The sequence below is a fragment of the Mytilus galloprovincialis genome, chromosome 7, assembly GCF_965363235.1.
Source record: "Mytilus galloprovincialis chromosome 7, xbMytGall1.hap1.1, whole genome shotgun sequence".
In the NCBI taxonomy this organism is placed as follows: domain Eukaryota; kingdom Metazoa; phylum Mollusca; class Bivalvia; order Mytilida; family Mytilidae; genus Mytilus; species Mytilus galloprovincialis.
Genome location: NC_134844.1, coordinates 87,152,391 through 87,224,479, shown reverse-complemented (window position 1 = coordinate 87,224,479; position 72,089 = coordinate 87,152,391). Strand labels below are relative to the sequence as shown.

The 72,089-nt window shown below is 31.1% G+C and overlaps 4 protein-coding genes across 4 annotated transcripts; 2 read left to right on the top strand and 2 right to left on the bottom strand.

Moving 5' to 3' along the window:
• Positions 1-11,682: 11,682 nt before the first annotated feature.
• LOC143083923 (GDH/6PGL endoplasmic bifunctional protein-like) lies at positions 11,683-24,622 on the bottom strand. The gene is made up of 4 exons (XM_076260325.1): positions 24,494-24,622; positions 18,501-19,182; positions 15,659-15,750; positions 11,683-13,334 (listed from the first exon to the last, which is right to left on the bottom strand). The coding sequence occupies exons 2-4, from the start codon at positions 19,142-19,144 to the stop codon at positions 11,710-11,712; spliced, it is 2,361 nt and encodes a 786-aa protein (XP_076116440.1). The 5' UTR covers positions 19,145-19,182; positions 24,494-24,622; the 3' UTR covers positions 11,683-11,709.
• A 164-nt stretch (positions 24,623-24,786) lies between these two features.
• Positions 24,787-31,224, top strand: LOC143083924 (isochorismatase domain-containing protein 2-like). Its single transcript, XM_076260326.1, has 4 exons — positions 24,787-25,007; positions 26,500-26,610; positions 27,585-27,717; positions 30,873-31,224. Exons 1-4 carry the CDS (start codon positions 24,827-24,829, stop codon positions 31,054-31,056), a joined length of 609 nt encoding a protein of 202 aa, XP_076116441.1. The 5' UTR covers positions 24,787-24,826; the 3' UTR covers positions 31,057-31,224.
• Positions 31,225-36,305: 5,081 nt separating this feature from the next.
• On the bottom strand, positions 36,306-50,367 carry LOC143082026 (uncharacterized). Its single transcript, XM_076257610.1, has 8 exons — positions 50,215-50,367; positions 45,322-45,434; positions 44,639-44,962; positions 43,508-43,858; positions 42,614-42,709; positions 41,706-41,810; positions 39,242-39,289; positions 36,306-38,377 (listed from the first exon to the last, which is right to left on the bottom strand). Exons 2-8 carry the CDS (start codon positions 45,374-45,376, stop codon positions 37,269-37,271), a joined length of 2,088 nt encoding a protein of 695 aa, XP_076113725.1. The 5' UTR covers positions 45,377-45,434; positions 50,215-50,367; the 3' UTR covers positions 36,306-37,268.
• Positions 50,368-55,046: 4,679 nt separating this feature from the next.
• LOC143082025 (uncharacterized) lies at positions 55,047-69,897 on the top strand. The gene is made up of 10 exons (XM_076257609.1): positions 55,047-55,201; positions 58,643-58,764; positions 59,613-59,957; positions 60,906-60,932; positions 61,817-61,927; positions 64,470-64,556; positions 65,570-65,659; positions 66,667-66,738; positions 67,723-67,986; positions 69,638-69,897. Exons 2-10 carry the CDS (start codon positions 58,644-58,646, stop codon positions 69,661-69,663), a joined length of 1,143 nt encoding a protein of 380 aa, XP_076113724.1. The 5' UTR covers positions 55,047-55,201; position 58,643; the 3' UTR covers positions 69,664-69,897.
• The last annotated feature ends 2,192 nt before the right edge of the window (positions 69,898-72,089 follow it).

Below are 72,089 nucleotides of genomic sequence, written 5' to 3'. Positions count from 1 at the left end.
TTCTGTTTGATGTGACCCTATGCTCCGTGTAACTGCCATACTATGACCAATAATGGTTTACTTTTAAAAATTGTGACTTAGATGGAGAGTTGTATCATTGGTACTCATACCGTATCTTCTTATGTCTAATAAACCTTACTATATACATATCTCCATAAGATCCCCAGCCGCTTAAATCCGCTTCTGATTTTTAAGCGACAATACCGCCAAATGCATGAAAAATTGCAGGAAATTGTTAAGTTACATTATCATAAATATTTTCAATTGTATTTGCCTATAAATATTCTAACAGGATATAAACGGCGTATATACAAGAAATGTATTCAATTGTTGTTAAAAGATGATAAATATCTTGTTTTCTTATCACGTAATTAAAGTTAAGTTGTATATAAGCAAGTTCATGTGTTTGACGTATGATAAATACATTGTTAAACCTTAAATATCTTCAAGGTTAATGCACCTGCTTGCTACCTGTTGCAGCTAAACAATTAAATATATGTATATATTCTAAGAAACAATATTAAGCAATAAAATGAAAATAACGGAAAAAAATTCAAGTGAAAGAAGTAAATTTAATTTTATGTGTTATGTATGAATGTTTTGAAAATAAACTCCTCATAGAAACCAGGATTGAAATTTTGTATTTACGGCAGACGAACGTTCCGTCTACAAAAGACTTATCAGTGACGTTCTAAGCTACAAAATGAAAAGGTACAATAAAGTACGAAGTTGAAGTGCATTGAGGACCAAAAGTTCCTAAAAGTTTGGCCAAATACAATATGTTGTAAAAAATAATTTTGTATGGGAAGCGATTTTCCTTCCCCCGCGGCCATTTTTTTAAAGATTTTTAGCCAGAACTTGGTTTTAATTTCATCAAAATATTTTTCCCCTTCATAACAAACGCCATTGTGTATTCGATTGTGCTATCGTCAAACCGTGGCACGAACGGTTTATAATTAAGATTTATTTCCCGGAAATTACACTGGCAAAAGGAAGCTAACTATATTTATAAAGCATATTTAGGGACCAGCTGAAAGACGCCTTGGGTTGCGGGAGTTTCTTGCTACATTGGAGACCAATTGGTGGCCTTCGGCTGTTGTCTGCTCTATGGTTGGGTTAATATCAATGCGATGTTTGTCTTATATCATAGCGATATTTTTTTAATATCAAAAATTTATGAATGCGATACTTTTCTAATATAACTGCTATAGTTTTCTAATATAAAATTAATACGACGACACGTCACAATGCATGTCAAAAGAACCGCAAACATAATTCACAAACTTAGTTCATGACCAGCTTAATGTTTAAGGATCAATATCACTAAAATTTTGTATCTGTAACAAAATGTACGCTTACATGAACTTATCATTTGGAAAATGTTGCTTGATCTGTAACTCATCATGGTTAACTCACATAACAAAAATCAGCCCAATATCTGAAGGCGCTTAAAAAAACTTCGTATAATGGTTTGTAACGGAATGACGAAATTCCGAAATTACGGAATTTCAGAATGACGGAATTTCGGTATTATGGAATTTCGGATTTTCGGAATTACGGAATTTCGAACAAGGGTATAGCTATATAGCACCTACAACTTCGTTGCGGGCCATACATATCATTACTAAAAAGAAAAAAAAACTCCGTATAATGGTTTGCAACGGAATGACGGAATTCCGAAATTACGGAATTTCAGAATGACGGAATTCCGAAATTACGGAATTTCAGAATGACGGAATTTCGGATTTTCGGAATTATGGAATTTCGAACAAGGGTAAAGCTATATGGCACATACAACTTCGTTGCGGGCCGTATATACATATCATTACTTAAAAGAAAAAGAAAAACATTCATTCAAAAAATCCAATCCAATACAGCTCCAAATAACAATGAATATTCAAATGGTAAAATAAATATTCCAAAAAAATTAAATGTACAAATACTGATGTCCCGAACTTTGAAGATACCAACTGAGTAGCCTCAGACTATAAATTGAACAACTTCAGATACAACGAAAGTCAAAAATTTTGTCAAACACGTTACAGAAAATGTATTTATTATTTACATAGAAAAAAATATTGAGAAGGAAAACAGTTCTTTTTTTTTATCAAAGACTTTCCCCGTTGGTAAATCGATATCACTATGAACATAATCAGCTCGCCGTCTGGACGCTCTTTTACATCGCGATGACCGTGAGGGCATTCCGATGTATTGTTACCACAGATATTTGACTTGCGTTTTTGACTAGTAATAGATCGTATAAATACGCGAAAATTTCTTAGTGCAAAATAACAATCCGTATCGCTTGTTATAAATTTATTTCTTCAATGAATACTAAAAAAAAAATTTAAGAAAATAAATGAATAAGATGTAAATGTCTGTTGACGTTAGAAATGTGTATATATTTTTTCTATATTTATACATTTAGATCGTTCAGTGCTGTTTATTTGGTATTTTTATTGACGCTATCGTTCTTGTACCATCATAACTGTCGTTACCTTTAAAGCTTTAGAAGTGTGCTAGTTCATATTGCACTTAACAAAAGATTCAGCACCCAAATGACGTTTTGAAGGACTGGAAAGCAGTTATTTATAAGGAGAAATTTTAAAGATCTATAGATATAAGAAGATGGTGCATGAGTTCGAATGAGAGAACTTTCCACCAAAATAATAATTTGTTTTAAGTAAACCATTATACACGGAGCCTTGACTCACATCGAACACCACGCTATATGGGAACCGAAAAAATTACTAGTGTTAAACCATTCAAATAGGAAAACCAACAGTCTAATTTGTATGAAAAAGGAGATTCAAAAATGCACAGGCCAAATTTTGTCGAATCAATCTAAACGAGGACAGTATGATTCATTATTGTAATCAATAAAGAAAGTCATCCATGCGTGCGTTGGGAGCATATCTGCTATATATTATTTCGGTGTGTTCATTATAAAATTTGCTAAATGTTATATATATGTGAACAATGATTTCGATTCTTAGCTATTTGATCGGTACTGGCATTTTCAAATTTTGAAAATGGGGGATTGAACCTGGTTTTATTGCGCTAAACATGTCACGTGTATTACAGTATCATCAAATTCTGTCATATTTACAACGATGCATGAACAAAACAGATAAAATAGGTAAAATTGTCAAAATATGGATACAGCATTCAAATATTAATACTAATATGTACTAATATTGATATAATAAAAACACCGCTATGATATTTTTAAAGTATCGCATTGATATTAGAAAAAATAGCATTTGTATATTTATGTATATTTATGAAAAAAACACAGCACTTCAAATTTTACACGGACACAAACGTTTGCTTCTTACTAACTTCTGAATGTATATTTAGACTCAATTGTTGTTTATATTTGAACAATAAGTTTTAAAATTAGTATTTTCTTAACTTTTCGTTGCCGAAAACAACATTTTCCGCAAGGAATGTCTGCATATTTACAATTGATATTAGACAATATCGCTATGTGATATAAGAAAAGTTTTTATCGATACGCTTCTTCCATAGACTGAATTGACCTCATTGAAAATGTATAAACGATAAACACAAAACCTCTCGCACAATTCAATTGACTTCACCTGTACATTAAACAAGAGTGCTCACGCTGAAACGTCTTGCCTTCATATTTGATCATTGAGTTAATGTTGATAGTCCTAAATATAAAGCTTTTCTACAACTATCACATCATCTTACCATGATCCATTCAAAAAAAAGTAAAAACACAAAAATACTGAACTCCGAGGAAAATTAAAAAAGGAAAATCAAAAATCAAAAGGCAAAATCAAAAGTCCAAACACATCAAACGAATGGATAACAACTGTCATATTCCTGACTTGGTACAGGCATTTTCTAATGTAGAAAATGGTGGATTGAACCTGGTTTTATAGCTAGCTAAACCTCTCACTTGTATGACAGTCGCATCAAATTCCATTACATTGTCAACGATGCATGAACAAAACAAACATACTCAAAGAGTAAAAATGTCAAAAATAGGGGTACAACAGTCAATATTGTGCTATCATCTTAATATCACTACATAAACAACAAATGTAACAAAGTATCACACTTAAAATGAATATCTAAAAAAGACATATAAAAGAATACTATAATACGTAATTAAGATGATAACAAACGTCAGTACGCAAAATCTATACTTCAAGACCATCTTGTATTATTTGTGAAGTTGATACGGAATATTTATCAACAAGTTCTGGGTATCTTCCGATGAACTTTTTTAGAAAAAGGACGAGACGTTCTTTGACATACCCCTGGTTCATCAATTTTCTGCTCAGACACTGGTGACGTTTTACAAAGTCTGAATAGGAGCTGCAAGCTCTTGAATACCTAATAAGTTGGGAAATGTATATTCCATATGCAGGTGAAGTTGGTATATTACTACTAAGGTGGGGGAAATTGATAATTTCAAAATTAAAATCGTCTCGTTTGTCATAGATTCTGGTACTGAGATGACTGTGTATGTCAAATTCGAGGTATAAGTCTAAAAATGAGGCAGAGGAAGCCGTGTCTGTGGTCTCTTTAATTTCTAGTTCTGGTGGGTATATTAATGGAATCCAATCAGAAAAGTTCGGATTGTTAATGGAAAAAACATCATCAATATATCTGAAAGTGAAATTAAATAACCTGGCTTCTTTGATCTTCTTGTTTTTGACAAGTGTCTGAAGGAACTCCGATTCATATGAAAATAAAAAGAGGTCGGCAAGGAGAGGCGCACAGTTCGTTCCCATAGGAATGCCGACAATTTGTTGAAAAAGTCTACCTCCAAATTCAACAAATATGTTGTCAATAAGAAACTCCAGCATACTGATCACTTGTTCCTCTGTGTAGTATGTTTTACCCTTTTGTTCCTTATTAACAAAATATGCCTTATGGTATCCCAAAGTGATAAATTTATAGCGTATGCTACCATTTTTATGATGAAAAGCATTGTGAATTATTTCTTTTAGACGGGTTTTCAATTTCACATGGGGAATGGTTGTATACAAGGTTGAAAAATCAAAAGTTTTAATCGAACTAATTTCAGAAAAAGACCGAGATTTAAAATTATCCAGAAGTTCTTTAGAGTTTTTCAGAATCCACATATGGTTAATACCACTACGTGAGTAAACAGTTTCACAGTATATCTGAAGACCCTTTTTAACTGCGGACAGAATTTTAGTCAATCTAATGGACAATTCTTTAGTAGAACAAGCAGATGAGCCGGCAATGTACCGTTGTTTGTACGGAATTTTGTGAAGTTTAGGTATCCAATACAAACAAGGTAAGTCCTCCGATTTGTTGTTCAATGCAATGTTCATAGAAGCCATGAAGGACTTAAGATTCGCCAAAATCTCATCCTTGTCAAATGATATGTTTTTGTATGTGGGATTACCTGAGTGTTCATTTACATTTTGTATTCCTAATTCTTTTATAAGACACTCGTAGTAATACGATTTACATACACAGACAATATTATTTGAAGCTTTGTCCGCAGGAACAACAACATACTTATCTTGAAGAGATGATAGACATTTCACAGCCTCTTTGTCACTGAAAATGGACTTAGGTCGATCATTCACACAGTTTTTCAACTTATGAATGCGACGTTTTATCAAAGACCTGATTGTTTTGACCCATTCTGACAAAGTGTCCAGTTGCACTTCTTCTCGCTTAGCCCATGCTCTGGCGTAGTTCTCAATGGAATCCATAATTATTTTGAAGTTATGGTTCCAATTGATGTGTTGGGGTTCTCTAAACTTAGGACCACGAGAAATCACCTTTCGGAGATTTTCATGTTGAATTATGTTTAGATCCCCAGTAATAACATGGCCAGAGGGGCTGTAATTGTAAGGCGAGTTGTTTACGCCTGACAAACGAGATCAAGGTCAGATAAAGCAATCTGGAAATACATGTAACCTTACAATCATTCCCTAACAAACTATGATTTAATTGGCTTTGATCATTGTTGGAGGCCGTACGGTGACCTATAGATGTTTTTGCCTGTGTCATTTTGGTCTCTTGTGGACAGTTATCTCATTGGCAATGATACCACGTCGTCTTTTTTTTTTTTATATTAAACTATGCTTGACCTATTGTTTATATAGTATATAAGAAACAAACTTAACCAGGAAAATTTAACATTGATCAATGAACCATGAAAATTAGTTAAAGTCCGATAAACCCTGCCAGATAGACATGTCAACCTTACAATCATTACATGCTTTACATATAGCTGACTTATTGTATTAAGTAACTTAGAAACCGACTTAACAAGGAAACCACAGATTGACCAATGAACCATGAAATGAAGTTATGATCAGATGATAATTAACAGACAGACATATTTGACATTTTTTCCTATTATGTCTGTTTGTTTGTTAAAGCATCGTTGTCAATTCAATGTAACTTGATGCGAATGTCATACAAGTGAGATGTTTGGCTAGTTTTAAAAGCATGTTCAATCCACCAATTCTAACTAGGAAAATGCCTAGTCCAAGTCAGGAATATGACACTTGTTATCCATTCGTTTGATGTGTTTGAGCTTTTGATTTTGCTATTTTGTTAGGGAATTTCCGTTCTGAATTTTCAGTATTTTTGTGTTTTTATTTTTTATACACATAACAATCATTTCATGAACCAAATTATGAATAAATATCTAGTTGCCCTATTGCTTATAGTATTAAAAAAACAGACCCCCAAAAAAAACCACATTGAGCAATAATCCGAAAAAAATGAGGTCAAGGTCAAATGAAAAATAGACATTTACACTGTAAAACATTTTCATACACCAAATACAATTGACTTAATGCATTTCATATCAGGAAAAAAAATTACCAAAACACAAACTTTTCCTGAACCACTGAACCATGAAAATGAGGTCAAGGTCATATGACACCTGTCACTTGCACATTTACGCCTGACAATAAATCCATACACCAAATACAGTAGACACATTGCTTGTAGTAACTGAGATATAGACTTGGCCTCAGAAGCTGAACGTTGTTTACCGATCCATGAATTGATGTTGAGGTCAAGTAAAAACTGTATGATTGGCATGTTGACCTTTCAAGTTATGCACATAATAAACTGTTATCACAGAGATATGTATCGCCTGTTTGCAATTTTGATTATGCAAATGTTGAAATCAAAATAGCAATACTTTTACATCTTACACAAGTTATGCAAATATTCAAAGTCAATGAACCATGACTGAGTTATATGGCTAAACAATCTCCATGTAAATGAGATGTGCCAATGCTAATACAACTGCATACCAGATACCATTGACTTATTATTAGTCGTTCCCAAACCTAAATACAAACATAAACTTATAAACTATGTAAAAGTATCAAAGCCAATGAACCATGATGAGGGGATGGGCTATATAATCTCCATAGAAACAATACTTGCAAATGCCAATAAATTTGCATACCAAATATCATTGACTTGACTTCAGCAGTTCATCTTAAACTGATCTAAACACAAACCAATACATATATACTAAGATAAGTTTCAAAGTCATTAGACTTTAACTGAGGGGCGAGGCCAAAAATTCTCCATGGAAATGAGATGTTCCAATGCTTATACAACTGAATACCAATTAACATTGGCCTACCACTAATGGTTCCCCTTGAACTGACTGTATCACAAACTAATACTTGATAACTTAGAAAAAATTTCAAAGTCAAAAGACATTGACTAAGAGTGAGGAGCCAATTTATCTCCATGGAAATGAGATATGCCAATGCTGATACAACTGCATACCAAATATCATCGACCTACCACAAATAGTTCCCCTTAAACTGACCTAATCACAAACTAAAACATAACTTAGAAAAAAATCAAAGTCAATTGACCATGACTAAGGGGGCGGAGCCAAATTATCTCCATGGAAATAAGATATGCCAATTCTTATACAACTGCATACTAAATATCATTGACCTACCACTTGTGGTACACCATAAACTAGACCTAATCACAAACTAATACATTTTTGACGCCGCCATCGCCAGAAACACCATACCTATGTATCATTTTTTGACTCCGTCAAGGCGAGACAATAAAAAAAAAATAAAACTTTATCCTATTACTCGTTATAAGAGAAAAAAAAATAATAATACTTAAAATCTTAACTTTTTTCAGGTACTCACTGAACCATGAAAATGAATAACATTGAACATCTGACAGACTGATTCTTCATAACATGCAGCATCCATAAACAAAGAATGAAGGATCCAAGGCTTCTACCTTCCAAAATATTAAGCTTTTAAGATGTTTGTTATCTTGGCCACTGCAGCCGAAACACTATCCCTATGTCGAGATTCCTGTGACAGATGTTGCAGGCTCGACAAATAACGTGCGCATTTCAACTTAAATATAAGACATTTGGTCCAGACTGAGCAAGTCTCTAGGTATAAACTTTGGTACATTGTTGTAATATAAATTAAACCAGTTGCTTCGCAGGGCGCAGCATTATACGACCTCAGATGTAGAACCCTGAACAGATGGGACAAGTATGGACACAACTTTTAAGTTTGATACAGCTATAGTGTGGATTGTGATTAAAATGTTGACACAACATAGGTTTATGTCACATTATGAATTTGGTTTAAGAAATGAAAATTAGAATTTTAAATTTTTCCAATATAAATTTACAATATACATAATTTAAAAGCGTTTAGGTGAGCTATTCAAATGAATTTAAATTACCTACCTTACACTGCTTTCAAATAATGTATAGTACTTAAGTAATTGCCAATTAACAATGAAACTTCCCCCCCCCCCCCTTTTTTGCACTTTATTTCTTAATGGAAGTATTCCGATATCTAAGGATTCAATTTTAGTTGATACAAAACATTTAGTATAATTTTGGTCCACGATTTGGACCAACTTGAAAAGTTAACCCACAATAAAAAATCTAAGTACATGAATGAGAAAAATTGACCCCCCCCACAATTTTTTTTTCACATCCCCCTTTCCCTTAATCCAAAACTGATCTCAATTCAAATTTCTAATGAAGTTTGCAACAATAACTCATTTAAATACATCATACAATATTAAAATGTAATAAAAAGTGCTTGTTTTCACTGAATGGTTAAGATTGTTTTAATTTATCAGTTGGTAGTAAAAATGAAAATACATTGTGTATTGTATAAAACATTGATTAAAGTTGATTCAACTACTATTCTATACAAAAAAAGATAACTCCAATTGAAAATTAATTGCTATTGCACAATATTGTGCAATTAGATATTTCTTGCTATTGTGCAATTGAAAATTTCTTGCTATTGCACAATACTAAATAAGATAATTTTGAATCCTGATTTGGACCAACTTGAAAACTGGGCCCATAATCAAAAATCAAAGTACATGTTTAGATAAAGCATATCAAAGAAGCCCAAGAATTTAATTTTTGTTAAAATCAAACTTAGTTTAATTTTGGACCCTTTGGACCTTAATGTAGACCAATTTGAAAACTGGACCAAAAATTAAGAATCTACATACACAGTTAGATTTGGCATATCAAAGAACCCCATTTATTTAATTTTTGATGAAATCAAACAAAGTTTAATTTTGGACCCCGATTTAGACCAACTTGAAAACTGGGCCAATAATTAAAAATCTAAGTACATTTTTAGATTCAGCATATCAAAGAACCCCAAGGATTCAATTTTTGTCAAAATCAAACAAAGTAAACCAATTTGAAAACGGGACCAAAAATTAAGAATCTACATACACAGTTAGATTTGGCATATCAAAGAACCCCAATTATTCAATTTTTGATGAAAGTTTAATTTTGGACCCTTTGGGCCCCAAATTCCTAAACTGTTGGGACCAAAACTCCTAAAATCAATACCAACCTTCCTTTTATGGTCATAAACCTTGTGTTTAAATTTCATAGATTTCTATTAACTTATACTAAAGTTATAATGTGAAAACCAAGAAAAATGCTTATTTGGGCCCCTTTTTGGCCCCAAATTCCTAAACTGTTGGGATCTCAACTCCCCAAATCAATACCAACCTTCCTTTTGTGGCCATAAACCTTGTGTTTAAATTTCATAGATTTCTATTAAATAGAAACTAAAGTTATTGTGCAAAAACCAAGAATAATGCTTATTTGGGCCCTTTTTTGGCCCCTAATTCGTAAACTGCTAGAACCAAAATCGACAAAATCAATCCCAACCTTCCTTTTGTGGTCATAAACCTTGTGTCAAAATTTCATAGATTTCTATTTACTTAAACTTAAGTTATTGTGCGAAAACCAAGAAAATGCTTATTTGGGCCCTTTTTGGCCCCTGATTCCTAAAATATTGGGATAAAAACTCCCAAAATCAATACCAACCTTCCTTTTGTGGTCATAAACCTTGTGTTAAAATTTCATAGATTTCTATTCACTTTTACTTAAGTTAGAGTGCGAAAACTAAAAGTATTCGGACGATGACGACGACGCAGACGACGACGCCAACGTGATAGCAATATACGACGAAAAATTTAAATTTTTGCAGTCGTATAAAAACCAAACATTTGATTACATTCTTTAATAAAATCTTATATTGTAAGTCATCTTAGTAGTTCACATCGACACACCAAATATTATTGACCTATTGCATATAGTATTAAATAAAATACCATAACTCCTAACTTAAACGGATGAATCAAGAAAATGAGTTCTAGATCAGATGAAACCTGCCCGACAGACATGTAGACATTGCAAGAAACCAATAAACCAAATGAAGTTATCATGTTACTCGTAATAAGTGAAAAAAGTTAACATTACAAAAAACTAAGGTTTTTTTTTTCAAGCAATCGCCGAACCTTGATAAGGAGGTCAAGGACATTGGACGTATGACAGACAGAAATTTCGTAACATAAGGTTTCTGCAAACAAGATATGAAGCATCTATGTCTCCTAAGTTCTATATATAAAGCTTTAAAACCGCAGGATTGTAATACTTATGTATGGCAGAATGAGGTTTTCTTTGCAGGCGAGACAAAAACTGTTTTTTTTTTTAAATTGACATTTAGGGCAACAACTTTAAAATGGGGAATCAGATATTCCTGAAAAAAATCAAACTAGTATTTGACCTGCTTATAATGTTTACCTCACTAATTTTGCTCTTACATGTCTTACTGTTTTTGTTTCAATATAAAAGCATAACAACTGCATTCTATCCAAATGTTATATTTTTATCAACAGAAGATATGCTTACTAATGAATAAAATCCCAGGATACAATTTTTGAACTAGACTCTAGGACTATTTAAGTAAAGTTATATTTGGCCAGGTAGTTTCAGAGAAGATTTAAAACAAAAGTTAATGACAGACTAGGTGACCAAAATGAAGTGATGGCAAAAGCGCATGTTGTCTTTTAGTGCAGGTGAACTAATAAATGAATTTTCCCAACAATTAAGTACCAGCAGTTTGGGTACCTGAGATTACCTTATGGTTTTAGAAGTATTCGTTTTACTCAGTCTTTAGTTTTCTTTGTTGTGTTTTGTGTACTGTTTGTCTTTTTGATTGTTTATTTTTTTTGCCATGGCGTTGTCACTTTGTTTTCAACTGATGAGTTTGAATGTTCCTTTAGTATCTTTGTCCCCTCTTGTGAAATATTTTTACAGCTGCCATTAAGCAATTTTACCAGAACAATAAAGAAACAGCAACAGAAAAATCAACATCTATATTAAAAACATTAACTATAAATATCAACAATTTTTGGTAACCAAGCATGAAAATCTATATAGAATGTCATGTTACCTTTGATGGGTTGGATTCCCAGTATGGGATATTTTAAATGATTTTTGCTCTCTAATAATTCCATGACTATGTTATTTTTATGAGATCCTGTTACTAATACTGATATGTGCTGTGCATTGTTAATCAAATTATATGTCATTGTCAATCGCTTTGATTTCAAATTTTGTGTTTTCGTAAATGTGACAAATTTATGTTTTTCTTTCAGCGAATCTGAATTAGGCATTAAAGATGCTGTATGGCCGTCATTTCCTAATCCTAGTAAAACATAATTTAATTTAAACTTTGAAAAATAATTTAGACTGTCTTCATAGGCTTGATCACTTTGATCAGCATCGTTACAAATTTGACCTAGATTGTCTACCGGCATAGGGTGTATATTAAGGTATGGTATGTCAACATGTTTAATGAGTTCAGAGTGCAACAGGTTAAAATTTGAATCTTCATCTGCTAACGAAACACATCTCTCATCTACCAGCCATAGATGAATATATTGCCATGGCAACTGCATTTGTGACAGAAGTTTGAATAATTTTCCTGGTGTTTTCCCTCCAGAAACAGCAAGATGAAAACTTTGTTTACTTTGAATCGTCTGCCAAACTAATGAATGAATATGATTGGCTAAGGCCTGAAGTAGGTTAGACTCTTCTATAACAATAAGAGGCTGACCTAAATAGGTCCCTGGAATGCTGTTGTATTTCATCTGCTTCAAGTCTGCATCAAGATCTTCTACTACAATAGCAGGTCTAATAAACTGAAGCTTGTCAGAAGCAATAAAAAAGTTTAATGACTGGTCTCCACCTTCTAAGTACTTTCTTGGTTCAACTAATGCTGTTTCTTCTATAGCCCGGGACCAGATATGCCAAAGTTTGGATAATCTTCCAGTACTCACAAAGCCTGTTTTAATACCGAGATATAAATCATCAATTACAGCTGTGTATGCATCTCGGTCTTCGATCGGAATATAGAAATGAAAATCATTAATACTCTGTCCGTACAAACCAGTATGACCGGTCGAAATAGCCAGTTCTTTTAACGCAGCAGGCAGGTACGGCTTAAACAAACTCTTTGAAATCAAAATGCCTGGAGATGGCAATTCGTTCGGATTAATTTGAAAGATAATTTGCCGAATATTGTCATAATTAGAACCATTCAACTTGTTGCAGCCAGAAACACAAAATCTATCATTTTTAAACAAAACTCGAATAAAACTTGATCTTTCATCCAAGTGTTTACCTGCCACCATAACAATGGGAACATTGTGCCATCTTGAGCTACAAATTTTTAAAAGAGCGCTAGCGTATGTTGGCGTTTTCATTGACTGAGATGTGTTGTCTTTTTCTTCAGCTGCTTGATGAATATACTGTGAATATTGTCCAAGAAGAATTTTTTTACTTTCTACTTTTTCCACACTTCCCAATAATTCTAATCTTTTTTGTTCCACAGCTTTTTGATCATTTATATCTATTGGAAGGTCCATGGTTATTAAGGCCAGTAACTCTGTAAGGTGATTTTGCATCACATCCCGTACAACACCATACTGGTCATAAAAATCTATTCGACCTGAAATTATAATAATTGGATGAACTTCAATACTGTGGATTCATTATTATTTGTTGAATACCAATTTACGTGGATTTCATGGAAACAGGTAAACCACAAATTTACAAACGGAATTTTCTATATAGTCCAGTCAAACTAAGATTAATCCAAACTAATTGCAACAGAAAATGTTTTAGTTCTAATCTATAGCCTTATAGCCTTTATATACACAGAAAAAAGTCCCATAAAATCTAAGTTGAGGAAAACTCAAAATCAGCATTTTTAATTTCCTTATGGAAATTAACATTGGATGGGGATATAACTCTGCAAAACTGAGTCATTTCTTGGTCAGTTTTCGGTTGATTTTCTTGAAATTTATGCAAAGTACTAAACTTTGATGGGGTAATAAGTTTGTATTTGACTAAATTATATAATCTTCTGCTCATGAAATGTACGAAACAGAAGTATTGTGGGTAGTTCTATTTTTTTTTGGTTCATTTTTCATTAAAGAAAAATTGCTTTGAAGCTTTGTGACCATTTTGAAAAAAATAATGTGAAAATTTGGTATTGTTTATATCTGTGTATTATATTTTTTCAGCATCTTACTTTTCTAAAGAAACTTTAAACAACAAATAAAATACATGCTTAATTATTCTTTTTTATCAAATTTGAGATTATTTACCTTGACATGGTGAAAATTCAATAAAGGGTCAACTAATGAATTCCGAAATCTAGATAATAGCGTGAAAAAAAGAAATGAAAACACTTTTTAAATCAAGAATTAAATAAATAGGTGTTATGGAACTTTTGTACCATAAAAAAGTATGAATGGTCAATGTGGAAACACAGACATCATTAAAATAATATCTAACATTATAAGTGAAGTAATTTGTCGATTGTTGCCAGCAACAAAACTTTTTGGTCATAAAAAATAGGAATGGTCAATATGATGATATGCTTAACACATGTACAGCAATCAATACAAAACTTAGTACCAATAGCTATCAAAGGTACCAAGACTATAATTCAATATGCCAGACGCACACCAAAGTCCACTCAATTCAGGGAATCAAACAAATCTATATTGTTTTTGTGTCATTTTTGTTTCTGTATTATTGACAAATACCCTAAAACTTTCATTTTTCATTTTGTTTAAAGCCTTTTCCTTGTTTGACTTATGATTTTTATTTACATGAATTAATGCCTATTCCTCAAAACTAATACTTGTGTTTTTAAAAGCTATCCTGACCGACCCTAATTCTACATGCTATTCAGAAACCCTAATTATACATTTGTTATACTAATAAGTACCTGAGAAAATTTTATTTTGAAAATCTTGTTTGACAAAGCCTATGAACCTTTATAAATTAAAATAACAAAAATAACAACCTCCAAGGAAAATTCAAAACAGAAAGCAAAATAGCTGCATTCTATAAAACCATTCAACTGTATCCCAAAATCTATAAATCAACTAAATTGAATGTAAGATTTGCTTGCATAAAAAAAAACCTGACCCAAACACATGCACATTTTTTTAAAGTGGAAATAAATCCATTTCGGTGATAGTTGCTATTTTATCAATTGAAATCATTTTCAAAACTGGAGAAAAAAAACCTGAACAATTAACATGATTAAGAGTTATGAAACATATCAAAATGTTAATAAAATATCAGCTGCATCTGATTATTTAACTTATAATTTGTGCATACAAAAATTGATGCACTGTAAAAATTCAGAACTCCAATATTGAGTATACAAAAATTGATGCATTGCAGTAATTCAAACCAATAACAGTTAACTCCCTTTGCACACAAAATTTTGTTATTTTAGAGTTACCATTATTATTTTACAACATCTATGTATTATCTTAGTCATCATTTCTATATTATTGCTTGATATCAAATCTATATCTTTCAAAGATTTTTGTAGTCATTTCATTTAATCATGTACCCCATGAACAACAGGTCAATTTTCGGTAATTTGTATTTCAGAAATGCATATGTTTAATCATGAATGTTAATTGAAATATTTGCCTACATGTTGCTAATTACATGAATTAAGAGTAGATTGAGGTGCTATTTTTTGTGTGAATATATATCTTGTCTCTTAAAGTTTGATTTTATACTTTAAACATTTGTGAATTAACATACAGTATGGGCTTTGCTCATTGTTGAAGGCAGTATGGTGACCTAAAAAAATTGTTAGTTCCTGTGTCATTTGGTTTCTTGTTGAGAGTTGTCTAATTGACCATGCTGACAATCATACCACATCTTCTTTTTTATATTACCTGTACATTACTGCTGTAATCTCTGGCAAATAATAAGAGACCAGTAATATTCCCTCACCTTTGACTCCAATTGTTTCTTTCATGGCTATTTCTATTCTTTCTACATGTTTATTGTTCAGGAGGTATTCCAACTTCTCAATATTTGCCAATCTGTTAAATAAGTAAAATGTTAAACACAGAAAATAAAACACATGTGATTTTCCTTCTGTATCTAATTTATATATATATAAATATGTACATGTAAATGTACAAATGTATAGAACAGCGTTAGAAAGAGAAGTGGAAATTATGACAGATTCCTTACAACACAAATAAATTCCAAAACAGACAAAACAAGTGAAACTGCGAGCTACTGCTCACTGATGATACCCCCGCCGCAAGTGGATAATATTAATAGTGTAAAAATATGCAAGTGTTCGGTAAACAGGAAGTTGTCGAGTGATGAATCTGAAAACGCATCACACGGTATAGCTGACTTATAAAAATCCTGAAACCAAATTTCAGAAATCCTTGTATTGTAGTTCTTGAGAAAAATGTGACGAAAATTTTTAACTTGGTTATCATGTGTAAAATCATACAAGTGTTCGGTAAACAGGAAGTAGTCGAGTGATGAATCTGAAAACGCATCACACGGTATAGCTGACTTATATAAATCCTGAAACCAAATTTCAGAAATCCTTGTATTGTAGTTCCTGAGAAAAATGTGACGAAAATTTTCAACTTGGCTATCATGTGTAAAATCATACAAGTGTTCGGTAAACAGGAAGTTGTCGATTGATGAATCTGAAAACGCATCACACGGTATAGCTGACTTATATAAATCCTGAAACCAAATTTCAGAAATCCTTGTATTGTAGTTCCTGAGAAAAATGTGACGAAAATTTTCAACTTGGCTATCATGTGTAAAATCAGACAAGTGTTCGGTAAACAGGAAGTTGTCAAGTGATGAATCTGAAAACGCATCACACGGTATGGCTGACATATATAAATGTTGATACCAAATTACAGAAAGGGTGGATGTGTAGTTCCTGAGAAAAATGTGACGAAAGTTTCATGGGACGGACTGACTGACTGACTGACGGACGGACGGACTGACAGACAGAGGTAAAACAGTATACCCCCCCTTTTTTAAAGCGGGGGTATAATAATTATTGTGATAATTCAAATTTTTAATCTCAGTTTTATCTAAGAATTTCATTGAACCAGTTTTTTTACAGCTAAACTACCATTATTTTTGGTAACCTATAATTGATAAAGAGAAATGATGTCATTCGCAATCATCCTGATTATACCACATCTCTTTATTTTTGTATCAACTATATGTATAAAAATTGAGAAAGGAAATGGGGAATGTGTCAAAGCGACAACAACCCGACCATAGAGCAGACAACAGCCAAAGGCATATAAACTAAACAATTACCATATCAAAATTATCACATATCCTGTTTATGATAATTATATACAATTAATAATCCATCTTGAGTCAATGAGAGTAGTATATATTTTTCTATAACAGAAATTATATTAATCAAAATAATAATACAATTCATAATCATGATAATTGGTTTACAGGTTCATGATATGTATTTAATGACCAAAATAACTCACAAAGTTAAATAATAAATATCAAGTGTACCTCAAGTTCAAACTTTCTTTACAATTTAAAAACACTAATAGCCTAGTTATTTATATATAATCATGGTGTCAAATTAAACAAATATTTCCTAAATTCAAAACATATCCCTTCGCAACACGCAAATTAAAAAAGTCTGTTCCCTGGATCATGCAGATAAAAACATGAAGAAGAATTTTCCCAAGCAGACACAAACTTTCTCAATCCATATATCATGTATATCATGTATATAAATGAATGAAAAGTTAGAAAAAATCTTCCCTCACCTAACTGCTGTCGAAAAGAATATAATATGAAGCAGGCAGGTATAATTTGCTTTTTTGTTTTAATATTTAATTTGAAAAAAATCACAAAATCAACAGATAATCAGATAATATCATCAATTTTGAATTCTGGAACAAATGTCAAATGAATGTGAAATTAAGGAAATTGTTTTAAAACATATATATCTTAATTCAAACTTGTTTATTTTTAGGAGCTCTCTTTCAATCAGTCACTACATGCATATGTACATGTAAGTTGTGTAAATAAAAACATCTTTATATTATATTCATTCTTCATTGTTTTTCATTTTTTTATGCAATTTTAATTCATGAAACAGAAAGAAAACTGCATGATTGATACTAATATAATTTGAGTTATTCCCCTTAGAATGTAGAATTTTCTTTGTACTTGCCTATTTAAATTGTATTCCCATTTTGGTGATTGCTTTTGGTAATTAATAAGATATACATTTACTCTAGGACTGCTTTATTTTATTTTCTTCTGTTATTTGTAAGATTTTAAAGCAGAAAAGACCAGTTGACCAGTACTTATCTAATATAGCTAGACAACCTGCATGCAGGCTGCTCAATAGTTTGATATAGGTAATATGAAATTGTAAAATATCAATAAACATAGCAAGTCATATTTCAGAGTACATATTTTCAGCAAAAGGACCCCCCCCCCCTTTTTAATACTTTTGTTTTTAATATATTCTTTAAGCATGTTTAGTATGTTTAGCAAGTATTCCTTAACATTTTGATCTTTTTTCACTGATCTTAATGAATTCATGTGCCTTTTCATATGGAATTCCAATAAAAGAAGGTAATGTATGATGTTTCCAGTTGACTTATTGTAAAATTCAGAGTGAATCCTTGGGAATCACTATCTTTCACCAAAATTTCACTGTGAAAATTCACCAATCATGCCAATACCAGTGATTTTTACCTGAATCACCCACAGTATACCTAACTTTGACTACAAATACTTAATACATATAATTTACCTAAATGGTAATATTTCTTTCACCACAGACTTCCCCAGGTAATGGTCGACTCTAAATATATCTTCTTCAACATAATACTTATAGATATCTGTGGCCATTTTCTGGGAGGATGCTTGGTCACTTCCAAAAGGCTTCTCCAAAACTAATCTTGTCCAGCTGTTTTGGTTAGCATGATAACAGCAATTATAAAGTTTATATGATGTGTCCACATATGCACTTGGTGGTATAGCTAAATATAGAATTCTCCCGGTGGACACACCATCTTTTTTCGATGAATCTAGTTCTTTCCCAAGATCTTCAAAATCCTGGTTTGTTTTAACAGGAAGATACTTGACAACGTTTATAAAAGTCTGTCTCTTAGCGACGCAATTTACATCATTTTTGTCACATTTTATTCTGTCTTGTAAAATTTCATTTGTGATCTTTTGACCCTCTTTGGATTGGATTCTGCCGCAACTAAAGAATCGAAATGTAGAGTTTGTTGATGAGTATTTCAAATAAAGCCTGAAGAAAGAATTCCATAGATATTTCCTGGAGAGGTCACCTTGAGCCCCAACGAGGACAACATCTGTATGATGTCGTATGATATTTACTGTTTCTGTTATACCAAACAATACTATCATACACATAAAATAGGTCTTCATGTTTCCTGTCAGCTTTCAAATGTACCGGTAGTTAGAGTCTGAAAGAAATATTGAAAATTAGTAGATCATGAAGATGTGAAAATGAGGCAACTTATGCATGTTATGAAAATAAAACATGTGATTCATACAAAGTTGATGAAAAAATGAAGAACGTTGACCATTGCACTATACATCTATATGGAAACCTATGCAAAAGACATAATCATATAATGGTCCAGATTTCTAGTTTCCTCCTTTCATGCCTTTGTATTATCATGATTTTTAGAAACTTAAATTGTTCAACCATTTGTCAACCTGGCATTGTAAAATTAAAAACAAAGATTTGGTTTGGTCATTAATTATTTAAAAATAGAGATAATTTTTTTCTGGTAGTACTGATTAATTGTTGTCGCTTAACCATGTTAACATCCAGCATGTTTTGTCCAGTGGCAAATATTTCATACATGTTCAGGACAAGAACAAGCATGACAAGATAACTGGATAACAATAAATACAAATTTAGGTCTTACAATGAAGGCTGAGAACAGGGATGATTCTACTATATAGTTTAGGGCTTAAAATCCTCCAGTGGCCCCAAATATGAATGTTAATATGGACCATAATTTGCTATTGGGCTTGTTTCCTATAACGATAGAAAAGTGATAAAAATGTGTATTACTGTAAGAAAAGTTGTAACTACATCTAAAGATGCCTTTATTTTTATCAACATATACAAGTGTATGCTACTCTTCCCTAGAAAAAAAATTGAAATTGACAAATTTCAAAGATTATACGACCATATTTTTGTGTCGTTTCTCTCGTTACTTTTCGCTTCCGAAGTGCATAACGCTGACTGATTTATAGATAATCGTCACCGGCAAATTCGTAACTTTTGCTTTCAAATAATAAAGAACATCGACCAATAAGAATAGTCAGAAGAAAATGCCGAGAACTATAAGTATTTCTGTAGCAGGTGTAAGAACACTAGCGTTACTTTGGTTTCCGATTTCGTAACGCAAATTTTAGATGATGTAATCTGCTTTGTTGTAATAGAATTCTTTATAACAATATGCAAGTATGAATACTCGCGAGATGTTCAAACAGGTAAATCAGAGATGATTTACATTCTAGTTCTGTTCTTCGTAATAATTAAGTTAGAAAATGACGTTATCGTTATGCGATACATTTCACACGAAACAGAAGTCCAGTTATTTCCTTTTTTTTATTAAAATTGTTTTTGTCGTTAAGTTCTAATCATTTCCGGTCCTACGCGAAACATGTGACTAACATGTGATCACGCCCTTACAGCTGGTTATATGAAATACTAGGTCTAAACATTGTTTTTGTTTCCAACGGGATGTTAGCAAACATAATCTGTAGACTTGTTTCGTCTTGTTTAAAAAAGGAAAATACAATTTTCAAAGAGATTGCGCCGGGGGTCTATTATTTTTCCTATGTGCATAATGTTACATACGATCTTGTGTGAAAATAAATGCCCAATGACTTGACAAAATCGATTTCAGATTTGACAAACGGTATAACACACTTCGTTTCCGGATAACAATGTAAAGGGTCCTTGGAAAATTCAATCGACATTACATCTCTTATCATTGAGCCGATGCTCGTTGGATTGATTTTGCTTCAGCAGTAAATATTACTGGATATTTTAGGTGAATAAAGATAATTTAATAAAAAATACATGTTAATATACCGTTACACTTAAGCTTGGAATGTACAAAGTTGGTATCTTTTTCACAATTTTTAATTATTTTTTTTTATTCATGTTCTGCAAACACTTTTCAGAAGCGCAATAAACTTGTCAAAGGAGAAGTAAACTTTTACCATGCATGACTTGAAAGGAAGTACTTTATTGATTTTAGCCCACTAAAGTAGGTTAAAATGTGGAAACCATGTAGATGGTGTACAGGTCACAAATATCACATGGTGCCTATTTTAAAGATTTCAATTCCAAGTTAAAAGTTGTTTTCTTTACTGGATTTAAAGAATTTTACATTGCCAATGATTTGGAATAAATTGTATATAACTGAAATTTCAAAACCAAATATAAATACATTTTTTTGGCTAAAACATGAAGATACAACGATTATTGTATCCTGTATCAATGAAGAAAATATGGAAATTTCTAATTAAATTCTACTAATTGTTTTCAAAACAAGCACATATTTAGGAGTTTTATAATACGGTTACATTTAAGATGGATTTTAAGAAAAAGTATACTGTTCAGATTATTTTAAGCAGATTTTGCAACAAAATAAAACTAGTAAAAAAATGCTTTTGCTTCCTTTTAGACCATTGATTTAAAAAGGAATCTAACTGTTATAGGTAGAATAACTGTGATTAAAACTCTAGTCTTGCCTATTGTAAACCATCTCATTATCTCTCTGCCAAATCCTTCAGATGATATTATTAAGAGAATAAATGAACTTATTTATTCATACATATGGAACTCACCTATACATAGAGTTAAGAAGGATATTCTAATCAAAGATTATTTGGAGGGAGGTTTGAAAATGCTTGATTTGAATATGTTCATTACAGCACTTAAATCAACATGGATTAGGAGGCTTTTGCAGAGAGATAGTAAATGGCAAAATATTTTCATGTCAAATATAGATAAAAGAAAGTTGTTTAGTTGTGGTGTTGATTATATTAGACAACTGTATATGACAGTTAACAACCATTTTTGTAAAGATGTACTAAGATCCTGGGAAATGATTATTCAAAAAGAAAGAAATTTTACTTATGATTCATTTTTATCAAATCCACTATGGCTGAATAATAATATTAAGATTGGTCATAAATCAGTAATTTATCAAGAATGGTTCAATAGTGGTATTAGATTTGTAAATGATATAGTTGACGAAAATGGATCGTATATTTCATTTGACCAATTTAAGCAAAAATATAACATTAACACAGATTTTCTTAAATTTTACAGTGTTATTTCGGCAGTGAAAGAGGCATCAAAATCTTTCCCTAAACGATCTTACAAATTAGTTTGTCCTTTTATACCATCATGTCTACAAATATTTTTAAAACATAGTAAAGGATCAAAAGATATGTATTCTGTACTGACAAGAAATAATGTTATTCCTACAGGACAGCTTAAGTGGGTTAAAATTTTAGGTGAACAGAATCTGAACTGGAAAAAGATTTTCAGACTGCCTTTTGCTGTTACTAAAAATAGTAAATTACAGTGGTTGCAATATAGGATTAACCATTGCATTATTGCCACAAATCAGTATTTAGTTAAAATAAAATTGACTGATGATCCTTTATGTACATTTTGTAAATCAGATAATGAGTCTATAGAACACCTATTTTGGAATTGCAATACTGTACAAGATTTTCTACAGGATGTTGATAACTGGTTCCTTTCCGGTGGAATAAGTCTCCCAATAAATAAATTAAACTTTCTTTTTGGAGACTTATCCAAGATGTTTCCCAACAACCCATATAACATGATTATTCTTTATATTAAACAATATGTGTATAATTCTAGATGCTTTAAAAAGAATCTCTCATTGCAAGCAATTATAATAAAACTGAAAGATATGTATAAATTAGAGAGTATGATAGCTGTAAAAAATAAAAAGATAACTGAATTTGACAATGTATGGAATGTTTTTGAAAAACTGTTATTGAATACCAGCTAATGTCTTTTTTGTTGTTGTTACAATAAATTATGACTACTGTAAATTCAGAAATTATTGCGTGCATTTATTATTGCGATTTTGTTATTTCAGACTAAAATGCGATTTTAATTATTACGATTTTGAGAAAAATCCTGTTTAATTCATATAAAACATTTCAAAGTGCGAGTTTAAATTATTGCGTTTACAACTCAGTCGCATATTTCGCAATAATAAAAACCTCGCAATAATTTCTGAATTTACAGTACTTAATTATAATCTTTTTTAAAGAAAATATTATTGTCATGTTATGTACTTGATCAGTGTTGATGGCTGTTACGAAAGAAATATGTCTCGTAAATTTTCAATTTTTGTTCAACATAATTATTTGATATTTAAAATATAGATAGGGATGTAACTGGATAATCCTTTTGTGTTTTGTTTTCCTTTGTTATTTATTTATTTATTTATTTTTAATTTTTTAATTTTTTATTTCTTTATCTTTTCAATAGAAAATGTAAAATATTTCCAATTAAGATTTATTTATAAAAATGACATTGTATTTATCTTATATGTATTATATTGTATGTATGTCATGTATATGTTGTAATTGTTGGAAATAAAAAAATCAAAAGTTAAAAAAAAAAAATGCTTTTGGTTTCTTATGGTTTCCTGTCGCGTTTAAAAAAACTTTAATTTAACATTGAAAATAGATTTTAAATATTAACATGAAGCAAGTAACACTAGTAATGGTGTTCATTTATGTCTTTTGAAATATGTTGTGCAAAATAAAGAAAATAAAGATTGGTTTCCTGTTGAGTTTCCTGTCACGTAAACGGTAAATCAAAATGTATTAATTTTTTCTTGAAAAACTCAATTGTTCCATTAAAATGCATTAATACTATTCTAACACCAACACAACCCACAGAATAAAAGTTAAAGTTTTAGAACTTATAAAAAAAGATACAAAAAGAAACCAAAGGCCAAATACCAAATTATGGTCCATATATAAATTCCCAATACAGGAAAATATAATCAACATTAATATTTTATTTTCTGAAAAAGTCTCTGGCTGTCACCAATTTACAATGATTTAGGCAAGTATTATCTTACATAGTTTGCCCTCAAAAGGTTTTAAAATACGGATATGAATGATGTCTACGATCACATTTCATAAACAAAGATTTAATTATGTCAACTGGTGGTAAACAATTTTAGCAGCCGGATTCAATTGCTTAAAGTGTTATGGGAGTATTTGAGCTCATCAAATGATCACAGCAGGTTGATAAACATGATAAAAAAAGATGCTTTTTGTCGAAATTGGTGTCAAAGCAGACCTTGGCAGATTATAAAATTTTAATAAAACATTGATAAATAATTTTCATGGATGCTGATCTCATAAAAGCAGATTGCCCAGCAGAGCTATAGTTATATAATACATTGTAATATGAGGAAAACTTATTTTTTAAATGAAATAATTTTATATTTTGCTCCATCATGTTTATTACGATATGCACACCTGAGCTTTTACATGGTGATTTAAAAGTATTGATTTCACAAAAAATAAAAACGTTTGTGTGTATTTTTTTAAACATAGTTCGAGTCGGGGACCTTCAAAATGAAAACGAAAGTAGAAGGAGTTGTTTCCCTTAACTCTGATTATTTTAATTGATAAATATATTGTAACTTCCTCATATTGACAGCAATTCAATTATACCTGAAATTAATGCAGTGTGAATTTTGATCTTATATGTAAGATGCCAATACCCAAACGAACATCACTTGGCAAAGTTAAAGAATTTCAAACATTTCACATTTTTTACAGTGGAATCAGGGCGCAGACATCTTTAATTCTATGTGTTCGTTTCGAACTTTTATCGCCTCCTTAATAGTAATATATTGTATTTAAAAATTGCCTTACTCTTATTCAAAATTTCTATTTTCAATTTAAAAACAGATGCATAGTCAGAAACTGGCGTTAAACTGTTAATTGAGGCATGCGAAAGTAAAATCGCACACCTGTTACAAGGGGAATAACTGAAAACTAACCATGGCAAGGAGACTGGGAAAGATTAATTTGAAGAATACGGCGTTATTCTTGTGTGACATGCAAGAAAAATTCAGGGGGAACATTGTATATTACCCACAAATAATCTCTGTAGCTAACAGGATGCTGCAAGGCGCTAAAGTTCTGGAAATGCCGATTGTTGTCACTGAACAATACCCTAAAGGTCATTATCTAGTTCATGTCCTATAATTTCAGCATTTTAAAGCAATGATAAGAAACTTATATTTTTTTATTTTTATTTTTCATGATATGTTTAATAAATTTCAGATTTTAAGATAAATTTGAGTTGCAATTACTTAGTCCAAAAAATTATGTGTCTTGAACATGTTGAAATAGAGGGGGTGTGGGGGGTGTCAGGACTTTTTTGGGAAATCATGTTCAGGTATATTTAAGCTTGGGATTTTGGGATTGACCCTTTCCCGATCCAGCCAGGATTTCAATTTTAGAATTTTGGGATGTCGGGGGAAATATTATTTTTTAAATAGGGGACCTTGGGATTTCGTAATCAGGACCCCTCTGACACCCCCCTCTTGATCATGTTGAAAGGCTATTCTATTTTTTTTTTCTGTTATAATGCCATCCCAAATGATTATGATGTATTGAAAAACTATTTTCTATTTTTTTTTGTGACGCCTTCCTTCGACATCAGAACTCCATTTTTTCGTTTGAACTATGAGAGAGAACTTTTTCAGGGGTTCAAATTAGCCGTGGTGTGAGGTCTGGTACCTAATAAGATTAAAGGCTGGACAGATTTGGCTATAAGCTGCACCTGATGGACTTTATTTTCAAGTTTCAGAAAACATATACATTTGTATGGTAAATTTCTGTATGACACACTTTGTTATAACTTGTAAATTGATTTGTTAATGAGTAACGATAAATTAGCTTTGTGCTGAAATTTATTTTTAATTTAGTCATGTCAGTGATCTACTTCCCAGTTCATTAATAGTAGAGTGTGTAAGATAACATTTATTTAAGATAATTATTAGAAAACAATTCTTATATTTTCGTGCCTTTTTTAAAAAATTGTGTCATAGGACTAGTGTCAATGAGTATTGTTCCTTCAAAACAAAATAGGACAATCCCCTTCACATGCCTTTATACACATAAAGTTGTTTGAATTATCTCCCCTTATATATTGCAAAGTTAGAGAAATTGAATCACAGGACTATAAATTCTGTATTTCTTTTTTTAAAACGGTCAAAGTGTTTCATGGGGATAAGTTAAATAGATTATGATTTTCTTCATTTAGATGATTTTTTTTTACAAAAGGAATATATTTCTCCCTTTAAATTTGTTAACTGCCTACCTGCCCTATTTTCTCTGGAATTAGGCAGGCAACAAGTTATTGAGATACTTTAACTTTTTCAATTAAACCCTGACATGAAATAGTATTTATCATGTTTATTTCATGAACAACAGCCTAACAATGCTAACCGTCATCATTGTTAATAGAACTCCATGCCTACCATATACATGATATAGTTAACTTATTATTATATATATAATTTCGTGATCATCTTGTAATGAATTGGCACTACATGTTTCATCAAATGACACCATTTTGAATTAACTTTTTAATTTTATAAGATTTCAGTCGTAGTGATTTGAATGCATTGTATGAATCTATTAACAATTTCTATTTTGTATTTCAGGTCTAGGTCCAACAGTTTCTGAAATAGACGTTAGCCAGGAGAAAGTATTCCCAAAGACTTCTTTTTCTATGTTAGTTCCCGGTGTTGTAGACCACCTAAAAACTTTGCCAGGTGAGAATACAAATACACACAATATAATAATGAAGAAAAGTTGTATTTTTGCCAATTAAAAACCATCCACCAGAGTTCAAAAGTGAGCAAAGATATGTTTCATATCAACTGTGACAATCACTTAAGCATTCAGGTTGAAAATTTTTAACCATACATATTTAAAAGAGGGACAAAAGATACCAAAGGGACAGTCAAAATACATTTTATTTTAACATTGCCATTTACAGGTATAATAGAAAAAGTTGGCTAGCCATAAAACTATCATTCAATAGACAATGATAGGCAAGTTTTGTTTGCTTACAATGTAGAGCTTGAAATATTATTCGCCACTGAACATTATGCATCAATCAATACTAGACAATAAGATCATCTTTCAGTTTGCAGTTCAGTTATTTGTATGCATGATTTTATTTTGATATTGATTTATATCCTCTTTATAAAATTTGCTGATTATATCTTATAAAAAGATAAAAATTGAGAATGGGAATGGGGAAAATATCAACATGGTCAAAGACACAACATGAACCAGGCCAAAGAGCAGAAAACAGCAGAAGGCCACCAATGGGTCTTCAATATAGTAATAAAATCCAGCACCCAAAGAACAAAAGAGCATTTATGATCCCCCAAAATATTAGTATAAAAAAATTGTGTGAAGAAAACATTTTCAGCTATTGTTTTATTTTTAAATGTGAATTAATTATGTTGGTGCTACCAAAACTAGATATTAAATAAACTACACAAAAGGAAATGAAATCTGGAGATATAGACACTATTTTCAACAACTGAAAAATCAAAATTTTAGAGTAAAGATAGACCATGGTGTTGAAAAGATGTGAATAAATATTGATTGATAGCATAATAACACTAATTAAGGGGATATAATTCAGTAAATTTGTGGAAAAATATTTTAGTTTATTGAATGATTGATTGTTTGTTGCTTAACATCCCTATTTAAGCTTGAAACTTTCTTTCAGATGTCAAGTCAATAGTATTGTGTGGAATAGAAAATCATGTATGTATACAGAACACAGTATTGGATTTATTAGAGGAAAACTTTGATGTACATATTATAGCTGATGCTTGTTCATCAAGATCTATGACAGATAGGTTTGTACTATATATTTTATACCAGTCTTTGTTCTTTGTAACACTGTGTGTTTTTCTAAAATTTGTTTAAAACTCTTTTTTTGGGGGGGAGGGGGTATAGAAATAAAGTTGCTTGGTCATCTTCAGACCAGCAGTATACCAATGAGGCATTTATATTAATTAACCCTTCTGAATTGATCAGTTTTCATACTTTTTTTAACATTTTTATACGACCGCAAAATTTGAAAAAATTTTCGTCGTATATTGCTATCACGTTGGCGTCGTCGTCGTCGTCGTCGTCGTCCGAAAACTTTTAGTTTTCGCACTCTAACTTTAGTAAAAGTGAATGGAAATCTATGAAATTTTAACACAAGGTTTATGACCACAAAAGGAAGGTTGGTACTGATTTTGGGAGTTTTGGTCCCAACATTTTAGGAATTAGGGGCCAAAAAGGGCCCAAATAAGCATTTTCTTGCTTTTCGCACTATAACTTTAGTTTAAGTTAATAGAAATCTATGAAATTTTGACACAAGGTTTATGACCACAAAAGAACAGTTGGGATTGATTTTGGGAGTTTTGGTTTCAACAGTTTAGGAATTAGGGGCCAAGAAAGGGCCCAAATAAGCATTATTCTTGGTTTTCGCACAATAACTTTAGTTTAAGTAAATAGAAATCAATGAAATTTAAACACAATGTTAATGACTACAAAAGGAAGGTTGGTATTGATTTTGGGAGTTTAGGTCCCAACAATTTAGGAATTAGGGGCCAAAAAGGGACCAAAATAAGCATTTTTCTTGGTTTTCGCACCATAACGTTAGTATAAGTAAATAGAAATCTATGAAATTTAAACACAAGGTTTATGACCATAAAAGGCAGGTTGGTATTGATTTTGGGAGTTTTGGTCCCAACATAATAAGGGCCCAAAGGGTCCAAAATTAAACTTTGTTTGATTTCATCAAAATAGAATAATTGGGGTTCTTTGATATGCCGAATCTAACTGTCATGACTGTGTATGTAGATTCTTAACTTTTGGTCCCGTTTTCAAATTGGTCTACATTAAGGTCCAAAGGGTCCAAAATTAAACTTAGTTTGATTTTGACAAAAAATGAATCAGTTAGGTTCTTTGATATGCTGAATCTAAAAATGTACTTAGATTCTTGATTATTGGCCCAGTTTTCAAGTTGGTCCAAATCGGGGTCCAAAATTAAACTTTGTTTGATTTCATCAAAAATTGAATAAATGGGGTTCTTTGATATACCAAATCTAACTGTGTATGTAGATTCTTCATTTTTGGTCCTGTTTTCAAATTGGTCTACACTAAAGTCCAAAGGGTCCAAAATTAAACTTAGTCTGATTTTAACAAAAATTGAAATCTTGGGGTTCTTTCATATGCTGAATCCAAAAATGTACTTAGATTTTTTATTATGGGCCCAGTTTTCAGGTTGGTCCAAATCAGGATCTAAAATTATTATTTTAAGTATTGTGCAATAGCAAGTCTTTTCAATTGCACAGTATTGCGCAATGGCAAGAAATATCTAATTGCACAATATTGTGAAATAGCAAATTTTTTTTTAATTAGAGTTATCTTTCTTTGTCCAGAATAGTAAGCAAGAAATATCTAATTGCAAAATATTGTGCAATAGCAAGATTTTTTTTTAATTGGAGTTATCTTTCTTTGTCCAGAATCAACTTAAATCTATGTTATATACAATATACAATGTATATTCACTTTTTACTACCAACTGATAAATTAAAATAATCTTTACCATTCAGTGATAACAAGCAGTTTTTTTACATCTTAATATTTTATGATGTATTTAAATGAGTAGTTATTGTTGCAAACTCCATTAGAAATTTTAATTGAGATTAGTTTTGGAATAAGGGAAAGGGGGATGTGATTAAAAAAATTGGGTTCAATTTTTCTCATTTGAAATTTTATAAATAAAAAAGAAAATTTCTTCAAACATTTTTTTGAGAGGATTAATATTCAACAGCATAGTGAATTGCTCTAAGAGAAAACAAAAATTTTAAGTTCATTAGAACACATTCATTCTGTGTCAGAAACCTATGCTGTGTCAACTATTTAATCACAATCCAAATTTAGAGCTGAATCCAGCTTGAATGTTGTGTCCATACTTGCCCCAACCGTTCAGGGTTCAACCTCTGCGGTCGTATAAAGCTACGCCCTGCGGAGCATCTGGTTCTAAATTCAAATAATTCCCTTGTCTTGATTTATCATGTTTATAGAAATATAATTTAATTTTGGATGTAACACATCTTCTGATTGGCTGACATTATTTTGTTATCAGCCCATAGACATAATTTAGTCATGTGATCATGACGTTATCAAAGTTTTTCATGGTTTTCTACGGTTTAAAATGGAATTTAGAATTAAATTATTAGAAATGGCTGGGATATTTTTTTCTGTCAATTTACGAAATAATTGGTGCACACTATGAAATATAACCTGTTAGGTGCGTTATTCAGTGTGCACCATATTTTGTATGTTATTTCTTCATAGACAGAAAAAATATTACAGTAATTCCTTAGATATCTTTATGATTAATTTATTCTGAAATCAGGCATCAGTGATGATGTAAGGGGAGACAATTTTACCTATGTCCTATGTTCAGGGGAAATTATTTAACTGGATATGCATATTCTATAACCAAATGTTGCACTATTTCTCTAACTTCTGATAAGGAGATTGTGTTCCCCACTTATTTGTTGTTTCCTAAAAGGGGTTGATCCATTGAATTATCTTATTGATATCAGTTTCTAGTGATAAGTTTTGTGTTTATACCCAAGCAATAATTTTCCTATTCTTGTATATAGTATCTTGTATTTGAAATTGTTTTTATGTTAATGCAAAATTTATCAAATATAGGCTTACCATTAATTACCTTTAAATGAAACATAAACATTGAACTACCATTAAACTACCATTCGGTATATTTTAATAAAAGTTATATTTTTAAATAAGTCACAGTATCTATCAACATTCTATAAATGAAATTTGCTGTTCCTGCAACAATCATGTGGCATTAAGGCCTAGGAGTACATGCTAAGACTTTGTTTGATACAATATAATAATATTGTCTTTATATTATCTCTATGTATGAAGCATCCTTTGTTTTTTTCTTTCATTCCTAATACATATTTTATTTTGATTTCAGAGTGTTTGCCTTCCAGAGGATGAGGGAAGCAGGAGCTTATATAACCACCAGTGAGTGCATGCTGCTTGGACTGTGTGGTGATGCAGCACATCCAAAGTTTAGACCAGTACAGAAACTAATTACAGAATCAGCACCAGACACAGGCTTACTGAACACAACGATAAAAGGAGAAACAGCTCTCTGATGAACATTGAAGAAATAATTGTTATGGTGTGTGCTAATATTATCAAACTGTTGATTATTTTATGAATTATATAAATGTAGAAATTATTGCACAATTTGAAATGATTGTTAATTGTATAAAAATGTTATTCATGTCAAAATGATTGAAAGAATACCAGTTTAATGGTCATTACTTGTTTAACTTGTTTTACATTATTAATCATGTTTATAGAACGCATAAAGTATGAGTATGTGTAAAAATACAAAAAGAGAATAAAAGAGACTGCACTGCTTTACTTATAAAGGGTGCAGAATGACTGAAATTGCACACTTGTACCTTGTTAAAAGTACAATGAATTATGTAACTTGTTAAGCAATTTTACCGAACAAGTTAGAGGTTATTATTTAGTTTTTAATTTTGTAGATCCAACCAAATATTTTAAAGTTGCTATTTTCTGCTCCATTTTGTAGGTTAAATTTTAGGGCTTGTGGCAAAAGTATTATCAATCTGGTTTTGAATGCAAAGTTGGCTGTTGACATGGTTGAGGTACAATCGGTCAGCACTGTATTTTTACATGTAAAGCTCATTGTTATAAATATCAAGGATGTACAATTACTAACAGTGCCATATATATTTTTCCGATGTTATAATTTTAACTACTTAAATAAAAACAATAATTAATATATATATAATATAATTTCTTGGTGTCCATTGTCGTCTGTTGTTGTTTGTCTGGTGTAAACTATTTAAAAAATCTCCTCTAAAACCACTGAATGATTTCAAATCAAACTTGAGCTGAATGATCCATATGGTATCTAGAATTAAGTTTGGTTTATTTTTTGTTTCGTCCAAAAATATGGCCGCCATGACTAGAAATAGAACAAAGGGGTAAAATGCAGTTTTTGGCTTGTATCTAAAACACTAAAGCATTTAGAGTTAATCTGACATGGGGTTAAAGTGTTCATAAGGGGAAGTTCTATCAGCCCGTGAGATGAATCTAATAATCCACTGTTTAGTTACTGCCACTAAACTAGTAACGTTAAGGAAATTTGCAGATTTTGGTTATTATCTTGAGTATTATCAATGATTAAAATTAATTGTAAACAGCAAAAATGTTCAGCAAAGAAAGATCTACAAATAAGCTAATATGACCAAAATTGTCAATTGACCTCTTAAGGAGTTATTGTCCTTTTAGGACAATTTTACACAATTTGTTTATCATGTTTTCTAAATCTTCTCCTCTGAAACTACTGAACTAATTCCAACCAACCTTAAGCTGAATGACCCTTAGGGTATCTACAAGAAAGTTTGTGTTATAGTTTATGTTTCTTTTAAAAACATGGCTGCCATGGCTAAAAATAGAACAAAGATTTAAATGCAGTTTTTGGCTTGTATCTCAAACACTAATTAAAAAAAATTGAGAGCAAATATAATTTTAAATAAAACTGTTCATTAGGCCAAGTTCTATCAGCCATGAAATTTTTCAAATGAATCTAACAACCCATTGTTGGAATTTCTGCCACCAAATTGGTATTTTTTAGAAACGTTGCAGTTGTTGGTTATAATCTTGTATATTATTAACGAAAAAGTAAACTACAAACAGCAAACATATTGAGCGAAGTAAGATCTACAAATAAGTTTCTGTAACCAAAATTGTCAATTGACCCCTTAAGGAGTAATTACCCTTTAAAATTTTTTTTCAACCGGTCGGATTTATGTACAAAATAACGAATGGAAAACAGATTTAGGATCTATAATGTTTGACTTTTATAAATTGTGAATTGGATGGAGAGTTGTCTTATTTGCACTTGAACCACATCTTCCTATATATATATGATATACAGCAAGAAATGACAACCACCGAATTACATGCTCCTTACTTGTGACAGGCACATACTGAATATGGCGGGTTTAAACTCAAGTCTCAAGCCAAACAATTCCATTATAGCAGGATAGTGACTCCAACATATGTATTAATTTTTATTTAAAGTCTTACGGGTCTTAATGGGAAACTGTAGGAGTTATGTAAAGTTTTAAAAATTTTGGATACTAAACATACTTCGTACTTTTTATAACTTGTTTTTTTCTAGTACATATATACAGAACCAACATATCAGAGAAGCCGATTACCGCTCCATTGCAACTTTTAAGCCAACTCCACATCCCAAAAGAGAAAGCTAACAAAACCAAAAAACACGAAAAAAATATTACCATGGTATTATAATGATTAATAAAAACTGACGGCTAGCATCATTCAATTAATCCACAAATCAATCAGTATATGGTAAGGCATTAAGAGTTTTCGATGTCTACAATGCATCAAATATACTCTTTTGAACTCAATCGCACCCAGCTCAATAAACCATCAGCATTTATCAACAATAAAAACTCGACCATTGAATTTAAATTCAAGAACAACATTGGTCCTTTTATCTACAGCATGACATATTTAAACGCTAACGTTTTTGTATTGGTTTGCATTACTCAGTCTTTATCATTCTGTTTCATGTGTTGTGACTTACTGTCTGTATTTTCGCTGTTTCGCTTGGTAAGCCCCTCTCGACACTTATAGATGTAGCAAATAGATATAACGATAATATGCACACATGTGTTTCAACATTTTCAAAACATATTGGCAATGTTTTTGATAAATACAGAAAGTCGTTTATATACAGTTGTACATCACATATTAAAAGAAGACCTTCATTTTTTTTTATATAAACTGTGTAATAGCTTAGTAGAAACTTTTCCCTGAATACAACATTTTTTTTTTGGTTTGTACATTTAAATCAAAAATGAAATTCATCATCAATTTTACGCCTATAGAAAGTACATATTTTATCATGTCTTGGTATGTTTTGCCATCTGCCTGTGTTAATAGACAGACGCAGATCTGAACACCTGAAGTGTGTGATCTAAAGCCTTTAATATTCAGGAAGTTTTAGATGGTATGTTTCTAAAGTAAAATCTTTTTTTTCTAAATATCGAGTAAAATTATCCTCGAGACGAGTTTCCAATATCAGTAAACCACTGTTGTACAAACTGATCACAAAGTATTGTCTGTAAATGTAAATCATACTATTATTCAGTGTCGAGTAGAATAACTAGGATAAAATAAGCCCTCAGGAAACCCCAAAGACAAAAAAAAAAATTAACAAGGATGAGAATTCAGCGAATCATAAGTCATGTAAGTCCTTCATGGTTTGAGTGAACATTACATGGAACATCAAATCTGGGGACTTAAATTGCCTAGTTTGTATGGAATACATAAACTTCGAGAAAGTTCTTGCAAACAACGGTGTATTGACGGCTCATCTGAATGATCTACAGAGGAACTTTTAATTCGATTGACACAAATTCTGTCAGCAGTGAAAGCGGAACTCTAGAAATACTGTGAAATTGTTTACTTGCGTGGGGGTATTAACCAGGTGTGGATTCTTAATAACTTTTAAAAAACTTCTGAATAATTCTAAACCCCGAGATTTCCTTCCTTGTGATGGTTGTTGCTCAAGAAATCAAGAGTTCCAAATGGTGAAGTTGAAATCATCTCTTCCTAAATTTTACGGACGCCATCACGAGTTGGTTGACCGTTATGGCATAAACGTTTCACCGGATTAGTTATTTCATAAGCAACACGACGGGTGGTGCCACAAGTGGATCAGGATCTGCTTACGTAACACCTGGGATCGCCCCTAGATTTTGGTTGGGTTCGTGTTGTTTATTCTTTAGTTTTCTATGTTGTGTCATGTGTACTATTGTTTGTCTGTTTGTTCTTTTCATTTTTAGCCATGGCATTGTCAGTTTACTTTCGATTTATGAGTTTGACTGTCCCTCTGGTATCTTTCGCCCCTCTTTTCTATAAAACTCATGCCATTAAAATCTCATCCCTGTATAACACCATTCCCCATGTGAAAAGTCGTTCAAAATAAACGATATTAAAGGCTTTTCAATATAAAAATGCTGCACATTTATTACTTTTGCATAACATACGGCATATTTTGTTTTTAGTGATCACAAAACTAAATCATACTACAAAGAAGAACAAGTGACAAACTATAGGTGGTGCTTATGAATAACGTAAATATTGAATTTGGAGGTAGACTTTTTCAGCAAATTGACGGCATTCTCATGGAAACGAACTGTTCGCCTCTCCATGGTGACCTCACTTATTTTCATTTGAGTCCAAAACTTGTCAAAATAAAGAAGACATAATGAGCCAAATCATTTAATTTCATATTCAAATATATCAGGTATATTGATTATGTTCTTTAAATTTTCAATCAAAATTTGTTTGATTGGTTCAATCAATATATCCTCCAGAACTAGAAATCAAAGAACCAACAGACTTGGCTTCAAAGCATTATCTCTAAACTTGTACCTCGAATTTTACAAAAGCGGTAATCTTAGTACCATAATCTATGTCTACACAGAAAGTTAACGAACCAATGTTATGGCAAAGAATATCGCTTACTTTTTCTAAAAAATCATTGGAAGATACCAAGTCCTTGTTGGTAAATATTCCGTATCAACGTGAAGATAATACATGTAATACGTGATTTTCTTCACGATATATTCTAGGTACTGACGTTGTTTACCATCTTTATCATGTTTTTTTTTATTTGTCTTTTTTAATTATCAACGTTTACTTTTTATTCCATTTGTGCTAAAACCTTAAAAGCGTGACTCAGTATTGATTCATCCATTCAATGTGTGGTGGGATATGGTCGGGTCATTTTGTGTATTCCTGTTCTTCATTTTTCTTTTTTGTTTTGTCTTTTTACCATTTTTTTGTTGTTGTTTTTGTTTTTGTGTTGCTGACATATTTATTTGTTTTAATATTGATTAAAATTATAACACAATTTCGACTGCTGTACCCTTATTTTTGTCATGTTTACCTATAAGGTATTTTGTCAATATAATGTAAATCTATGCGACTGTCATTCCAGATAAAGGTTTAGATAAGTGTACATTTTAAGACAAGGTTAAATCCACAAGTATCTATCTAAGGAAATGTGTATACCAAGTCAGGAATATGACAGATGTTTTCAATTCCTCTGTGCTTTCCATATCGCCATTTGATAAGGGTCTTTCCGATTTGAATTTCCTTGGAGTTCGTTTTTGTTTTTATTTTACATTTCAACTATCATGTGTGATTTATTTCACAAAGTATTCAATGCTTTATTTAAATAAACATCTGATGTTTTTACAGTTATTTGGAAATTAACAGAAGAGTACATAACTAACACTAACACACGATTATCTACAGGTAAACAGATGGTGTAATCATTACAAATATATCATCCAACAACCTTTTTATATGAAATTTAATAAAATTAAGATTATTTGATCAAAACAAAATTCTGGACAGATTGAAAGACTATAATCAAACGTCTTTCTAACCTACAATTTATACAATCGTGATAAATAAAGCAGATATGAATAATGACAATAAACCTTAATATTCTTACTCATTTCTAATACCTTAAATTAGTGCGTTTAGATGCTGTGTACCATGTACTGACAGATTGGACATCTGTGGCCATAAACGCTATTTATTATTCTGCTGTTTTCTTCCCTGGATTAGACTGATGAAGTTTTTATATAATTTTTCAATGAAAAAGAAGGGAGGTGATGTATCAACTTATGACACAAAATTACAAATATCCACATTGAATCAAATGACGTAATGTAAGTAAATATTTTCCTACGCAATGATCTTTAATAATGAGCAAACCAATAGTTTTGAAGTAAACCATAAGCTATCAATAAATGACAAAAAACACTAATTCAAACTACAAAAACCAACAAGAACAAGGTTATTTTTTTGTGCGATTTCACATACAATTCTAAAGTCTTCGCACTTAAATGCATTCTATGAATATATGCGATTTCCAAAACATCGAGAAATATTTCAGTAGTATAAAATGAAAATGACTCTTTATAAATTCTAAGCGTCCGATGATCTTTTCTGAATATACCTCCATCAAAACAATTTACACCAAAGCAATTTAATATAACAAAATAAAAAAAAAAAAACCAAACATACTGAAATAAACAAATGATCAATAACTTTGAATTTTTGGATATTCATGAAAATAAAAAAAACTGCCTTGTAATCATATACTACAATGTAAAATAAAACAGTCTATTAGTAAGCTGCATGCACAATATTAAACGATTTAAATGAAGAACAAAAACACAAGAATGGAACAATAAAACTTGGTTGTCTTATTCTAAAAGTTGTGCTTTCTATACTCTAGCTCCAAGTACGGAACAAAGTTAGAAATGCTTTCTTCGTCGAAATAACCACTTCTCATAGCATGGGTTTTGAACTTATTGATGTTTGGGCATTGTCCAGAATATGTTTTGTGAAGTCGTAAAATACATTCACTGCTTTCAACACTTGCAAATCCAATATTACATGCTGAGCAGACGATATCCTCTGCTATTCCACAATAATAAAAACCAGCGTGGGCTAACTGTTTCAAATCTTCACTCGAAAGAGTGTCTGGAAAAGTTTTAAAAGAATCCAGTCGATCTGTTTCTGTATGCATGCTCTCATATGTTGCCGGTTCAGCATCTGTAATCGAACTTTTCTTCCATTTAGTAGTACAAGCAAAATGGCATGTCTTAAAGGTTTCTTTATGTCTATCCATTGGATCACTCATGGACTTCCATGCACGCAAACAACCTCCACAGTAAAAACACTGAACATAATCAGAAACATGAAAGTAAAAAAATCCAGCAAGTGCTAATTTTTCCCTGTATGATGCGTTTTCGATCGGATAATCATGAAAAGTGTTAAGTCGTGATTCTATGGTATCGAACTGTTTAAATATTGCGGAACGTTTCTTAGTCAGAAAAACTTGTTTCACTAAATTAAAAGCTCCTTCGCTTGAGCCTTTACAATTTAATCCATTTCGTCTATAGTGGTACCACCACTTTTCCCCTTTCATGTCAATAATCAATTTGAAAATTTTGTTTAACTCGTCGTACATGTTTTCATTAAGTCTTAAACTACGTAATTCGAATTGCATAATATCGTACAACCTCAGAAACTGGAAGGATCTATCTCGGAAAAGACTCGCAGTAAAATCATGTAAAACAATATGATGTTTACGACCAAGACTTTGTAATTTATTCATATGAAAGCTTACGCGATCCTTCTCTACCTCAACTCCCCAGCCCTTTAACATTTCTAATCCGAATTCTGTAAGGTGATTACAAGCGTTTGTATAAATTTTCAAATCATCAATACTTTTTTCTGTCATAAGAATGTTAACTATTTTCCTAAAGCACATCACAGCTCTTTCTTTTTTTGTGGTTCCATTGCATTCTTTATCTGAAATTAAAAAAAAAAAACATGTAATAATGTTAGAAATCTTAAGTTACAAGATGAAGGAAAAAACATGAGCAGATGAGTAAGACTTATTTGCAAGGTAACATTCCTGGACCATACGACTTATATCAACTGATTGATTTTCTTTAAAAACAAGTAACATCAGATAGCATGTAAGAATTGACATAATTGAAAATAGGTTCCTCTGGGTTCAAAATTAATATCAGAATCAGAAATGTATCAGTAATTAGTGTGATATCTTTGGAATTGAAAATAATTAAGGTTTGTTTTATCAGTTATTTTTAATAACTCTTAATCGCGGTAATGATAACTGCATATGGCAATTATTCCTACCTTTTTTTGATTTATTGATGTAGAAAATATGTTCTCAATCGAAAACCGAAGATTAAACGATACCTGTGAGTTAATTAAGCATTGCATGGCGTTTGTTGTTGTTTTTAAAATTCATGTTAACTACATGTTTTTGTGAGACAATGTATCCAATACCTTACATTATCCGTAAAAAAATGTCAAATCTATTTTACCAGAGAGGAGTTTTTAAAAAATTGTGCTGTCATTTTCGAAAGCGTAAAAGTTTTGAAATTGTAATATCTTATTTTTACGGAAATAATAGTAAACATTAAACTTCAATGAACATATTATTTTGATGACAAAAAAATTATTATTTCTTTTTTTTTTTAACTTAGGACGGCACGTACTATTAAGGAATACACTGTATACCGATTATAGAACATTGACAAACGTTAAGTATCTAGTTTTTGAATCAAAAGGGTAAAATTAAACTATGTTACATTTTTTTCTTGTATTGTATTTTTGTTTTTCAGAAATATTGTAACATATACAAACCTTGTAATGGAATTAGTTCACCTTGACTCTTCTCGTCTTGATCAAATGCTTTAATTAAAAAAAGAGGGTCAGTATATTGAGAGGTACCAATCTATATTTTGATAATTAATCAGCAAGGTATGGCGTAATTTTTTAGACATATAAGCTGTAACCTCTAAACGTAAAACTTGCATTGAAAGAGGGCTACAGTTCACAACTTTAATCCTGGTATACATCATGCACGTTTCTTTTACTTGGATGTATAAATTCACATCCACGTTCATTTTGCATATAGAGATTACTCAATCTATGTATTACAACAAACTTATTTATTAGAATGTAAACTCTTACTATCCTACTGTCTATCGATACTTTTATTTTCAACATTGCACAAGCCATGCCAGTCCAATACGTTAAAATACTAAATTCCTGGGATGTGCTTTAGTTGACGAAAATAAATATTCACAAAAGGCATATTTTCATCGATTCACAAATATTGTTACCTACGAAAGCAAATGAATACACATTAATGATCGTGCCATTTGTGTACATGAGATACACACATCTGCTGGAGAACAGTTAATATCCTTCCTTTTAGTTACGTTGTAAATGTAGTAGTCGTTGCCATCTCTGTTGTATGATGTCAGAATTTTCGGTCCTCAAAGCTCTTCAACTTTATACTTGTTTGTCTTTCTAACTTTTGATCCGAGCGCCACCAATGATTCTAATGTCTGGTGTATGAAATTATTAGCATTGTACCATTGATAACTAACTTTTGTCATCATGCTAACGATATTTTTTAAACTTTGAATGTGCGTTTTAATCATAAGAAGACAATTTTGAACAAAGGTTTAACTTTGTACAAATAATCGGGCAGTTTGTGGAAGTCTTACTAGATATAAAAAGATGTGGTGTGAGTGTCAATGAGACAACTCTCCATCCAAGTAAAAATTTATGAAAATAAACCATTATAGGTAAATGTACTGCCTTCAACACGGAGCATTTTCTAACACCGAAAAACAAGCTATAAAGGGCCCCAACTTTTCTAGTGTAAAACCATTCAAACGTACAAACCAACAATCTAGTCTACTAGTATATATAAAAATGAGAAACGAGAAACTGTTTATATTGTTTATTTGAGAGATATCAAAGCAGAAACGTGAAACGGTTTTAGCTTCATTAACATTGATTAACAGCAACTATAGTATTTTAATTATATTGTATGTTTCTCTGTAAAATTGTATTTAGTTTTAAGAGAATAAAGAACCTATCTATCTACAGCATACTAAAAGAGTTTTCAAGTTAAAGTATACGCCCGCCTGAAATCAGGTTCTAAATCCTAATTACGGCTAGTCAATTAAGCTTTAAATTGTAATTATGTTTTTTTTCTGATTTTGTTGTAGATTGACATACTGTAGTTAGCTCTTAAATAAAAGATCATAATGATTTAAGATAAAACACGGGTTACCGTAACTATATTCGGTGAAATACAGTTTTTAACATTTGACAGGTATCTATTGTAATTTTGTAAAACTTTGTTAAACTGGTATGTAAAATAAAAAATGTTTTTTTTTCTGAAAGCTACGGTACATGCAATTATGCATTTCAAATGTAGGCAGTATATTCTCATTACAAAACTTGAATGAATTGTCGTCAATTATGGCAAACAAAGTTAAATCTACCGAACGTTGATCAATTAAGTTATGTCTTTATGTTATGTTTCCTAATGTTTTAGTACATGAATGATTTTTATTATAAATTTAAAAAAAATACACATACACGTTTGCACAGATGACTTTGATAAGTACACATGCATGAACTGATTCAATAATTGACTTAATATTTAGATTAGAAGAAACTCATTTCATATAACTTAAATCATTTTTGGTCATGGGAAGCACTTTGTTAATCAATGCAGGAACATATAATTATTGACGGGACTTGACATATATTATTTCATCAAAAACGGATACAAAATGCAAACGGGGGTTTACAAATTTTCTTCACAAACCAATATTAGCAATTCACATCACATCACATAAATCACACTTATATTTGTCATTTTATAAAACAAAATATATCTATACTTTATGATAAAACTAACCAATTCATTGTAATTGTTAACGTTTGAAATTCAGTGTTAGTTAATGAGCAGTTCAAATTTTTTTCATTGAGACGCTTACAAAATCCCTTGATTTCACGGAGTATAATAAAGTTCGTAAGTTTATCTATGTTATACTGAAAAGTCTCTCAGATTCATTTTCCGTTTGATGTAATGTTAACGTTTCCAGGCACTACATTTGATTGTTCAACTTGGCGTTTCTACTTATTCTTAACATAATTAGTTGCTTATTGCTAGAAATTGTTATTTACCGATGTAACCATAACATTCTATGCGAGATATAAGTGTGTTTTTTTTTTAGAAATATCAACATCAAGGTGTATCGTATAGGGTACTCATATTCTATAACATAAATTAAAGTACCTTCAAGTTGTTTCTTTTTCCTGTTATTCATCTTCCAAAAACATACTATAAGTGTAATCGATATTATCAGACCAACTGTCCCAAGTACCGAATATCCTATGTATTCTGAAACACATTAAATTACTTATATTGTCATCTTGATACTTTTCTTATCATGCAACTATACAACTAAAGTATCATAAGCAATATACGTTTACCGTGTATATAATGTTAGAAAATCCAATTAAATATTTTTTTTCTGTATTCACATTATAAATAAAAGACTCCATTTCATCATGCTGTTTAAATGACACAAAAAATGTTTTGCCGATATTTCCCGCTCAGTATATTTAAAACAAGGAAAATAGTTCAGACTGTTTTTGTATTTATCGTTAGCCTAAGTAAATCGATTATTGATACTAATTCGTATCTACATTTTATCGTATAACATGTGGTGCTTTTAAAAGATAATTTCTTACAACATGGTTCATTATTTCGATTATAACCAAACAAATTCTATTTTATTTTTAAATTTTTCTGTTTTTATCTCCAAAACAGTATTTATCTATAAATATGATGATATATTCGATTTCGATAATTATTCAACAAAATGCTTCTGAGGGATCGTAATGCCCCTTTTGTTTTGCATACATTGGATCATTACATCAGTTCACTTCTACAACTTTTAATGGGTGTCTATGCATTATTTAATTTACATGTTATATGTAAGCTACTTTATGCAAACTACTATTCCAAAACAAAAAAGATGTCAAGGTCAAAGGAAAAGTATAAGTTAACTTCTCAATAATGTATCACTACTTATCTATAGACGAACAACATATGCTTACTTATATTACAAGGACGTTTATTTTTACTGGATATCTGTTTTGTTTAACCCATTATCATTATTTGTCAAACTTTTACCATACCTGAATTATTTTCCCTATCTTTATCCATATTTATATCATCTGTATTTTTGTCTAAGTGATTATCTGATTTATTTTTCTTTTGTGTCTGCATGAAAACTGAAAAAAATTAAGATTTACGCAATGACAAAAAAGATATATTCAGACAAATATTCAGAGTGACACATTTGACTTTCTCTCTTTTCACTGTACTATGTTTTGTGTCCTATTTCAGACAAGAAAGATGTTTCCGAACAAATTCCTTGATATGATTCAACTTTGGCAGTATCTATATCGCATATACTCAAAATATTATAAAGCTTGACTTCGATATTAGATGATCTGACTTATAAATAGAAATGAACACTTGGTTTCTCCTATTTTATTGCAACAACGAAAACGTTCATAAAGATTACCTTAAATGAGAGAACCATTATTTAGAATATATGACAGTTTAACTACATAAACTAAAAAACTTGAAGCGTTTGTTGAAATAGTTTTAAATACAGAATGGTTCAACACATTGTTGAACAATACTATGTTGGAAGGTTATCAAAATGATATCGTGATACTAACTATTACAATAAATTTGAGGTTTTAATTTTTTGAATTGAAATGTGTATTGATTAAAGTTACAATTCATAATGTAAGGTTTGACATGCTTAGATGCATTACAACTCCCATAAACAAATTATGTTATTGTCTAATTTGAATTGGTATACTTAATATTGACATTTTTTTCGTATTTCCAGCCATAGATTTTTCCTTTATTTTTTTATATTGATATTTTAAGATGCAAGGAAAAGCAAGGAAAAAAGCACTATAAAGTATACTAGTAATCAATTTAACGAGATCGTTGTATTTAAAAAATCATCATAATTTTATCTCTCTTACTCACTTTCTGTTAATATATTTTACCTGTTCCGTTGTAAATCAAGCTTGCTTGATGTGTAGTAAACGTCAATTCTGTTTCGTCTTCAAATCGCATAGCACAGGTGAATTGAATATATGGTAAATCACTATCAAAAGTCCAAGTAAAATACTTTCCTCCTGATGAACATGCGCATTTTTCTGGATTACACAAGTTTTTCTTATGATAGCATAGACCATTTTGGTATCGAATACTATCTTCTAAGACATCATTAACATAAAATTCAACACCTTCTACATGAGGTTTCCAACAGGAGAAGCATTTTAGTTTGAACACATGTTCGTCCTTTGTTTTGTCGATTTCACCAGATAATTCAACATCAATCGTAGACATACTACCTAAATGATACAAAAAAGATAATCGATAAAAATCAGATCTGCTCATTTTCCTTCGAATCTGTGAACGTATATGCTATTATCAAACCATCTAAAGCATTATATATCAAAATCAGGTCCATTATTCATAAATGAAAAGTAAAATCACAAAGATACTGAACTCCATGAAAAATTCAAAACGTTAAGTCGGGTACAACATGGCAAAATCAGAAGATGAACCACATCAAATAAATGTAAAACACCTGTCATTTTTCTGACAGAAATTTCCTTATGAAGAACAAAGATTGATAAAACCTGAATGTATAGCTATCAAACCCTCTCACTTGTATTACTGTCGCATGCATAGTTAATATTAATCACTATAGAAAAAAATGGATATGGTACCTATATTTTTACTGACAGGTTGCATTGGCAAACATAAAGAATACAAAAAATCAGCTGTTTCTTATTAGCAGGGATTTTATCTTACAATTAATACACTATAGTGCTTTTTATTTAAACGTATGTTATACAGTCAATGAAACCTTATCATTTAAGATATCAAGATTACTAGGACATTTTGAACATATTGTGGTTCTAAGCATCTGAAATTTCTTAATAAAACAATGTGAAGCCTTTTCAAATTAGCCCCCTGGAATACTATATCATAAGCTCAGAATAAATTACAAGGTCGTTTGTTGCAGTTATGTTTTTCCTCTAGCGAAAGCATCATCTTAAAGTTTAAGTTGTCTATGCATAAGTATTCAATCTTGCATATGTTATCTTAGTATATGAGCTAATAACCTTCTGTGTAAGAGATATGTGTTGTTTTTTCCTCTTGTCCGTGTTGACATTTCCATAGTCCTTCAGTATCTTTTTTGTGTGTTTTTATCGTCAATGTAGTTATATTATTGGAAATGTCTACATATATCACATCATTTTTAAGGCTTGTATCACAACCATGAAATTTCCTTATTAAACATTGCACTCTGTGTCTACCATACGGGTCTATAACAAATATTTCAGACACTGATGTTGCTTTATAAACCATGCATTCAACGGATAGATATTTGACTGTTGTATTCCATGTCATGCATATTGGTATCGTCGTTAGGAAAACTGGTATATCTGGAACATACATGGCATTTAATACTGAGGCAAAATAAAATATCTTTTTACTTAAATAACTACTCTGTAAAAATATCTTTCAAAGAGTTTGATTATTTTTTTTGGTATAGTTGTTCCTAAAAAATAAATCTAATCAACATGTTTAAAATGTCATCAACATAAGACAATGAAGTTTGTTTTAACCCTTAGTTTCGCCTGTTTAAAAATTCCAAAATCTAGAACAATTTTGATGTTAATCTTATATTCTTAATTGATGGAGAAGAGGAATGTGCAAATATGGAAATCCGATGTAAATGTGTATGCTGGATTAAAAAGGGAAAGAAAGGTAAAATGTGTAGATAAGTAACAACCATACTAACCTATAAATAGAGACCAGAATACTACAAGACGAACTAACAACGTATTAGACTTCATCTCAAAATACAGGTACAACAGATGATAAATTATTTCGACTGTGATACTGTTTCCCCAACTGTTAAAAAAAAAAGAATTAAATGACTAAGTAACATAAAGTATAATTAAATAATTCTTATATCATTGGCATATCTATAAATACTTGAATTGGATTGGTCAATTGGAATTTTTCTTTTGGTTTACACTTCGATAAACCAGGTTTCCGAAACTATTTTCGTAATCTATTCATACGCGATACACATTCTTGCACGAATACTGGTATTTTCAGCAAATTGAGAATATAAAACAATTATATAACAATTGTTTCTTTTTTAATGCATATTTAACCCCAAAAAAGATAAAATAAATGCACAAAAGCTTCGAAAATGTATAACAATAAAATTTAAATAAAATTCCCCGAAATTTCATGACGAATTTGGCGAATTTACGTCATGGAAAAATAAGACGTCATACGAATGAAAATGTTCAAGGGAGAGATTACTTCGTTACGTGAACGCTTCAAATTCGGATATTATTTAATTAAAATGAAATTTTTGAGGTAGGTGCTCTTTCATTTTAGATTCTGTTGCATTTATCGGACATGTATGGTTTTTAGAAGGTCAAAATGGCGGCAACTGCTTAGTTACGACATGCAAATGTGCTTTGATGGTAAATATAGCAGCCATCAATCAAATAATGTAAATTATTAATCGCGTATGTTTGGCTGAAGAATTATAAGGATTAAACACATTTTTTTGTTATTGCTGTGTAAACCGGGTCTTTTACTGACAAACTTGACATAAAAGTTCAATTGTATTCAGTTTGTGAGTTAATCGCCCCGGTTTGCACACCCATTACCTCTAGAAAAAATGTGTTTAATTCTCTAGTAAGTCGTTTCATTTCATTTTTTAATAAAGAATCGATCTGTTATTCTTTACCCAAATATATATACATGTTTGCGCCCTCCTTTTTTTTTAGCGTTTTTCGAACTGAAACTTAGTTCGAGCTTTTTCGAATTCTCTATTCGTATCAGTACTAAACAGATTTTTTCAATATTTTTTACTAGTAACTGTACAGTTGTATATGTATTGTTAATATAAGCATATAGGTGTAATACCACCAAATCATGGTACGTCACATCCGGTTGCATACGAAAGTAGGTCTAAAAAAATATTCCCTTGAATTGACCGTTGTAGGTAATTAATCCTACATTTTATTGCAGTAAAACTATTTCTGTGTCATAAACATATGTCTTGGGTATTTCAAAACACCATTATGTTTTATTTGTGATTTCTATAGAAAATTTTCTAATCTTGAGGTTACATGGTGACTAAACCTTGTACACAGATAGAATAAGGGGAGAAATTTGATTGGTTAACTTCCAATGATGGTTATTTTCTTATATGCAATGACATGTTATGTGAAACTTTTTCTATAGAACTGGACAGGATAAAACTTTACTCATGCCAAGTATTTCTTTATTTAAAACAAAGATAAATTCTGCACAATTTTTTGAAAAGTGCAAATTTAACAAAGACTAATAGGGGAAAATCAATGGTGGTATTACACCTATATATATAGTTGTTCGTGTTAAACAATCTTTTAATCATATTAAACTTTGCACAAAATATAAAGTGGACAATATTTTAAACATGATTGAAGGTGTCATTTCCCTTGCTGTCATGGGTAGTATCATATAGTTACAGGTTCATGGAGTGAGGGGGTCAGTTTTTAAATACCATTTCCTTAAAAAGTATCGACAATTTTATTTTTGCTTTTAAAATTCCTACCATGATGAAAAGCGAAGATAAAACTGCCGGAAAATTTATCTGTGAACTGTATGTTATTTTCCTATACCAATATATCTGTTAACTAGGTTATAATAAAATAAGATAAAAGCAGCAGATTTGTATAAATTCTTGTAACTAGTGTAATCCGACGATTCTATTCGTTGCAAATGCATGTGAATCTTGAAAAACATTCACGGTGTAAATAAAGTCAAAATGAACTCAGTTATGTACAGTTATTTATTATAACACACAATTTATCAATTTAGAAATGTAGATCACATCAATTATGTCTGAAACAATGACATTGCAGGTGAGTAGATGGCTTCTTGGATTAGGAAGCGCGATAAAGTGACACAGGGGATTATTTTAATTGAAAGACCTATTGTATTTGTTCTGATCATTTTCTTCCTCCAAATTGTGTTCTCGCGTAACATTTTTGTTTCGTTTTATGTCGTTAAAATAATTCTTTAATAGTATCATACAGTTTATGCGTTTTTTTTCACCCATTCCAAACCAAATACTTTTCTTTGTGGGAGTTTTCTCCATGAAAACGATTTTCCTTGTGACTATATCTAACCGTAAAGAGAGCGACACATTTATTTTATAGAATTGCTCGTTATATCCTTTGCATGATTTGTCCTATTTTGACCGAAGCGATATGAACACTCCATATGAGAGTTATTTCCTCTTATGCATTTGATTTAAGGGAAATGCATTTCGACAACATAATTTTACTAAATTGTATGTTTCGACATGTCGTAACACGTGAAATGCGGTTGAAAGGGTAAGCTAATAATAAATTGGAGTTTTTACTCCTCTTATATTAAAAATAAGGCAGGCAGTGACTAATAAACCATATACAATTGCTTACCCTTCGAGGCCCTTGGTTTATGACCTAGAAATTCAACTCAAGGTCATAGGTTAATGTTCAAGATTTTATCCTTTGCTTTTACCTCATATGTATACATGATAAGGCCATGGGACTTTTATTTTGCATTAACCAAGAAAAAGCCAACCGGAAATGACATTATGTAAACCGGAAGTAGCAATTGTTTTGTACTTGTTTATTGTAAAATATATTGAACCATACATTTTTTGAATCCATGACAAGTAAACTATCAAATAGTACCGGAAGTGAAATTTTTCAAACCGGAATTAGTAAATCAAAATGTATATAATCATATACTTTTTTAATCAGCTTACAATAAGCTACTATTTGATGCTAGATATGACATTTTTCAAATTTGGATATCAAAATACATCTGTATTGTTGGAAAGACCTTCAACTGTTCGCTCTGAAGAATAAGTTTTTAATTTTCCTTGTTTTTATGTTCAAGTTTTTTTTTTCATTGGTGTTTCTTTGACAACATGTACTGATGTTTATATATCAATAATCGTTTGCTTTGCCAGTTTCTTGATTCGGAATAGGTGGAATATATGCATTATTGGAAAACTATTATTAAGTTAGGAATTTGGTTATAGTTAATTACTTTACTAAATCCTTTCATAGATAAAAAAAAGATATGAAGTGCACGTTTGTCATTGACTGTAGAAAACGTATTTTGAAGGGAAAAGCACATTCAAGTTTTCAATGTTAACGGTGCTGTTGTTTACCGATCCCGGAAATTAGATACGATCCTTGTAAACTTATCAGTTTATAAGATAAAATTATTCTAAAAGGTAATTATATCTTTTAATATAAAGTTTTATCGGTATGACGGTTTATTGGGTTATCAGTAAATTAAATTATAAGTAATATAATAATTATTTACACATGCACTTTCATTGTGCATCATTCTGTCGAAACCTGTTTTATGGTATTGCATAAGGTCATGTTTTACTCTGACTGTGAATGACGTTCCCACACTAAATCCATTGGATGCATATGTACGAATTGTTATTTTATAGTCTTCCATGCATGACTTTTTATTTATTATTTTTGGCTTTAAAAGAACTGTTAGTACCTGAATAATGATGAATATTTCAACAATCAATGTCTTTGCAGTAATGATGGAGTCGATTTTTTTTTAATTCAAATGATGAAAAGCTCATCATTTCAATTTTGCCCAAAAGGATTAGGCCAAATACAATGAAATATTGATATAGAATCAGAGCTATGTATGAAAGAGATATATTTCTAAATTTAAAAGAATTAAATTGGCAATTGTCGTATTGTGTCGCCGAAGACGAACATATAGTTAAAAGATGTCAATAATGAAAAATATGTTATTTGCAAAAAAAGAATGTTAAATTTGATGTATGCCTTTTTGTACTTCTTCGTCACATTTTTTGTTTTTAAAGTGATATTAAGATGATAACACAATATTGACTGTTGTACCCCTATTTTTGACATTTTTACTCTTTGAGTTGTTTGTTTTGTTCATGCATCGTTGACAATGTAATGAAATTTAATGCGACTGTCATACAAGTGAGAGGTTTAGCTAGCTATAAAACCAGGTTCAATCCACCATTTTCTACATTAGAAAATGCCTGTACCAAGTCAGGAATATGACAGTTGTTATCCATTCGTTTGATGTGTTTGGACTTTTGATTTTGCCTTTTGATTTTGGATTTTCCTTTTTGAGTTTTCCTCGGAGTTCAGTATTTTTGTGTTTTTACTTTTGATGACATGTATAACAATTCTTCAAAAAGTAAATAAGAAAGAAAAGCACCATTTGCCATTCGAATACAAGACCTTGTGCTCCCAACTTATTACGTCTCTACAACTTTACCGCCAGAATTGTTAGAAAAAAAATATATATACTTGGTCCAACATGACAACGTCTGAAACTTACGCCCATTTTTATTGGTTTGAAGTATATTGTGTATATAGTTTAACACAAGCATTAGGACCCTAAATTTTGATCGTTATGTCTATATGTTATGCATGTTAGAACAAAGAACTATAGATAAAATGCAGCTCAGTCTCCAAGGTCTCTGAACATCTGCCCTTTTAAATGTTAAATCGGGCTACAAATTAGAGCAATTTGAGCCATTTAGAAACGTAGGACTTATTTATCAACAAATATCAAAATGCAAAGAGATGTGCTGACACTAGTCAAAACTTACTGAAACACTTGATACTGTCCGTTTATTCTTTCTTATTTACCATCTTTACATTGTTTTCTTCACCAGATGTGCATTTCGACAATGTCTCTTCAGTGATACTCGACGTCAAAATATTTAAACAGCCAACATTTGTCCAAGTATTATTTAAAACATGAAGAGCTATAAAACAAAAAGGAGAACTAAGTATGTTTTAAGTTGAACAAGAAATCAAACATGGCATGTAGGAGATATATACCCTAATTTTGAATAATTCATAAAATTTTGTAACAGAAAATTTTAATAACACAACATCGCTATTTCCATGCCACTGCCAAACATGTGAATTTCCAAAATAGATGCTTAATTTCAATGATTTTATAGTGTACCTGCATTTAAAATAAACACAACTGTCAATCGTTGTCAACTTCATATACCTGTATGCAAATCAAAATGGGCCAAATTATATGGGTATCGAATTTAAAAAAAAATCATTTGACACTTAAGAATTATAAATTCGATATTCTAAAGAGTTTTATAACATTAAATACTGTACCTACGTATTTGTAAAGAATTACACGAGTACGTTAAATACCCTTCAGAGACTGATATAAATTTCGTTATAAGTCAAGATAAGAAACATGCAATGTCATTTTACCTCTTTTGGTTCATTTACTTTTCTTCTTATAATGTAAGACACATTTGAAGGTCGATTATTTAACAAGGAAAAAGATAAGCCATGTTTTAAACAGACTGATACTTAGTTTAGACATTATATCTAAACCAAACTATTTTACAGTAAATTACCACGTCAGCACGATAGGTTCAAAAGAATTAAACATCGTACAAACAAAATAGTAATGATACCAGGCTTATGATTTTGTACGACTAGCATAAGTTTCGTCTTCAAAAGAATTATAAGTAAATTGAAGTAAAAAGTAAATAGGCTGAATATTACATACGACGCTGATATAAATGTAAATGATATGAAACAGTCTTGTGTTGGTTTCTACGACATTTGTCATTAAATTGTGTTTATTGGTTATGGCATAGCTATTATTTCTTTATAATACTTTATGTAAATATGTTTCTTTTTACGTTATTTGATGATTCCACATCAAAATTTTGTTTATTCTGAAAGTTAGTAAGAAACTTCTAATCTACATAAAGGTTATCGATTGGTCACTATGGATTGATTCAAACTTATAATTAATATTTTTGAGTGATTCTTCCATTTAAGAATTGTTGAAAATTTTAAAAACTATCTTATAATTATCAAAGATTTTTACATCTTAATTGTAAGACGTAGAATGTAAGCTGGAATACAATACGCTGTAAGATAAGGGAGAACGATATGCAGTGCACGTACTGATTCTTTTGTTTCGACATCTAAACAGATAGGTAATATGCGGTACAATTGTTAAATATTTTTTTTTATACATGTTACAATTTAAAATCTAATTGAAACATATCTATAATGTATACACTATGATCTGTTAAATGTAATATAATGTTACAAATGACTACGTTGTTGCCAATTTCAATATATTTTGATTGAATAAGGACAAAGAATATATTTCGAAACACAATACAAATATGTGTGTAGACGAGGAAATTGACGCCAACTGATTTTACAAAATAAGGAAGACATTCGTAATCAAACTATGTGTTACATTGTAGCACACAATAGGTAATTGAAATAGTTATACAATCTTATTTAACCTGTAAAGATAAAACCAAGTTTTGATTTTATTTCGATTATAGTGCATTTCTCAAGTCTGATAAATGCAAAGCTTTATCATATACAAATACAAATACAAATACTATGTTTCCAATACTATTTTATCTCAACTAAGTTAGTTATTCATTGTGACACACCACAGGAGTCGTTATTATGTGTATTATATATATATATAATTTTATTTATAGTGCAATCTGATATAACATTTAGTTTACATACATTAATACAAAGTAAATCAGCCAGCCATCACAGGCTTACGAAGCACTGTCAATTAATATCTATAATTTGCGCTAATTTAAAAAATAGTTAATTTATTCTTCAAGAACATTTTAAAACAAGATTATTTAAATATCACAATGAGAAAGTGACTAAGTTCTGATTTTTAAAATATTGAATATATAGTTTGACACTAGTTTACAGTCTGTAGTTAGCAATTGAATGAGTATTTCGTCACCAGAAAGAACGGAAAGGTCTATGTTGTTAAATGCTGAAAGTCAGCTAATGCATTGTTTCTTTCACACAAATATAAAGGACATTAACTAAAAAATGTTTTTCGTCTTCAACGGATACATTATCATTACAATTTTACAAAAACGTCTGTTTGACGGGATACCACGATAACGCCCAAGTTCTAATTCCAACGGAAAAGTTCCACAACGCATTCTGGCTAAAGTCGATCTCTGTTGTCGTGTCATATAAGTGGTAATGTACTGCTGTGTTTCAAAGTTTGTTTCAAGACATCTAAAAGTTCGTAATTTTGGCATGTTCACAATATCCAGTTTCCATTTATCGTAATGTTTTTGACAGAGCAAAAGTTCTGAGTAGTTGGCAATAAATTTGACACTAGTCTATTTGCATAGTTATTGTTAAATAGTTCCAAAAATTCACATTTTTCCATCACTGATTTTAGCTCGTTGTACCATTTTTTTTAAAATATTTTTCTGATAAAGTTGAATCCCACGATTTGGAATTCGACCTACGTGCATACTTGTTATTCTATGCCAAAGTCTTACCATGTTACACTGGCGACGGATATATGCAGGGGTCCAACCCATATCACCACAAATAGCCGGAATCGGACTACATTTCCAAACTCCAATAAATGTCCTGATTGCTCTGTATTGGGGTCTTTCAATATTATCGTAAGGTTTGTTACCCCAGACACCTGACATGCCTGATGCATAGTCCATGATTGGAACTTGTAAATAATTTTGTGTATGTTTCGTAATCAAAACCATCCACCAGAAACTATTTTGATGATAAGGCACCAAGTGCTCTACTACTAGCTGTGATGAGTTCGTTCACGCACTCGTTGTATTCAGGAGTTTCAGATATTGTAAGTCCTAGGTATCGATATCTTGGTATGTATTCGATAGTTGTGTTCTCCATGTTCTGCATCAAAAAAGGCAGCGATAGTTTACCGCTGTTCAATAGTCATAAATCGATTAAGTAAGAGCTTACACGAGTAACAAAAAAAAAAAAAAAAAAAAAAACACGAGAGAAACACATCAACTATCTTGGCAGTTATTAATATTTTTGACGGTATATGTCAGAAAATGTATATTCTAAGTTTTTCTTGTCGTATAACACACATAGGGGTGTCAGGATTAATCAAATGAAAAACAGAACATAGGGAGGTCCTTCTTTGAAGAATCCTGATAAGTTTACCCGGATCGTATTATTTGGACAATTATGGCTTTATGATTGATTTAAAACGTGTTAAAGTGAGCCCTTTGGGTAAATTGCAGCAGTAAATTAAGAGAATTCTAGATTAATTGATGACAAAATATCATCATGATAACGGTGACTTTTGTTAAATGTATTCATTATGTTAGTATTGACTGAAGTACATGAAGCAAGATTTTTAGCCAGACTATCCTTATATGTATTGTATCTCTACAAAGCTAACATGTGTTGTGTTTCTTTGCAGAATAACTTAAAATGTTGGTAAACATTAATTACACTAAACATTTTTTTATTTAAGAGAATTTACAATTCTAAAGGTATTTTTTATGTTGTATTCAACTCTATACAATTTGTTGCCGCCGCAATGCAGTCTTTTGTGGTTGATATTGCGTAAGACAAACATCATTTACGATCAAACAATTACTAATAGTCAGTAACTTTGTCTGCTAACATTGCCCATGTGAAATTTTAAAAGTGTTTCTATAAACATTGAACGACAAAAATACGTGACGTATATAATTTTCTGACGTCAGACACAAGAATCAATGAATGTGTTTGTAGATAGATGTTTTAATGATCTGTTTAAAATGTTCCTTTTAAAATTCTTATACGATGTTGACTGCTGTACCCGTATTTTGACTATATCATTTTTATGTCTGTGTAGTTCACGCATCATTGTAAATATAACGGAATTTGATGAGACTGACAACAAAGAGAGAGGTTAAGCGCTATAAAACCAGGTTCAATCCAACATTTTCTACATTTAAAAATGCCTGTACCCATTCATAAATATGACAGTTCTTGTCCATTCGTTTGATGTGTTTTGTCACTTGATTTTGCCATGTGATTTTGAACTTTTAGGTTGGATTTTCCTCTGAGTTCAGTATTTTTGTGATAATACTTTTTGTTTATTGATAAGCATATTTTATATACCCAGTCTTATAAATGTATTCGTATGTTGATATATAATTCAAATAATGTTTTATAAATTTATCTACTGTAATGAAGAGTGGAAAAAACGGAAATGATGTATGAATACGTTTCAATGAAATATAGAACTATAATAAATGTATTACTTACTGAATTTTATTCAAATCTGTATTCCAAATGAAAGCCGATTTTGATGATTACAATATTCATTTTAGTCACACTGATGCGATGTAACAATCAAGGCCAAATACACTTTCTCCAGACAAAACAAATGAAATAAAAGCCAGTAACTGTGCAAACATTTGAGTATATATTTCGTAGGACGTCGTAAATAAAAAAAACAAGTAACTTACCTGACTTGCTTACTTTATGGTGTTGTCAGATTGTATAGTTTAAAATATACAGGGTGCAATTTAAAATTTAAATATCTTATCTACCTGTATTGCAGTACGAGTTTAAACAGATAACTATTTTACACTCATACAGAATTTGACAGCACACATAACTTTTCATTATATGTTGAAGTACACAGATACACACTAACTGGTTTGATACTACATGTTTGGAAAAAAGTCAATGATATTATGAAAGTGGAAACGAATTATAAATGCATCTCTGATGTGTTGTAATTTCACGCCTTGCGTAAGGGTACATGTAAGTAAATTTTCTTATGAAATCAGGTTAATATATTTATATTATAAATTTAATTTTAGTGATAGAATAAATTTCAACAGTATACAATTATCGTTTGGTTAATTTTTTTTTAATGATTTTGTTGAAGAAAAAGTCAAAACATCACTCTTTAAATATAAGTTTATTCTTTATTTAGCGTATTCCTTTAAAAAAGAAAATAAGCAACAGGAAGAACTATTGTAAAAATCAATTTTGAGGTAGGTGTACTTCACGACAGAAAAAAGATAAGCTAGACATTGTTCGAGAAAACACCGTTTATGTTTACTAGATGTTTCCCGATTTGCTACGTATTAGGTACAGTTGGTACGTAACGCAACCGTTGGTGCTGTTTTTGAGGTGTCATTTCATGCATGAAATTATTTTATTCATCATGATGAAATTTAAAGAATTGTTGTGCGTATCACAAAACAACTAGCCTCACGATTTATTTTATACGATTTTAACGTTTCTAGAATACTTTGTAATGATTCTTTATGAGATAACTTAGATTTGCAGAACTGCACGAATCAAATAGACCTTAAACGAACTCAGTTGAAATTGACACGACCTTTAGATTCTAAATATAGATTTACGTTTCTGTTTGTTATGGGTAATTTTTTTTTAGTTTCGATTATTTATAGAAAAAAGATTGTTTTCATACAGACTTTTGAAAGATGAAAATAATAACTATGAACTTCTTTCTAAAATACATGATACTGGAGTTGGTTATATTTGTTAGCGTATCCAAAATTGAAATTGCGTAGTTTACGTCTCATAGTTAGTTCTTGCATGATTTTGAAATTATTTTTTTATTATTCAAGTCATCTATTTCGATTATTGCAGCAGGATGTTTTTTGAGAGGATGTGGGAACTGAGTTTTCATATTCAGTAAGAAAAGGGAATTCTTCGATATTTCTTTTCTATAAATTCATTCTAGAAAGTCAATTGAAAAAATATAGAACAATCAGTATTCACTATTCGGTTGGCAATGAAAAAAACAGTCATTTTTTTAATCATTTGTTTTAATTGACTAGAATAATTGTCAGATAATTATACTAAAAGTTCAATTGTACTGATACTTGTGTTCTTTTATTTGATCTTTTATTCGTCTTTCTAACTTTAGGTATGAATGGTGATTTTTTTCTGTAGAAAAAATTGTTAGGGTTCCGCAGAACCCAGTATCCCGCCTACTCCTGCTGTTAATCGCAGGTTCAACAAAAACGTGGGGAAAAATAAAAATGATAAAAAATATTCCTCTCAAGATAATATCTTGATTGTAAGAATCTTCTGTCAAAGTTTGATAAAAATCCAGGATTCATGTAGTTTATGAATCTAATAAATGTTTCAAAATTTAACTGCAAGTCTTTTTATAAGTAAAATATGAAAAAACAAGTACAAAATTTGAGCAAAATTTCCTTCATGATACAAGTTTTTGATCATAAACAATCTTTTGTCAAAGTTTGGTACAAATCCAGAATAGTTTAAGAAAGTGATTAAAATTTTTAAAACTTTAACCACAGAGTGGATGTTATGTTTTCTTGCAGAACAACTAAGTCCATTTATAAGCAAAATTCGGAAAAAAACCGGAATGTGTTTCTTACAAAATTACTTCTGGATACTGTCTAATGAACATAAACAAGCTTCTGCCCTAGTTTTGTATAAAACCAGGTTTATAGTTTAAGAAAGTTAATAACAGAGCGAATATTGTGGACGCCGCCGACGACGACGACGCCGACGACGACGACGCCGACGATGGAATGTAGGATTGTTATTGCTCGCGTTTTCGACAAAAGTCAAAAACTCGACAAAAATATAAGTATGTTGTTTAAGATAGTGACTTTGAACAACTAAAATAGCCTATCAAAGAATGCTATGAAATCATTCTGATTATCTATTAAAAACAAGTTAGTTGATGAACGGTATGACAGTTTTGAATATTGTTATGCATATTGTTAAAGACTAGCTCAGTCGTGTTTATTGCATATGCTGTTTTATGTTTCATCAATCTCAATATCGAAACGGGTTTCATATTTACATTTAGCATTATACATTTTGAATGAGGTCAATTCTGAATGTTGAAATAGCTCTTATTTTATAACCTTTCTAAAAGCTTATCCCACAAAAATGCCAACTTTTCAATTTTATACTATTAAAACAATATATCAGTCAAATATAAAATGAAGTATGAATGTGCTATATCTTAAGCTTCTCTTTGGCATGTGAAATTTCAGGGGAAATACATCTTAATTCCAAACTGTTCGTTGCAACGGTTAATTGCAACGGTTTGTTTAAAGTATAATCGAGTACACACAATATCGTTTGTTATGAATAGGCAACATATCTACATAAAAATTATATCAAGTTGTAGATAGAAATCTTTGAAATACTTAAGATAATGTTTCATAAAACATGCATTACCATTGAGAGCATATATAAATTCATTTCAAAAGTTCAAAAGTCCAATGACGGCTCTCAGTTCGTACTACGGTTGGTACGGTAGCAAATCGGTAAACCTCTAATAGGTGTGATCATCGAGGTGACCCATAAAGCTTAGTTCAGACATTGTCTTATGTATAAAAGGGTGGATTAAACCTGCTTTTATAGGTAGCGAAACCTCATGAAAAGGTATGCGTCATTAGATTGATACAAATAATGAACAACATATAACAAAAACACAGGCCGAACGAGATAGGGAATGTATGCATCCCTTACAAGAAAAAAGACACAAAATACAGATTGAAATGCCTTCGCAGTTATAAAAATCTACAAAACAAAATATTGATTAGGGAAACTGGGAATGTCCAAAAAGAAAATAAATCGAGCAAAGGTCACCATTCCGTCTCTAACACCGCGAGAAAATCCTGCATGAAGAGATGAATTGCTGCGGGCCACTAAACATAAATGTACAAGATCCGTTACAATGGACATCAAATTAAACTCAAAAACATATAAATGGACCAAAATTAAAAATAATAATTAAAAATACACAAAACTAACAAAGACAACACACCCCTGACTTGATATAGTGCAAAAAAAAATGCGGCGGGGTTAAACATGTTTTCAGAATAGGTTAGTGACGATACAAACACAATAAAGGACTATGAGCACTCACTTGAGATGTCAGCTCCAGGTATCAATCAAAGTTATACAAAACGAGTGACTAGTGAACAAACAATGTTTATACAACTTCCAATGCATATCTAATGCAAACTGAAAAAAAACATTGAAAATTTTAACATAACAACATAACTAAGTTGCTGACTGTTGACAATCATATGCAAATGTTGTTAAAAACTATCTTTGGAATTTTAAACACTAAGTAAACGTGAATAGTGGGATATATTTTTAGAAAAATATATGCATTCTCGAATTATTTTTGTAAAATTAACCATATTTGATTTTGTTTTTTTTTTCATTTTTTAGTATGAGTTGGAGGAAAAATCATCAATATGCATATAGAATGGAGGCAAATGTAAATAATATCGATTTAAAAAAAACGATGAACATGACGAAGTTTTTATTACTGGTAATTGGCATGACATCAGGTAACTATGGTACTGACCTTGGGATAGATCATTAAGTACATGTCTTTGTAATACTCATGCAGGTACTTTGTGATTCGTTGTTTATGAACCCTCTTCAAATGACTTTATATTTTGTTTTTTTTTAAACGTAAGGTACAGCTTAAAATACTTTTATTTTTATTTTGACCCTTTGTTGCCATGAACACCATGCACACACAAGTGTAGTATTAGTTTAGTTTAGTTATGAGTTGAACAAATAACCTTCGAATATTTTTAATATGGTAAAGTTTAAGTAACATTGGAATAAAGTTCATTGATAAATACAAACATGTTTTGGAAGTATATTTACAATGTTGAGGGACGATGCATCAAACAATTAAAAATGTTATAATATATATTACTGTGTTGTTTCTATACCAGAAATCCAAAAATTGTTTGATGATTATTTGTTTTAGAATTTCACAATTTTATTTCTGCTTTTCAGAAAGAAATGTTCAATTCGAATCTATGACATATACATGTTATGTAAATTACACAATTAATGTGGAATAACACGCTGTTTTTTTTTTACAAATGTACTGATAAAACATGAATCTTAATCAATTTCACTAGGTTTATACAGCTATTGAATCTTAAAAAAAAAACAAAGAAAGAATGCGGAAACATTATGTATACTCTTAACTCAATATAATTGATATCCTTATACACATTGATTTTAATGTCATAGTCGTAAACATTGGTAGCAATGTATTTACATATAAATATTTTCCGTTTCAGATGTCTTAAAAAGAATTATAAGAACCGTTTGTTTTTAATGTTTAACATATACATTCAAAATAAATAAAAGTATCATAATTCTATTGCTGTAGGAATTCGTGCACATTCCTTGTGCTCTATTAATATTTGCCTACGTTGGACTGCACGACAAGACATATTGACGATCATCTGCAAGATTGATAGACTCTATCTGCCTGTTTACATTTACAACAATTTCGGTAAAGAAATTGCAAGATGCAGTATTCCATTTCCTTCTCCATTGTGTACACCAACCCACAATAATATAATTGTACAACAGAATGCAAAAACAAACGAAACAATTGTAAAAGTAAGAAGAAACATAGATCGTAGTATTAATGGAAACTGGTCATGTCGTCATGGATATGGAGTATCTAAGTATGAGGCTAACATTGAAATAAACATCCCGTCATCAAAAGGTAATATTGATATTTTTGGACAGATGCTTCTTTTTTTTTTTACATATTTTGCATCTTATGTGGTATATGTTTTCGACATGGATCTAGCATCAATATAATGATAAACGACGTTGATTGATATAGGATGACAAATGTACAATTGTAACTTAAAAACTAATGTGAAAAGAATATACTGGATTGATATGAACATACAAACATTATGCGCTAAAATGTTAGCATTATATTCCGCTACACACACATAATCCATCAACAGCTTACAACGTCACTTTTAGGATCATGTGTTAACGATATATTCACAAAACTTTGAATTTTTCGAAAAAAACTAAGGATTTCCGTATCCCAGGCGTATATTACCTTAGCCGTATTTGAGACAACCTGTTGGAATTTTGGATCCTCAATGCTCTTCAACTTTGTATTTGTTTGGTTTATAACTATTTTGATATGAGCGTCACTGATGAGTCTTGTGTACAAGAAACGCGCGTCTGACGTACTAAATTATAATCCTGGTACTTTTGATAACTATATCAAACAAGAATTAAGTCAGATCCTAAAAAACTTCATTGTGGATATTAGATAATGAAATTAATGTCATGTCATGCATAATCAAATACTAAAACTGACGATCAATCAGATGAAAACTAACTGATGTGGTGATTTTAGTTATGCGATAGTTGTGTTGGCGTAATACTTTTGTAAATTGTATCATATTCATTTTTATTTTAACTGACCTTAAATGGTATTTATTAGATGTCCATCTGTACGAGTTAACTCTATTGGTACATTCAATTTCAAACATTGTGATATCCTTGTAGAAAGTTTGAAATCCGTAATTGTTTATGAATGAATTCTGTACATTTTATAAATACAAATTCCACAGTAAAACACATTCGTAAACAAATGCGACGTTGACTATTTCGTACTTTGAGCTTAAACTTGTAATATTTTTAGGACACAATAAAACAGAGAAAACTGATGGTAAGATTACAAGATTTTATATCGTTTGATTATCTCTCTTTTGATGGAATATCCTAATCATATAAAACGCGACTGAAATATGTAAGTATTGACAAATATAACTGACGGATTTCTATGTATGTATCTTTTCAGTTAGTGTTAGTCGTTTCTTGTTTCCAAACAATCAGGTGTCTCACTTTATAGGAATTCAACATATAACCGATTCACAATATCATCGTGACTGACCATAATACGCAACCTTAAGTAATAACGTTGTTTTTTCTATTATCCGATCAAGTTGTTAATTACAAGTGAATATTTGATAACACATGATTGATTGATTTGAGGAACACTTTTTAGTAAAAAGGAAAATCACAAAAAGACAAACTCCGAGGAAAAATTAAAACTGAAAGTCCCCAATTAAATGGTAAAATCAAACTCTTAACACATCAAGCAAATGGACAACTGTCACATTCCGGACTTGGTACAGGCAAATGTATTTTAGTTTTAAACAAAAATGTTGATAATAAAAGTTCTGAACATATATACACTAACTCATATGAAGAGTTTGGGCTTGTCTTCTTTTGATTTTCTAAGTGCAATACTGTTTAGCGGTCAATTCAATTATGTTACATGTTTAAGTATCGTTTTCCACTAGTCAGTACATGTTTACGTTTGAACTCTTGATTGTGTAAATAATTACAATGGAACAGTCTGAAAAAAGACTGAAAAGAATTGATTGCAAATGATGTGTGTTCGTGTGTGTGTGTATACTTAACACACTGTTAAATCTTATATATAAATACAATGCAAGTATATTTTTAGTAAGACGATAGCTTGTAATTTGATTTCACCCTTCACTTTTATAATTTGATATCCCTTTTAAATTATATAATTTATTACAGAATTTCGCTGCCTGAAATTAATATCGCTACACATTGTGACAGGAGTCATCATTTCAGTAGTCGTGGTCGGCATTTGTTTGATTATAACGTGGAAATGTATAGAACGAGAAGGTTAGCAGGTTTTTTTTTACAATCTCCGTCATTTCTTAAGTGACCAATTTTACAATGTATTCCAATTTTTTTCTTAATCTTATTATATCCATTTTATCCATATGCAAAGAGGGACGAAAGATACCAAACGGACAGTCAAACTCATAAATCTAAAACAAACTGACAACGCCATGGCTAAAAATGAAAAGGACAAACAGAAAAAATAGTACACATGACACAACATAGAAAACTAAAGACGAACAACACGAACCCCACCAAAAACTAGGGGTGATCTCAGGTGCTCCGGAAGGGTAAGCAGATCCTGCTCCACATGTGGCACCCGTCGTGTTGCTTATGTGATTACAAATCCGGTAAATAGTCTAATTCGGTAGGTCACATTCATGAAAAGGAAGGGGATTATAGTTACGACGTAAGGAACATATCCGATATCATTTGTGAAACGGTTGTTCCATAACGGTCAACCAACTCGTGATGGCGTCCTTAAAATTTACAAAGGGATGATTTCTACTTCACCATTTGGAACTCTTGGTTAAATAGTTTCCTTGTAAGCAGATACCCTCTATCAAGAAAATCATGATAGGAAATGCAAGCATGGGAATATCGTATCAATTGGGAGATATATACCCCGTATGCAGGTGCTGCTGGAATGTTGCTACTTAGAAATGGAAAGTTCACAATTGGAAAGCTGAAATCATCTCTTTTGTCGTAAATTTTTGTGTTCAACCGACCCTCATTGTCAATTTCTAGATGTAAGTCAACATATGAAGCCGACTTAACTGTACCTGAAGTATCCTTTTATCTCTAGTTCGATGGGATTGATGCGTTCCACATAGTCACCAAATTTTGAATTGTTTAGTGAAAGAACATCATCTATATAGCGGAAAGTAGAGTTAAAGGATATTGCTAACTTCTTATCTTTCTTTCTAAGAAGTTCCTGCATGAAGTCAGCCTCATAACAATAAAGAAACAAGTCGGCAAGTAGAGGGGCACAGTTTGTTCCCATTGGAATGCCGAAAGTCTGTTGAAAAACACGTCCTCCGAACGTAACAAATATGTTGTCAATCAAGAAATCAAGCATGTTGATAATATCAATTTCAGAGAATTTTTTGTTTGAATCAGAGTGATTCTTTACAAAGTAGGATTTATCCCTCCCTAAGACAAGATACTTGTATCTACGTTGGCCATTCTTTTTAATGAAGCAAAGTAATACCAACTCTTTCAATTTGTTTGGAATGTGGAATACTTGTGTAAAGAGTAGAAAAGTCAAATGTTTTAATACTGTTACAAGATGAATATATGCGTCAATGAGGCCGGCACGTCTACGACAAAATACACGACTAAACATTATAAGAAATCCTTTACTAATGTTGATGAATTCACATCATGTGACATGCACATGTCGTCTACAAATTAATTCCTTCGTTTATTTCGTTTAATTGGTGGCAGTCTGGAGTTTGTATGATAGGAATTTTGGTTTGTTACTTTTTCTTTTTGTCTTATTACTGCACACTTTTATAGTTTTCTTAATCATAACATAGAGCTTGTCATTGCTTTTAAAGTTGTATGACATTTATGAATTTTCACTGTGTTGTTCTATTGTACATATCATTTTCAGAGGAATATTTCTGTCAATAAAAACACTTTGCAAGGAGCTAAGATTGATATTTGTAAGCTTGATTGATAGTCAGTATGGCGATTGCTAGTTGAGTTTATATTTGACTTCGATACCTAACGTTTTATGTATCACACTGTTATTATCTAATTGTTCATACATAACTTTAAGGTCAGGTTTTATCAATACGAATATGTTTTTTACATGGATGTCCAACATTCAAACGATACAAATTAAGTAAAGTTCAGTGGTTTGAAAATTGTAAGTTTTGCTATGCAATCTTTACTAGTTGAAAAATTAAAGAACATAGTACCCGATCTTCAATGGAGTACATAATACAGCAGTATCAATGATGTGCCATACCATCGTTCTAATTGTTTTTTGTATGTTGTTTTAGCATAACTATATAATTTATAATTCCGCGTCAGTTAAAATCTTCTATAAGACATGTGTTTTTTGCACACGTTCTACTCACTGTAGAAAATACCTTTTGTTTGATAATTGTCCAATTTACCATAAAATCATATCTCCTAGTTTATGTATTGTATTTTTTTATGGAATAAAACTTTCATCTTTGTTATCTTTATTGTTTTGTAAACACAAAGAAATGTTATTATATGTATCCCAGTTTACTTTACTAATCAATTCGAAGTCATTTGTGCAGTCCATTTGAAGAAATCTCATTTCTCGGCATGAACATAAGAGTTGTTTTTGATAAAAGAAATGGTATGCGTATTCTTTCTTCCATAAAACCACGAAGTTTATTTTGAGTTGTGAGTACGTCTACAGTACTCAACATTATTTTGCATTATCCTCATTTAAAAAAAAATCTATATGCAGTTCTGAATTTATTGTTTTCATTTATTTGTGTGTATGTCTCTTTTGATTTATTTATTATTATCAGGGATCGTTTTATCTTAATATTTATAGGACAACACTTTAAGAGAATAGTTTCATTCTTAGAAAAGATAGACGACATTTTTGGAGCAAAGAAATGCGATGAGCATTTAGTAAAACGTAAGTATATTCTGTTGCACATTTTTCATATACTATTACCAACTTATTTTTGCGTTTTCTCTTTCCTATTAAAAAATGAAGATTTGGGATGATTGTCAATGAGACAACTTTCTACAGATGGCCGCATGACAAAGACAATAAAACTTATATGTAACCGTACGGCCTTCAACAATTAGCAGAGTCCATACTATAAAAGGCATCATAATCACTAAATAAATGCAAAACAATACAAATGAGAAACTAACGGTATTATTAATGACAGAAAAATAAAGGAAAAACAAATTTGAAAATCATGAAGATACGACAACCACTGAATTACATGCTCTTGACTGGAAACAGACACATACCTACAAAATGGCATGGTTTAACATGTTACCGGGATGTTACCCCTCACACTTACATGGATCAGTGGATTAACAGAGAAAATGTAAACAAACTGTAAACATCTGTTGAAAAAGGCGAATCTCACCAGATTGATACAAATAGAAATACATCTTACAAAAACATACAGTGGACTTGACCAGGTACCTTTTTATCAGAACAACAAAAAGTACAGGTCAGAGAGTACTGACAGTAACTGACAATTTATATTTGCGTTATTTTTTAACCTCAAAAGTCGAAAAAAACATCAAATCGCCCGCGAAATAAAATTGGCATCGTTGTCATTATCATGGTATTTGATGCGTCTGTCAGAGGGTTGGCTAGCTATACAACCAGGTTCAATCAACAATGTTCTACATAAGAAAATACCTGTACCAAGTCAGGAATATAAAAGCTGTTATCTATTCGATTGATGTGTTTGAGCTTTTATATTTGCAATTATCACAGTGCTGCATGTGTTGAAATTTATCTGTGTAAGAATTATTGAAATTACCCGTTTCACATATTGTAAATCCGTGTCAAGGATTGTAAAGAAATGATCATAGTTTGGTTTGCTTGTTAAGTAAACAGTTGTCTTTTAAAGTGATTTGTAGTAAACATGAATATTGCAAAGTTCATTTTGATTTTTTTAGACAAAAAGATAGGTTTTTTCGTCAGCTTTGTATTTTTGGTGTTCGGAGCAGGTGTTGTAATTGGTCTTCTTGAAAAAGATTCATGCACAGGTAAGTTGTTTTCAAAATCGATTTGAACCAAAATTGCAAGTCAGAAGTTACCTGTCTACCAGAATAACTTGAGGATGGCAATTAGATACCTATATTTTTCATTTATTTTAAATTCAATACGCATACCAATGCAAAATGGATCATACATGTTTCAATACAGCATATAAACGTACTTTTTTTTGTATTTTTGAATCACAAAGTCACAATTCCTCCATTGATTCGGAGATTACGACTTAATTTGTATAAACAGTAAGCTTTTAACTATTTAGACTTTAGAATTTGACGGGGACACTACTGTTCGGGGAATGATACGTTTGGTTTCATAGGTTTAAAAAAGATTACGATTTCCTTCTCCTAAGTTCCCTACGGGAATTTTTTGTCTGTATAAATTTGTCTTTTGGCAGTTTTCTTATATACATTCATCATATAATTCTCAATACATAAGTAGTTGCTTGGAAAGACAAATCAAGGATGTGCTATCCAGCTGTCATCTTTGACCAGATCTCTACAAATAGTATTTGTAATATTCTTGTCACATGCATAGTTTGTACAAATAAACATTCGATACAACCTGGAGAAATAACAACAATATGTTTTTACCCACATGTGTCCTATCTACTTTCGGGGTTAGGCCTTAATAGGGACGAGCAGAGCAGAATATTTGGGAGGCCTGATTGTAAAAGAAATGTAGGAGTTTTAGACCTATACGTCTGATAGAAAGGAATACAAAATAGCCAAACCTACCTACGGTCAACATTTTCTGGAGGAGTTTCTATATTAGTTTCTAGATGATTTCTAAATTAATATAAAATAACGAAATTGCTTATGAGGCAATTTCATAACAAATAGAATAAGTTGAATTGATGATCGACAAACAAACATTACTTTTTGATAACTTTAGAGATTAAAAAGTTGAAATATAGAAAAAATTTGTTTATATTGCATGTCTTTAGGGTATGTGTTTTGATAACTTGACTAAGTATATATTTTCATGTGGTTTTTTTCAGGATCGATTGTTTTCCTAATTTTAGGAATGTTGTTGTGCCTAACACTTCTAATCCTGTTCCTCAGATCACAAGGTATTCTTTTTTGTTATGAATAAGTAAATGCGAAATGGAATGACGTAATGAGAAGAATTATCAATATCGTTTTTAAAATAAATGTTATGAACGTGTTAAGGCTCCACATTCAAAAAACGTTCGTTATGACATGGCGAGTTTGTCTGTCTGGGTGTGTGTATATTTGTTCATTCGCATTGCTTTATTGATGAAAATACCATTCAGCTATTTCTCAACAAAACTTTATGATAGTCAAGAAAAAATATACGTCACACTAAACCTATTTAGGTAGATTTCCTTTATCTTGTATATAAAAAATGATAGAAATCAAGCGGTCTAGATCTTTGATCAAATGTGCAAATTTTAAGAGTAGTAGGTAATTCATGTGTGAGCATTTTCATTTCAAACATAGAATATGACATGTTTATCATATTCATGGTTTTATTTAAAAAAAACACAGAATACTTTTGTTGGATTCAATTTTTTTCAATTTTTCCACATAAGGGGAGACAACTCAAATGTAAGGGCAAATAATTTAGATATAGTTACTTTTACAAAAGCATGTGTTAAGAATTTAGCTATTGTATTATGTAGCAAAAAAATCAAGTCTAATGACTCCATTTTACCTTTTTATTATCTTACAGTATATTATTAGAGCTATCTTCTCAATTTTTATCTTAAAATGCTATGGTGAAGTTTTCCTTTTATAGCAGAACATTGGGTTTTCCATTTGTAACCTATAGTATGAAAAAACGTGACCCATTCTTTTTATTATGTTTATTATCTTTGAAAATGCATGATATAAACTACATTTTGACAATTGTTTTCAAAAATCTACGGATTTTAATTTAGACAACCATCTTCCTTAATGAATCAAAATTTTAAAAATTAAACATCCAAATGTACCAATGGCTTATTATATTCATTACTTGGGACAGGAACTTTCATGCGGCGGTGGTATCTTGATTCACAAAAATATGTTTGATAGCGGAGTATATTTCACAGGTGATGGAAGGGAGACTCAGCTATGTCTCAGAAGAGCAGATGACAGCAGTGGCAGTAGAACACCTGTTTTGTGCGACGTAAACGACGAAGAAGCACATCATTCAGATGACGCGATAGAATCTGTTTCAGGTGAGGAACAAAGTTTAAACGACAATGGAACATGTGACATCAAAGTATTAGATTCGTATAAAGAAGGAACAAATAGTAACGGACACGGAGGAGCCGCTAATTTTGATACCGAAAGAACATCAGATTTTGATTCAGGTGAGAAAACAGATACTACTTCATTTAACATAATAGGACATGAATCAGATAACGGAAAAGCCCATGGCTTACTTGTAGGTTACATAAAACGACTAGTTTTGAGTGATACAGAACAACCTGTTTCTTATGCCGAAAGCGGAGGTAAAAAAACCTATTATGAAAAGAAGTCTTGTCCACATACTATATAGCCACTACCAGAAGTGTATTTTGAAGAAGGAAGCAAGATATCATAGTGACATTAATGCTTCTGGATTTAAAATAAATGGATAACGCCATGACTAAAACGGAAACAGACAAAAACAAACAATAGTTCACAAAACAAGACATAGAAAATTAAAACCTATATACATAAAAGCGACAAAAAATCGGTGTGAACTCAGGTAAAAATGTAACCGAAGGGGTAAGCAAATCCGGTTCCGTCGTTTCGCTCATATTAATACACACCAGGTGATACGTCTGATTCGATAATGTGACTTTCGGGAAAGGAGACGGGATTGTAGTATTGAGATTCGCGATATTAATGTTCAACATAATTGCAATAACTTAAAGGTATTTGAGTTTACCGACTTACTTTTCTGAATTAAGAACTTATAATAAGGACCGTCAACATCGTCAGTCGCCAAAAAAAAACACTCATGGCAAAGAGTAAATAATCGACAGACAATCAGAAATAAACAAACCACAACACCGAAAAACTGAGCAACAAAAACCCAATTAAAAAACTTTGGGTGATGTCAGGTGCTCTTGAAAGGGTCAACTGATCCTTCTCTATATGTGGCACTCGGCCGATTTTTCTGATGTTAATAGACACCTGGTATTAAGTCTGATTCGATATGTCACATTCGGCAAAGGGGACGGGAAAGACGATGTGATTGCAGATTCGACATTAAGAACATCTTTAAAATCAAACTATCGCAATTCCGAAATAAGATAAAAGAGGTATATATTTACTGTTATGCAATATATGTAACAAGTAACAATATTCAATTCAAGTTATCTCAATCAATTCATTTTTCGACTAGATTGTAAACGAATCGTATCAACGAATATCTTAAATTTCTGCAGTAATTGCATTTGCCTTGAAATGTGTGGTAGGATCAATAGTGATCAATATCAAATATAGTGGATACGCAGTTAAGCCAAAATAAATATGTATCATAATTGGTATATATCTTAATGTTAAGCATTTTTAACATCAATGAATTGTTTTCCATAAATATGCGATGATTTCCGTCTGAGAATAAGCACACATTTTATCCAAAGGAGGACAATACCAAAGGCACATACAAACTGATGGATAGAAAATAAACTCAAAATGCTTTTGCTAAAACAAAAGACACACAGACAAGTTTGTATTGAAATAAAATCTTAGTTTCTTGATAATTTCTAAATCTAAAAACAGAGAATTAAAGACAATTACGATATAAACATATGCAACCACAGACACACTTACTTTTAAGATAGGGATTTAATGGGTATTAATTAACAGAGGTAACGGCAAAATCGTAGAACAATGACTTTATATTTTATAGTTTGTGTGACGTCAAATGGGTTAAATTAAATTATGTTTAGCACGAATTCACAAACTGTTAGATGTTTAGAGAACTTACATATAAAAAATGATTGATGCACACTTTTTTATATTTTATAGAAAATATCCCTTTAAAAGGAAGTTGAGTTGTAGGTGCATACTGAATGAGAAGATTATGTCCCGAATAATGTCCAGTTGGTCTGATGACTTCAAGTCAATACACACAGCTCAAAATGAATGTGCAACAATATTTGGAACACAGATTGCAGTTTTCCATTTTTCATTAATGAAACTCGGAACAGTCAGTTTATATGATAAAAATATCATATTACATGCTCAAATGTGCTTCTGAAAACTGGCTGTATGTGCAATAAACATGATAAAGCTTATCTAATCATTTGAGATATCTTTTCGTAATAATAAACATATGAAGAAATATTTAACCGGTTTTTTTTCTGCAGAGAAAAAAATAAAGGCAACAGTAGTATACCGCTGTTCGAAATTCATAAATCGATAGAGAAGAAACAAATCCGGATTACAAACAAAAACTGAGGGAAACGTATCAATTATAACATTATAAGAGAACTACGACACAACAGAAACACAACACCAAAATGTAACGCACATAGAAACGAACTATAATGTAACAATGGCCATTTGTAGTAGTAATTAGATAGTTAATTGTATTATCTAGCTTTGTCGGTGTTTCTTCTGATCAAACTGCAAACCAAATATTTCGTGTACATTTCGTTGATTAAAAATAAAATCTACCAAATGAACTGGATGAGTAGTAATCCCCAACACAACACATGGACACAACAGAAAGAAATACGATGTACAAAAGTTAAAACATTTGACAAAATCCGATGACAACAACACACACAACATCAAAACCCAACAAATTAATTTGGGATGGAAAATTACCGTGCCACGTCTTCATGCAATACGAATTCACACTCAGCAAAACAGTCACATTCGGGAAGAAGTCACATTCGGTAATAACAAGATCAGACGACGTGATGCAATCCACACTCTAAAACATAGCAAAAATGTCCATAGCTAGTTTGGACAAAGAAACATCGTATGGATCAACTTATTCGAAATGGTGTTCGTTAAATTTACGGAGTGTCATTTTTAATCTGTCCTCCTCATAACTTTGTTCGAGCAGTTTTTGAATTAGGACACTCCTGCATATGAAGTCCGTATAGTGGGAAATTGATAACTGGGAAGTTGAAATCGTCCCGTTTATCATAGATTTCGTGTGAAGTCGTCCATCGGTGTCAATATTGAGGAAATAATCAAGGTATGAAACAGTCCTTCTAGTATCAGTAGTATCCTTAATCTCAAATTAACTGGGATATATGAGATGCAAGTATTGGCTGAAATATGGGTAATTCAATGTCAGGACATCATCAATTTATCGGAAAGTAGAAATTCGCAAGGTGCTTTTTCTGTTTGTCCTTTTGAGGGGTTTGAAGGAATTTTGCTTCATACAAAAAAATCGGCTAGTAAGGGTGCATAATAAGTACCCATTGGAATACAGATTATCTGTTGAGAGATATGTTTCCTCAAAATTCAACAAATATATTATCGATCAAAATGTCCAGCATTTTGATATATAGTATCATCTTCAGTATATATTTTAGTAGATTCAGTGTGGTTTCTTCACAAAATATGAATTGTTGTAACCGAAAACAAGAAATGTTTATCTACAATTCCCACTTTTATAGAAATAGATCTGTTTAATGAGATGGTGGAGTCGATCTCTCAACTGAGCATGAGGAATAGTAGTGTAAAGCGTAGAAAAATCAAAAGTCTGTGTTGCTGTAAAATTGCAAAGATTGTGATCGAAGATTAAGCAGTAGATATTTCGAATTTTTGAGAATCCACATCTGGTTAACACCACGGGTAGAATAAATCTCATCACAATATTGTTGAAGTCCATCTTGAAATGTAGAAAGAATAGTAGTATTTTAGAAAGATGCTTAGTCGAACATTTTGACGATCCAGCTATGTATATCGTTCTTTATATGGAGTTTTGTGTAGTTTTGGTATCCAGTATAACTTTTCTTCGTTATTTGATGTTGATACCAAAAAAAAGAAGGACATATTTGTGATTTTGTAAAATCTCGTAATTGATGTTAAGTAATATGTAGGATTGCCATTTGTTCTATTTATTCCATGCTTGATTGTGAGACATGGCAAATAATGGTTTTTAAATATGCTGATAATAGTATTAGAGACTTTATCTGCTGACACAACGACATATTTGTCATGCAAAGAGGATAAAGCACCCACAACATCCGGATTCTTTAAAGGGCTAGTAACTCTTGTGCTCATAGTACATCGTAACTCTTTAATGCGCTTCTCAATGCATGATGGAATAGCTTTGATCCATTCAAACAAAGTGTCCAGTTCTGGTTCGTCTGGTTGCCCATTTTCTCTAATAGTCCTCTGTAACTTGAAGTTCTTTTTCCAGTTGATTGGCTGAGGAATTCTATAATTTGGTCCCTTGGCTATCAACTCTCTTAGTTGCCATTTGTTTTCTAAATGCTAAGAATTGTCTACCAAA

Excerpts from the sequence above, each read along its gene's own strand:
- LOC143083923 (XM_076260325.1), bottom strand. The coding sequence starts at position 19,144 with ATGAAGACCTATTTTATGTGTATGATAGTATTGTTTGGTATAACAGAA. Across the intron at positions 15,751-18,500 it reads AAAGAAATATTACCATTTAG|ATTGGCAAATATTGAGAAGT; the intron begins GTAAATTATATG and ends CTTATTTAACAG. Across the intron at positions 13,335-15,658 it reads AGAAACAATTGGAGTCAAAG|GTCGAATAGATTTTTATGAC; the intron begins GTGAGGGAATAT and ends TTATAATTTCAG.
- LOC143083924 (XM_076260326.1), top strand. The coding sequence starts at position 24,827 with ATGGCAAGGAGACTGGGAAAGATTAATTTGAAGAATACGGCGTTATTC. Across the intron at positions 25,008-26,499 it reads CACTGAACAATACCCTAAAG|GTCTAGGTCCAACAGTTTCT; the intron begins GTCATTATCTAG and ends TTTGTATTTCAG. Across the intron at positions 27,718-30,872 it reads TCAAGATCTATGACAGATAG|AGTGTTTGCCTTCCAGAGGA; the intron begins GTTTGTACTATA and ends TTTTGATTTCAG.
- LOC143082026 (XM_076257610.1), bottom strand. The coding sequence starts at position 45,376 with ATGAAGTCTAATACGTTGTTAGTTCGTCTTGTAGTATTCTGGTCTCTA. Across the intron at positions 43,859-44,638 it reads ACATATCTCTTACACAGAAG|GTAGTATGTCTACGATTGAT; the intron begins GTTATTAGCTCA and ends TGTATCATTTAG. Across the intron at positions 41,811-42,613 it reads AGATAGGGAAAATAATTCAG|AATACATAGGATATTCGGTA; the intron begins GTATGGTAAAAG and ends AATGTGTTTCAG.
- LOC143082025 (XM_076257609.1), top strand. The coding sequence starts at position 58,644 with ATGAGTTGGAGGAAAAATCATCAATATGCATATAGAATGGAGGCAAAT. Across the intron at positions 60,933-61,816 it reads TAAAACAGAGAAAACTGATG|AATTTCGCTGCCTGAAATTA; the intron begins GTAAGATTACAA and ends AATTTATTACAG. Across the intron at positions 67,987-69,637 it reads AACATCAGATTTTGATTCAG|AAAATATCCCTTTAAAAGGA; the intron begins GTGAGAAAACAG and ends TATATTTTATAG.